This window comes from Cervus canadensis, chromosome 11 (genome assembly GCF_019320065.1).
Source record: "Cervus canadensis isolate Bull #8, Minnesota chromosome 11, ASM1932006v1, whole genome shotgun sequence".
Classification (NCBI taxonomy): Eukaryota; Metazoa; Chordata; class Mammalia; order Artiodactyla; family Cervidae; genus Cervus; species Cervus canadensis.
The window spans coordinates 72,615,747-72,687,835 of NC_057396.1; the positions used below are offsets into that span (position 1 = coordinate 72,615,747).

Sequence of the window (72,089 nt, forward strand, 5' to 3'; positions counted from 1 at the left end):
CTTTATTTTCTTGGGCTCCAAAATCACTGCACATGGTGACTGTAGCCATGAAATTAAAAGACTCTTGCTCCTTGGAAGAAAAGTTATGACCAACCTAGACAGCATATTAAAAAGCAGAGACATTACTTTACTGATACAAAGGTCCATATAGTCAAAGCTATGGTTTTTCCAGTAGTCATATAGGATGTGAGAATTGAACCATAAAGAGAGCTGAGTACCGAAGAACTGATGTTTTTGAACTGTGGTGCTGGAGAAGACTCTCAAGAGCCCCTTGGACTGCAAGGAGATCCAACCAGTCAATCCTGAGGGAAATCAATCTTGAACATTCATTGGAAGGACTGATGCTGAAGCTGAAACTCCAATACTTTGGCCACCTGATGTGAAGAACTGACTCATTGGAAAAGACCCTGATGCTGGGAAAGATTGCAGGCAGGAGGAGAAGGGGACAACAGAGTATGAGATGGTTGGATGGCATCACCGACTGGATGGACACGAGTTTGGGTAAACTCTGGGAGTTGGTGATAGACAGGGAAGCCTGGAATGGTGCAGTCCATGGGGTCACAAAGAGTTGGACATGAGTGACTGAAATGAACTGAACTGAGGAATTGAATAGTCTCTTCAGCAAACGATGCCAATAAACAGGTATCAAAAACAAAAGAATGAGCTTGGAACCCTGCTTCCTTTTTATATGAAGGTTAACTCAAAATAGGTCAAGAGTAAAATGTACAACTGAAACTAAGATATTCATAGTAGAAAACACAGAGAACATTTTCAAGACTTTGGATTAAGCAACAGTTTCTTAAATATGGCAATAAAATCACAGGTAACAAGAGAAAAATAGATAAGTTTGATTTCCCTAAAATTCAAAACTCTTGTGCATCAGAGGGCACTATCAAGAAGCTGAAAGCTTTCTATGTATAGGTCTTTTGTTTCTTTAGGTAGATATACTCCTAAGTATTTTATTCTTTTTGTTGCAATGGTGAATGGTATTGTTTCCTTAATTTCTAGTGTATAGGAATGCAAGGGATTTCTGTGTGTTAATTTTATATCCTGCAACTTTACTATATTCATTGATTAGCTCTAGTAATTTTCTGGTAGAGTCTCTAGGGTTTTCTATGTAGAGGATCATGTCATCTGCGAACAGTGAGAGTTTCACTTCTTCTTTTCCTATCTGGATTCCTTTTGCTTCTTTTTCTGCTCTGATTGCTGTGGCCAAAACTTCCAAAACTATGTTGAATAGTAGTGGTGAGAGTGGGCACCCTTGTCTTGTTCTTGATTTCAGGGGAAATGCTTTCAATTTTTCACCACTGAGGATAATGTTTGCTGTAGGTTTGTCATATATTGCTTTTATTATGTTGAGGTATGTTCCTTCTATTCCTGCTTTCTGGAGAGTTTTAATCATAAATGGGTGTCAAATTTTGTCAAAGGCTTTCTCTGCATCTATGGAGATAATCATATGGTTTTTATCTTTCAATTTGTTAATGTGGTGTATTACATTAATTTGTGGATATTAAAGAATCCTTGCATTCCTGGGATAAAGCCCACTTGGTCATGGTGTATGATTTTTTTTAATATGTTGTTGGATTCTGTTTGCTAAACTGATGAAAGAAATCAAAGAGGACACAAACAGATGGAGAAACATACCGTGTTCATGGGTGGGAAGAATCAATATTGTCAAAATGGCTATACTACCCAAAGCAATCTATAGATTCAATGCACTCCCTATCAAGCTACCAACGGTATTTTTCATAGAACTAGAACAAATAATTTCACAATTTGTATGGAAATACAAAAAACCTCGAATAGCCAAAGTAATCTTGAGAAAGAAGAATGGAACTGGAGGAATCAACCTGCCTGAATTCAGACTCTACTTCAAAGCCACAGTCATCAAGACAGTATGGTACTGGCACAAAGACAGAAATATAGATCAATGGAACAGAGTTGAAAGCCCAGAGATAAATCCACGGACCTATGGACACCTTATCTTCGACAAAGGAGGCAAGGATATACAATGGAAAAAAGACAATCTCTTTCACAAGTGCTGCTGGGAAAACTGGTCAACCACTTGTAAAAGAATGAAACTAGAACACTTTCTAACACCATACACAAAAATAAAGTCAAAATGGATTAAAGATCTAAATGTAAGACCAGAGACTATAAAACTCCTAGAAGAGAACATAGGCAAAACACTCTCCAACATGAATCACAGCAGGATCCTCTATGACCCACCTCCCAGAATATTGGAAATAAAAGCAAAACTAAACAAATGGGACCTAATGAAACTTAAAAGCTTTTGCACTACAAAGGAAACTATAAGCAAGGTGAAAAGACAGCCCTCAGATTGGGAGAAATAATAGCAAATGAAGAAACAGACAAAGGATTAATCTCAAAAATATACAAGCAACTCCTGCAGCTCAATTCCAGAAAAATAAATGACCCAATCAAAAAATGGGCCAAAGAACTAAACAGACATTTCTCCAAAGAAGAAATACAGATGGCTAACAAACACATGAAAAGATGCTCAACATCACTCATTATCAGAGAAATGCAAATCAAAACCACAATGAGGTACCATTACACGCCAGTCAGGATGGCTGCTATCCAAAAGTCTACAAGCAATAAATGCTGGAGAGGGTGTGGAGAAAAGGGAACCCTCTTACACTGTTGGTGGGCATGCAAACTAGTACAGCCACTATGGAAAACAGTGTGGAGATTCCTTAAAAAACTGGAAATAGAACTGCCATATGACCCAGCAATACCACTTCTGGGCATACACACTGAGGAAACCAGATCTGAAAGAGACACATGCACCCCAATGTTCATCGCAGCACTGTTTATGATAGCCAGGACATGGAAGCAACCTAGATGCTCATCAGCAGATGAATGGATAAGGAAGCTGTGGTACATATACACCATGGACTATTACTCAGCCATTAAAAAGAATTCATTTGAATCAGTTCTAATGAGATGGATGAAACTGGAGTCCATTATACAGAGTGAAGTAAGCTAGAAAGATAAAGAACGTTACAGCATATTAACACATATATATACATGGAATTTAGAAAGATGGTAACGATAACCCTATATGCAAAACAGAAAAAGAGACACAGATGTATAGAACAGACTTTTGGACTCTGTGGGAGAAGGCAAGGGCGGGATGTTTCGAGAGAACAGCATCAAAACATGTATATTATCTATAGTGAAACAGATCACCAGCCCAGGTTGGATGCATGAGACAAGTGCTCAGGCCTGGTGCACTGGGAAGACCCAGAGGAATCGGGTGGAGAGGGAGGTGGGAGGGGGGATCAGGATGGGGAATACATGTATCTCCATGGCTGATTCATGTCAATGTATGACAAAACCCACTTCAATATTGTAAAGTAATTAGCCTCCAACTCATAAAAGTAAATGAAAAAATAAACAAACAAAAAAAGAAACTGAAAGCTGGAGAACATTTCTGATGGTTATGTAACATGATATCAAGTTGTAAATACATAGTCATTCCTCATAAAGTTAAATGTAGAATTGTCACAGGACTCAGGAACTCCTCTACTAGGTAAACAAACAGAAAAATTGCAAACAAGTATTCAAACAAACCTGTATAACCGCTTGGTGGTGGTGGTTTAGTCGCTAATTCATGTTCGACTCTTGCGACCCCATGGACTATAGCCCTCCAGGCTCCCCTGTCCATGGGATGGATTCTCCAGGCAAGAATACTGGAGTGGGTTGCCATTTCCTTCTCCAGGGGATCTTCCCGACTGAGGAATTGAACCCAGGTCTTCTGTATGGTAGGCAGATTCTTTATCAACTGAGCTACAAGGGAAGCCCGTATAAACACTTGCAGTAGCACTATTTGCAATAGCCAAAACACCCCAAATTACTAATAACCAATGAATGAATAACAGACTTTTGGTCTATCCGTGCAATAGGATATTAATTCGTGATAAACATGAATGAAATACTAATATATGTTACAATATAAATAAACTTGGAAACATGTTAGGACAAATAAACCAAAAGTTCTTACATTATTTGATTTTATGTATATAAAATGCTCAGAATAAGCAAATTCAGAGAAATAAAAAATCTCTTAGTGGTTTCCAGGTCCTCAGGGTAGGGAGAAATGGTAATATGGTAATTGACTTAATTGACAAGTGGTGATGAAAATGTTCTGCAACTAGAGAGCTGTGATCATTGCACAACATTGCTGATGTATTGAGAGTCAAAGAATCATATATTTTTAAATCATTAAAAGAATGAAATTTGCCTCAATAATAACCACTAATACACATTTTTAAGTAAATGAAATTGAGTTAATAACAAATTGAAATTTCTGGAAAGGAGTAAAATCTTTACAGGTAAATTTAGGTATATTTCTTTTCAAATTAATGAAAAATTAACAGGAGAGTAGGAAATACCATGAAGAGATTTAAGAGCCAGAAAATTTGGCAAATTAAAATCTAATTTATCATAAAATTATTACAAAATCTAACTAAAGAAAATTTTAAAAAGATGAATAATTTTATGACAATTGAATGCATTAAATGTGTTAACTGTGTACGTAAAATTAGTCTAAAAATCACTCTATGCCCAATAAATTCATCTTTTGAATTTCACAAAATATTTTTAAAATAAGCAACACAAATTCTAAAGAAATTCTTTCAGAAAATAGAGAATTCTCAGCACATCATTTTATGAAACTACCATCACCTACCTGCCAAGTTGCATTATAAGATTATAAAATATATGCATTATGAACATAGTGAGCAACATATCAATGAATGAGTTGTCATTTTAAAAAGTAATTTTTCAACATGACTGTATAATCCATTCCAGTAGTAAAACAGTTAAACTTTCAAAAATTAATCAATGGTATTCACTAAATTAAAAGAATAAAGGAGAAGAATCTCATGACCAGTTTGATAGATGTATGCAAATTGAAAACTTTCAATTTAAATTTATGAATATAAATATAAGAAAATGAAGGATGAAAGGAATTGATTCAATCTGAGAGAGTATCTGAATAATATCTACATCTATCATCATACTTAACTGAATTCTAAGACTGAAAAGAAGTCATGTCTGTCCTCTCCTAATTTCTGTTCTGCATTGTACCCCAAATTCTAGTAATTAAATTAAAAACAAAAGAAAAACAGAATACAGATTAGAAAAGAAGGAGCAATATTATAAAAACATCAATGTACATAGTTATACAGGTAGAAAATGCCAAGGTGAAAGTGAAAGTTTTAGTCACCCAGTCATATCTGACTCTTGGTGATCCCATGGAGTGTAGCCCACCAGGCTCCTCTGACCATGGAATTCTCAGAGGCAAGAATACTGGAGTGGATTGCCATTCCCTTCTCCAAGGAATCTTCCCGACCCAGGAATTGAACTCAGGTCTCCTCCATTGCGGGAAGATTCCTTACCATCTGAGCCACCAGGGAAGCTCAGAAAATGCTAAGGGCTCCACAGAAAATCTAATAGATCGAATCAGTTAATTCAATAAGATCACAGGCTAGAAAGTCAACACAGTATATCAAATGCATTTCTATGAAAGCAATAGAAATAGAAATTAGTAAGAAAATTATATCAATATTCTGGTAAAATATGACATTTGAAGGACATATTTAAAAATATATTAAAGAGTTTTATGTATATACCAGAAAACACTACTGAAAGAAAGCAAATATGTCAGTAAAGGGAAAGATAATGGTATTTTGATGAATAACAGATTCAGTGTTTTCATTATATCAATTATTTTAATGTCAATACAATTCCAATAAATATCTCACAGGCTGTTTGAAGAAACTGACAATTCTATTTTGAAATTTATGCATAAGCATACAAATTTAAAGGAACCTAGACTAGAAAACCACTCTCAAAAAATGGCTATGGCAGAACCTGTTCTACCTAAATTCAAGACCCACTATTAAGCTCCCACCAACAAAATTGCGTGTACAGTTCCTTTGCCTCCTTAGGCAAGTTTATTTCCAAGTATTTTATTCTTCTTGATAAGGAGGGTAAAGACCTGTGCACTGAAAACTATGACACTGATGAAAGAAACTGAAGATGACCCATAGATGGAAAGATACATCACGTTCTTGATTTGGAAGAACCGATGTTATCAAAATGACTGTACTACATAAGGCAATCTACAGATTCAACGCAATCCCAATCAAAACCTTTTTTACAGAACTAGAACAAAAAAAAAATCTTAAAATTTGTATGGAAACACAAAAGATACTGAATACCAAAAGCAATTTTTAGAGAGAGAAATAGAGCTAAAGGAATCAAGCTTGCTGATCAGATCATGCTACAAAGTCCACTCACGCACATACGGTCACTTAGTCTGCAACAAAGGAGGCAATGGAAATAAGACAATCTCTTCAACAAATGATGCTGGGAAAACGGAACAGCTCTGTGTAAGAGAATGAAATGAGAACACGTCCAACATCACACACACACGTTAAAATGGATTAAAGACCTAAACTAACATAAGATATTATAAAACTTAGAAAATATCGGCAGAATACTGTCTAACATAAATTAGAACAAAATGATTTTCAATACATCTCCTTGAATAAAGGAAATAAAAAACAGGAATAAAGAACAGTACCTAATCAAATTCAAACCTTTTTCATGGTGAAAGAAACCATAAACAAAACAAAACAACAAAGCTCACAGAATGGGAGAAAATATTTGCAAATGACACAGCTAACAAGGGATTAGATCCCCAGATTTGCAAATATCTCATGCAGCTTAATTAAAAAAAAAAACAAACAACTCAAAAAATGAGCAGATCTAAAGAGACATTTCATCAATGTAAACATACAGATGCCAGGAGACACACGACAAGATGCACACATTGCTTAGTGTTACAGAAATGCAAATTAAAACTACAATGAGACATCTACTCACACCTATTAGAAAGACCATCATCAAAAAAATCTACAACCAGTAAGCACTGGAAAGGGTGTGGAGAAGAGAGAATGCTCCAACGCCGTGGGAGGGAGTGTACATTGATACAACCAGTATGGAAAACAATGTGGATTTTTCTTAAAAAAACAAACTAAAAATAAAGCTACCATATGATCCAGCAATCCCACTCCTGGATATATATCTGGAGAAACATGGTTCACAAGGATACATGCACTCCAGTGTTCATTGCAGTGCTGTTTACAATAGCCAATACAAAGAAGCAATTAAGTGTCCATCAATAGATGAATGGATAAGGAAGATATAGTACATATATATAACGGAAGTTTTCTCTCTGACATGATCTCACAGGGTAACTACATCACAGATGTTACTGTGATGGAATTACAGCATCCTTGTTATTTATACAATAGTCAGCCTACTTAGAAAGCCAGGTTCAGATAGAGAAAGGACACTCACACATTTTGGCTGCAAGTGCAGGGAATACAATTCCCCACTCAAAAATGAGTTTTTCCCAACCGTGTCTCTAGAGGATACCTGCTTCTAAGACAAAGTCTTTCAGTCAAAGCAGATAATTAGTTCCTGGGAGAGAAAATTGCAGTTATAGACCAGGTCCTAGAACCTATATGGCAAACTTGGTAAATAACCACACATGCAACTGAAAACATCTTTTCTTGTTTACATTTTCCAGAGAAAGATTTGTCAAGAGTGGAAGGACCCATCTGAATATGTTTCCACCACACATTCTGCCTCCTAGCTTTTGGATCAGACCATTCATGGAAGATCATTTTCCCTTGGTATTTTAAGTGAATTTATTCTAAATTCAAATCCCAGATTTTCTGTGAAACCTTTTTCAGTCTTTAGGCTAGAAGAAAAGATTTAGACTTATCCAAAGACTTAGTTATCTTCTATTGACTTGATATTGAATTATCTGAATAGCCTCTTTCTGAGTGTGTCACATCATTTCCTATTGAAAGCTTCTTATCCAAAGAGGAGGTCAATTTTAAAATGGAATTAGTTCTGAACACCCTCAAATATCATTAATATCATCTAAGACCAGAAGGTAAGTTTTTCAATAGTACTGTTAGTAAATTAGTTAGGTTGTTATTTTCCATATATAGTAATTGTTATATTTTAATACTTTTAAAATACAATAGTAAAAAACTTTTACATTCACCACCTTTCTTCAAAAGATATTTGGTAAATGTCATAAACCTAATTTGACAGAAGAAAACACTAGTCTGCCTGAGATTAAGAAATTTGTTAAGACCCTTTTCTCTAATACCAGATATACTTATTTTGTCATTGGACAATTATTGTAATAATTAAGACTACTCATGAGTATGAAAATAAAACTTAAATGAATTTCACACACAAAAAGATATCAATGTGAATATTAGATGATATGAACCATCACTTGTTTAGTTCAAACATGAATATGAAGAACTTCTTGGGAGCAAATGCTGAACATAATATGGATCTCTGTGGTGTCTTTAAAAGTAAAACTGGAGATGATTATTCCTCAGTCTATTGTATGGTCAAATGTTTATATGCATTATTGCCAAAAATATCAATTCTTCCTAATCTTGAGTGCTATAAATAAGCAAGGTCTTCTGTGTGTCCCCAACAGTGTGGTATATGCATTTAAATGTTTCTTTAATCAGTTCTCATAATAGCCTGTGAGGTGAGGTGGATTTTACTTCTCACTTGATATTGAAAAACAAAAATGTAAGATGCCAAGAAATGCACCTCAGATCAACAAGTAGCAAGCGAGAAAAGGCAAGATTCTAATCTGGACCTTCTGATTCCCAAACCAATATGCTCACCCAATGGGATCACCATTTTCAACATCATTTGCAACATTTTGCAGAAGAGAGTGGGTTCATGCTTCTTAGGGAAATTTTCAATGGAAGAAATATGGGAAGGGAAGAGAAAGAGATAAAATGGACCTTTAATGAATGCAGTACCATATAGTTACCAATATTGGGGGATTTCAGTAAGTTATAATGTGGGTGTACGTCTCTAAGCCTGTGTATAGGTTGATTCTGTTCAGTTCAGTCCCTCAGTCCTGTCAGACTCTTTGCAACCACATGGACTGCAGCATGCCAGGCTTCCCTGTCCATCACCAACTCCTGAAGTTTACACAAACTCATGTCCATTGAGTCGGTGATGCCATCCAACCATCTCATCCTCTGTCATCCCCTTCTCCTCCCACCTTTAGTCTTTGCCAGCCTCAGGGTCTTTTCCAATGAGCCAGTTCTTTGCATCAGGTGGCCAAAGTATTGGAGTTTCAGCTTCAGCATCAGTCGTCCCAATGAACATTCAGGACTGATTTCCTTTAGGATGGACTGGACTGGCTGGATCTCCTTGCAGTTCAAGGGACTCTCAAGAATCTTCTCTAACACCACACTTCAAAAGCATCAATTCTTCAGCCCTCAGCTTTCTTTATAATCCAGCTCTCACATCCATACATGACCACTGGAAAAACCATAGCCTTGACCAGACGGACCTTTGTTGGCAAAGTAATGTCTCTGCTTTTTAATATGGTGTCTAGGTTGGTCATAACTTTTATTCTAAGTAGCAAGTGACTTTTAATGTCATGGCTGCAATCACCATCTGCAGTGATTTTGGAGCCCCCCAAAATAAAAAGTCTGTCCCTGTTTCTATTGTTTCCCCTCCAATTTGCCATGAAGTGATGGGAGTGGATGCAATGATCTTAGTTGTCTGAATGGTGAGCTTTAAGCCAGGTTTTTCACTCTCCTCTTTCACTTTAATCAAGAGGCTCTTTAGTTCTTCTTCACTTTCTGCCATAAGGGTGGTGTCATCTGCATATCTGAGGTCATTGATATTTCTCCCAGCAATCTTGATTCCAGCTTGTGCTTCATCCAACCCAGCGTTTCTCATGATGTACTCTGCATATAAGTTAAATAAGCAGGGTGACAATATAAAGCCTTGATGTACTCCTTTTCCATTTTGGGACCAGTCTGTTGTTCCATGTCCTGTTTTAACTGTTGCTTCCCAACCTGCATACAGGTTTCTCATGAGTCAGATCAGGTGGTCTGGTATTACCATCTCTTTTAGAATTTTCCACAGTTTACTGTGATCCACACAGTCAAAGGTTTTGGCGTAGTCAATAAAGCAGAAATATATGTTTTTCTGGAACGCTCTTGCTTTTTGATGACCCAGCGGATGTTGGCAATTTGTTTTCTGGTTCCTCTGCCTTTTCTAAAACCAGCTTGAACATCTGGAAGCTCACGGTTCACATACTGTTGAAGCCTGGCTTGGAGAATTTTGAGCATCACTTTACCCGTGTGTGAGATGAGTGCAATTGTGCGGTAGTTTGAGCATTCTTTGGCACTGCCTTTCTTTGGGATTGGAATGAAAACTGAGCTTTTCCAGTCCTGTGGCCACTGCTGAGTTTTCCAAATTTGCTGGCATATTGAGTGCAGCATTTTCACAGCATCATTTTTTAGGATTTGAAATAGCTCAATTATTTGATTAAATTGCTCTCTCTCTATATATTCTCTCTCTCTCTCTCTCTCTCTCTATATATATATATATATATATATATATATATATATATATACATATATATATTGTTTCTGAAGTAGGATAAAGATAAATATGACTATATTGATTCTATTTTTAAAGGTTTACTAATTCAGCATTGTATATTGTAATAATTTTATAGGTTATAGTTTAAGAATTTGGATCAAAAATAAAAGTGTAATTTATTTATTTATTTATTTTTCCCATTTATTTTTATTAGTTGGAGGCTAATTACTTTACAATATTGAAGTGGGTTTTGTCATACATTGACATGAATCAGCCATGGATTTGCATGTATTCCCCATCCCGATCCCCCCTCCCACCTCCCTCTCCACCCGATCCCTCTGGGTCTTCCCAGTGCACCAGGCCCGAGCACTTGTCTCATGCATCCCACCTGGGCTGGTGATCTGTTTCACCCTAGATAATATATATGTTTCGATGCTGTTCTCTCGAAACATCCCACTCTCACCTTCTCCCACGGAGTCCAAAACTCTGTTCTGTACATCTGTGTCTCTTTTTCTGTTTTCCATATAGGGTTAATTTAAACTAATCTTACCTCTATTCTTTGTAGCTGCCTGAGTTTAGGTAGAATTCTTAGCTTCTCTAAGCATCTACTTCCTAATATGTAAAATAAGTATAAAAATGATAGTAGTAAACACAAGTTTTTAATTAAGCTTATATAATGAAATATCTTAGAGCACAGTAAATATTCAACAAGCTTTAGCTAATATTGCTAATATTACTACTATATTTTTACTCTTATATACTATTATTTTTCTCATCTGCTATATGAATGAAATATACATAGATTGTAATCATGCCATGCATATAGCAATCAATCATTAAAGCAAATTTATCAAGTATTGTAAAGTTACTGGAATTAGGAAGCATGTTTATTTTATTGGCCTTCCCCAGTGGCTCAGCTAGTGAAGAATCTTCCTGCACTGTGGGAGACCTGGGTTCAGTTCCTGGGTTGGGAAGATCCCCTGGAGGAGGGAGCAGCTACCCACTCCAGTATTCTGGCACAGTAGCTTCTTTACCTTTTCATTCCTTTCCCGTTTCCAATGCTCTGTTACACTTATGTGAACTATTTATAAAGAGCCTGCTACTCATGTTTTTCTGTTTTCCATCCCCTTACTAAACCTCATCCCACTCCATAGAATTCAGAAAAAGATTGTTTTTGGAATTAAATCCAACACACCCTCTCTCTCACATCCCTCCTCATCCTTCCTCTCACATTTTCATTTAACTTGCATGTTTTCTCATTTCCTAAGAATAAGGGGAAACTCCCTTTGTTTTGCATCCATAGCCTTTACATCCATTTTCTACCTTTCATCTCAGGTTTGTCTGCCTCTATATGTGAGATCTATTGCTTCATATTAAGCTTGAGTCATCTCACATGAGTATATGTGCACAGAAAGTCTCCCACCTGTGTGTTCACAGAGCCCCTCATGTCTCTAACCTCTAAGCATTATCTCTCTCCAGGGGAGGATGTGAGCCATCTTTAAGAGATCAGAAACATTTTTCCTATATCCAAAAAAGAATTCAAAAATTCAGAACTCCATAGAATCTGGGCATTTATTTTTTATTACATGGAGAAGCTTAGTGAACTCAAGGTTGAGGTGATGAAAAGGAACTTTTTTTTTTTTTTTCAGGTAACATAATGAACCATAATACAAAATACATGGAGAATAGAAACAACGTGACAGAGTTTGTTCTCTTGGGGCTCACACAGAATCCAAAGTTGCAGAAGGTCATATTTGTTGTGTTTTTGGTCATCTACATCATCTCTGTGGTAGGAAATATGTTCATCATGGTCACCATCATGGTCAGTCCATTACACAGTTCTCCCATGTACTTTTTTCTGGCCTATCTCTCCTTTATTGATGCTTGCTACTCCTCTGTGAATACCCCTAAACTGATTGTCGATTCCCTCCGTGAAAGGAAGACCATCCTGTTCAATGGATGCATGACCCAAATCTTTGGGGAACATTTCTTGGGAAGTGCTGGGGCCATCCTGCTCACTGTGATGGCCTATGACCGCTATGTGGCCATCTGCAAGCCCTTGCACTATGCAAGCATCATGAACTGGCGGGTGTGTTGGCTGCTAATTGGGGTGGCATGGGTGGGAGGCTTTCTTCATGGAATCATACAGATCTTTTTCATCTTCAGATTACCCTTCTGTGGCCCTAATGTCATCGATCACTTTTTGTGTGATCTGAACCCTTTGCTAAATCTTGCCTGCACTGATACTCACACTCTAGGATTATTTGTTGCTGCCAACAGTGGTCTCATCTGCCTTATAAACTTCACCCTCCTGATGGGCTCCTATGTGGTCATTCTGCGCTCCCTAAGGAACCACAGTTTGGAGGCGAGGCACAAGGCCCTCTCCACGTGTGTCTCCCACATCACAGTTGTCACCATGCTCCTTGTGCCCTGCATGTTTGAATATCTGAGACCACCAGTTACTTTACCAATTGATAAAGCAGTGGCTGTATTCTACACTATGATAACTCCCATGTTAAATCCCTTCATCTATACTTTGAGAAATGCCCAAATGAAAAATGCCATTAGGAATTTGTGTAATAGACAAGCTATTTCAGGTGATAAATAAGAGGAGACCAGCATTGATTCTCATGGTGCAAAGTTCAGAAAGACATTGTTGATGCTTTCAGCAAAGAAGACCTTTGGAATAAAGGGAGAAAAAATAGCTATAAATCATAGATTCTGCAATGGGGAGAAGAAATGGTGCATGAAAAGTGAGACAAACTGGCAGGAGACTACTTTTTCATGTTTGGAGCATTTTACCAAGTCGAGGCTTAGTATTTCTAGCTTTATCTATCTATATGCTTTAATAAATTCATTCTAATAAAAAATAAACACAGTGATATTGAGCAGTAATCTCTGTAACTATCCAAAGAAGTAGGCATTGCTATTATCCTCATTTTATAGGCGATTAAGCAAATAGAATGGGAAGGTTCCAACAGAGTAATATTGAAGAACCATATTTTTAGCTGCTGTCTCAGACCATGTTCTTAACTGTGGAGATATGCTGTCAGACAATGATACAAAGGTTACATAATCATGTTGTTCAGTTGCTAAATCATTTCTGACTCTTTGTGACCCCATGGACTGCAGCACCCCAGCCTCTTCTGTCCTCCACTCTCTCTCAGAGTTTGCTCAGACTCATGTCTGTTGAGTTGGTGATGCTATCCCACAATCTCATCTGCCTCCCCCTTCTCCTTTTGCCTTCAATCTTTCTCAGCATGAGGATCTTTTCCAATGAGTCAGCTCTTTGTATCAAGTGGCCAAACTATTGAAGCTGAAGCTTCAGCATTAGTCCTTCCAATGTATATTCAGGGCTGATTTCCTTGAGGAAAGACTGGTTTGATCTCCTTGCAGTCTTAGGTACTCTCAAGAGTCTTCTACAGCACCACAGTTCAAAAGCATCAATTCTTCAGTGTTCAGACTTCTTTATGGTCCAAATCTCACATCTGCACATGACTACTGGAAAAACATAGTGATACTACTTACCATTTATTGAGACAGGGACTGTGCTGAGATTGTATATATGGTGTGCGCTAAGTCACATTAGTCGTGTCCGACTGTTTGGGACCCTATGGGCTGTAGCCCACCGGGATCCTCTGCCCACATATGTACATGTGTGTATCTATGGTATGTGGTATGTGACACCGTGGTACGTAACTCCCCTCTAGGTCATCACGGAGCGCCGAGCTGAGCCCCCTGTGCTTATAGCAGCTTCCCTCTGTTTGACACATGGTATTTTCAGTGCTCTTCTCTCAGCTCACCCAGCCCCTCTTTCCTCCACTGTGTCCACAAATCAGTTCTCAACATCTGCACCTCTAGTCCTACCTTACACATAGGTTCATCTTTGCCTCTTCTCTAGATTCCATATATATGCATTAATATATGATAAGCAATGAAACATTTAAACTCTAAGGGGAATTTAAGGAATGTTGCACAATATTCCAAATTTTCTTATTGCATTAAGCATCATTTTGTATTGCTCATGTCACAATCTTATCCTGATAACCCATCAAAAAGAGTGAAGATCCAAGTAAAAGAATAGTCTAATATCAGACAGGAATTTCAATTATTAAACAAATTAAGTCATACTCTGTAAAATATTTACCTACTTGTCAATAATATTATCTTCAAGGCCCAATGTCTGATTTATGGTAAATGCTAGATGAATATACGTAAGTATAAGGGAAGATGAATAAATTCAATAAAATAGGCAAAATGTAGTATTGCAGACTAGGAAATTTTTTCTACCTTTATCTGTTTCAGATTCAGAGAAGTAATCTAGGTATATGTCTTTTGAAAACAAAGATTTGGTTTTATTCCTGCGTAAACTAGGAACAAGGAAGAAATTGAAAACAAACCCGTTATCTTTTGAACACACAATTTACGTTGATAGTCTCCCAGTCCTAAGCATGATATCATCATCCTGTTTTTTCCTAGATTTCTCTGTCAATATTTTTCAATATTTATTATTTTTGTATCGATTATTTTATATTGATTGGTTTTTATATTTTGATTTAAAAATTTAAAAAGGTTTATGTATTTCCTTTTAGGTAACATTTCATTATAAAACAGTGTGTTTTTTGGTTTGTATTTAATTTGTAGCTCCATTTACACAAAAAACAACCCCAGCATATATACATTCCATTCATTTCACCCAACCTACATTCATTAAACAACAAATATTTTTTTTCAGCCCAAGGAATGTATCAGATAGTGACAGTTGCTGGGGCTTCAGCAGTGAATAAAGAAAAACCTGAATGATGTCTTCACAGAGCTTAGACTCCATAGACTCCTAGAAGAGAGAAAAAATCACAACACAGTGTTATAAACGGTAAGAGAGTGGAAACAAGGGTGCTTACTCTGACAGCACTTTTGAGGGACACAACATAGACCTGGGGGCTCAGAAAACACCCCAAGGTGAAGAGACATCAGAAATGGGGCTCAAAGGGTCAACAGCACGAATAGACCTCAGATGGTTCTAGAATGTTTTAGGAGAGGAAACATGTAACAAAGTCCAGAAGGCGAAATGTGTACACAGACTCCTCATAAATGTCACATAGCTGTGGTTGCTAAACTTTTTATTCAACAACGCTTTACTGAATATGCACCGCATTCCAGGAAGAATGCCAGACACTTAACTTCCAAAGGGTAAATAGCAAGATAAGGAGCTGGAGTATCCGACTCTGTGAAGAGCTGGACTTGACTGAGCGACTGAACTGAACCGAAGCTGGTGTGGTAGGAACAGGAACGACTGGGGAGGGCCTCGTCCTCGTGCTAAGGCTTAAAACTCAGTCTGTGTGCTGTGCTGAGTCACTCAGTCATGTCTGACTCTCTGCGACCCCATGGACTCTAGCCCTCCAGGCTCCTCTGTCCATGGGGATTCTCCAGGCAAGAATACTGGAGTGGGTATCCATCCCCTTCTCCAGGGCATCTTCCCAGCCCACAGATCAAACCTGAGTCTCCTGCATTGCAGACAGATTCTTTGCCATCTGAACCACCAGAGAAAGTGTTTGGCTGTAGTAGAGAAAGTAAATTGTAAGGTACAAGTAGCAGAATGGTAGGGAGGCTACTGTAATGATTTGGATGTGAAACGATGGAGGTGTGACTTCTGGTGGTGCCAGTGATGGTGAAGAATATTGTAGACCCTCTGCATCTGGTCAAACCTCATTCGCTGCACAGATGCACCTGGAACACAGCTGCTGTTTGCCTGGGCTGCTAAAAGCTCACAGCCCCATTCTTTCTGGACAGCTGCAAGAGAGAGAATTGGAAATGACTCACTGGGGATTATGCCCACCATCCAAGGACCACAAGTACACCATGAACGACTGGAGCAGCACTGAAAAGGCTGGTCCCCTTGATGGATGGTGGAACCAATACTGCAGGACAATATACATTCCAGGGCTCCATGGCTCTAGGCTAAAGCTAAACTCTAACTGAAAGCATATCCTTTGTTTACCTCTACCACAGGCCACCTCGTTCAGTCTCTCTCTTGTAAATTGCTTTCATCTCAGGATCTTCATTATGGGGAGCCCAAACAAAATCCAAGAGATAGAGAAGAGCTCAAGCAATATTTAGGAATTATAAACAACAACAACAACAAAAAGAACTTAATATAGGATGAAGGTATGAAAAGAGTCATGAATGAAATCCAGATTCCAGCTTAGATCACCAGAGGTTTGGGGAAATTGAGAAGAAGGACTTAAGGTGAGTGTTCTTTCCCAGTGAAGAGGTCTCTCCAACCCCAGAAGACAAGACTATGCATCCTGCATGTAGAATTAACCCTTTATTGGCTGAAGAAACTGTAATGGCCTCCCCGGCAGCAGTTGCCATGAAAGACCATGATTCTCCAGAGGACCACTTCAACTCCCCTCATTGCTTCTGATTCTTTAACTTGTCTCAGGCGTCAGCAGACACCTGGAAGCAAGGTACAGACAGGGACGCTGGAGGAGCTGAGCTACACTCCACAAGAGCTACCTGAGTTTTCTAATTTATACAGACAGAAATCCAAGCAATAGATATGGGAATGGATATTACCAATATGGGACAATTATAGGGAAAAAGAAAAGAAACAAAAGACTTTGATTAGACCTGATTACTGACTGAGATGTGCTTACCAAGCAGAGATTTTGCACTTCATGTTGCAGCTGGAGGGAAGTAAAGAAAGGCTCTAAACCTTTGTGCTATAAATTCAGGGAATGTATATGGAATTGGATAGTGGTAGAAAAATCACCAAATTTGATCAGGCCTAATTTACTGATATGGGCTCATTAAGCAGATATTCTCCATTAAATGTTGCAACTGGATGAGGTAAGAAAGTCTCAAATAGTTTGTGGTGACTAACACATGAACAAAATGGTGGTCTGTTGTGAGCTGCATAGAAATGCCCCATCCACTTTGGTTTAATGTAGCAGAAGTGATTAAAACGTAGGTAGACAAAAAAGAACTTCAGGACCCAGAAAATCACAATGGTGTGACCATTCACCTAGAGCCAGACATCCTGAAATGTGAAGTCAGGTGGGCCTTAGGAAGCATCACTACAAAGCTAGTGGAGGTGATGGAATTCCAATTGAGCTATTTCAAATCCTAAAAGATGATGCTATGAAAGTGCTACACTTGATATGACAGCAAATCTGGAAAACTCAGCAGTGGCTATTGAACTGGAAAAGGTCAGTTTTCATTTCAATCCCAAAGAAAGACAATGCCAAAGAATACTCAAACTACTGCACAATTGCACTCATCTCACACACTAGTAAACTAATGCTCACAATTCTCCAAGCCAGGCTTCAACAATACATGAACCTTGAACTTCCAGATTTAAATCAGTTCAAGCTGATTTAAAAAAGGCAGATCCAACATCTGTTGGATTATCAAAAAAGCAAAAGAGCTCCAGAAAAACATCTATTTCTGCTTTATTGACTATGCCAAAGCCTTTGACTGTGTGGATCACAATAAACTGTGGAAAATTCTGAAAGAGATGGGCATATCAGACCACTTGACCTGCCTCTTGAGAAACCTGTATGCAGGTCAGGAAGCAACAGTTAGAACTGGACATGGAACAACAGACTGGTTCCAAATAGGAAATGGAGTACGTCAAGGCTGTATATTGTCACCCTGCTTATTTAACTTATATGCAGAGTACATCATGAGAAACTCTGGGCTGGATAAACACAAGCTGGAATCAAGATTGCCAGGAGAAATATCAATAACCTCAGATATGCAGAAGCCACCACCCTTATGGCAGAAAGTGAAGAAGAACTAAAGAGCCTCTTGATGAAAGTGAAAGAGGAGAGTGAAAAAGTTGGCTTAAAGCTCAACATTCAGAAAATTAAGATAATGGCACCTGGTCTTATTACTTCATGGTAAATAGATGGGGAAACAGTGGCTGACTTTATATTTTTGGGCTCCAAATTTACTGTAGATGGTGACTGCAGCCATGAAATTAAAAGACGCTTACTCCATGGAAGGAAAGTTATGACCAACCTAGACAGCATATTAAAAAGTAGAGACAGTACTTTGCCAACAAAGGTCCATCTAGTCAAGGCTATGGTTTTTCCAGTGGTCATGTGTGGATGTGAGAGTTGGGCTGTGAAGAAAGCTGAGAACTGGAGAATTGATGCTTTTGAACTGTGGTGTTGGAGAAGACTCCTGAGAGTCCCTTGGATTGCAAGGAGATCCAACCAGTCCATTGTACAGGATATCAGTCCTGGGTGTTTTGGAAGGACTGATGTTGAAGCTGAGACTGCAATACTTTGGCCACCTGATTCGAAGAGCTGACTCATTGGAAAAGACCCTGATGTAGGGAAAGATTGAAGGCAGGAGGAGAAGGGGATGGCAGAGGATGAGATGTTTCGATGGCATCATGGACTCAATGGACATGAGTTTGAGCAGACTCCGGGAGTTGGTGATAGACAGGGAGGCCTGACGTGATGCAGTTCATGGGGTCACAAAGAGTCAGACACGACTGAGCGACTGAACTGAACTTTACTGAGATTGAAATATTACAGTGGATTTGTTATTAAAAATCTACTTAGTCCCCCTGAGAGGGTTCAAAACATGTACCATTCATCACAACCATGAGAAATAAATGTGAAGAGGATGCTTCATCATCCTTGAAAAGCTGAGATGGCTATTTTCTAAAGGTCTCTAATGAAAACTGTGGCTGCTGGTTTGTGAAATCCAACTGTGTTAAGAGTGATTTGATCCTAGGGTGCAGCCAGTAGTAAAGTGATGGCACTTATGGTACCTTGCTAAAAATTTATAATTTATCTTTCCCTCAGATTTCCCCAAAGGGACCTCTGACCTTTTATCAGGTTAACTATACACTGTGGAAAAGTAAATAATCAGATCTTTCAGGGCACTGACTTTGACATGAAACTTATTCCAAGAGATCCAAAATGAAACTGCAGTCCCTCAATCAGAGTTAGAAATAATGGAGGTCTGGTGATCAAAGGAAGTTTAGCTCAGGTCTATTTACAGTGGGTCTTGTGATCATGGAACCCATGCTGTGGCTATTTCTCCAATTCCAGAATGGATAATTGGAACAGACATCCTTAGCAACTGGCAGAATTCCTATATTGGATCACTGACCCATGGAATAGGGGTGTTATTATGTCAGAAAAGCCCCAGTGGAAGGCATTACCACTGTCTGTCCTTAGGAAAATAGTAAGCTAAAAGTTGTACCATATTCCTGGGGGGATTGTAGAGATTAGTGCCACCACCAAACCTTGAAAGATGTGGAGGCCTGTGGGCGGGGAGTTACCACCACATACATGGACAGTTTTCCTATTTTCACCTGTTGCAGGATACACATGGACCTTGGAGAGTGACAGTGGATAATTCTGTGGTTAACCAGCTTTTATGCCAGATGTATTTCATCACAAGAGCAAATTGTCAGAGCTGCTGGTACCCGGTATTTAGCTAGAAGTATGCTTTTTTATTACGGTGTCAGAAGTAGCAACTACTTTAGATATTTTGGTAAGACATTTTCTTGTCAGCTAAAATTAGGAGACCCAAACTCATTGGAATTTCCAGGAACCCAGCAATATGGGGCATATAATGCTATCCATCCCTCTTAAGATGAAGGATAACTTGTTCCATCTGTTCTCTCCTATAACCAAAGACAGTGCACAATGCCTCTTGGGCCTTATTGGATTTGAGAGTCAATGTATCATTAATTTGGGTGTCTTCCTCTGACTCAATTGCAAAGTTACTCAAAAAGCTGCTAGTTTTAAGTGAGTTCCAGAAATAGAAAAGGCTCTGCTACAGATCCTGCCTGACATGCAAGCTTCTCTGAGACTTGGGACAAATATTAATAATCCAGTAGATCTATGGTGAGATGTGTCAGTCACAGGTAAGAATGTTGGAAACCTTGCCGGGCCTCCATAGGTGAATTGCACTGCAGACACGTAGGGTTTTGGAGAAAAGTCTTGCCATCCTTGCAAGATGACTACTCTCCTTTTATGAAATAGTGCTTGGCCTGTCACTGGGCCTCGATGGAAACTGAATGCTTCACCATGGGCCACCAAGTCACCATGCAACTAAAGTTTCTTTCATGCATTTGGTATTATCTAACCCATCCACCCAGCCACAAAGCTGGGTGTGCACAGAAGTACTCCATCATCAAATAAAGTGGTATAGGCATGATCTGGCCCAAGTGAGCCCTGAAGGCAAATTTCCAGGGAGAAGTGGCAAAAATGATCATGGTCCCCACTCCCACTACCTTTCCTTCTCTCTCCCTGCCTGCACCTATACATTATGATCAATTAACAGAGAAAGTTAAGACTTTGGACTTGGAAAGGAATAGTTCTGCAATGATCTCCAAAACTGAAAGCTGCACAGATGCAACCTCATCCTGAAAATTACCTGAACAGTAGTAGCAAAAGGAAATCCTCCCAATGGGTACATTTCAAGGGTGCACCTGGTCGATTATTTAACTTGGGAGGAGTGTCCAAATGGACAATATATACTGATTCATGGTTTTGGCCAATGAATTGGCTGGATGCTCCAGGGACTTGGGAAGGGGATATGGTTAGAAGATTGGTGACGAGGAAATTTGAGAAAGAGATATATGTACCACTTGTTTGAATGGGCAAAAAACATGAAAACATTTGTTTCCCACATCACAAAGTTTAAAAATGTGAGTAATGGTCTACACTACTAACTTTAGTAAATTATTACAAAAATATGTGCTTCCGGTTCCCATTATGTTCTGCTTGCTTAGAGGCTTCAGTTACAAAATGAGAAATGTTTCTACAAGGAGATACAAAGAGATTCTTTTGAACTGAGAGCTAAGACTTTTGTCTGACAATATTGGGCTGCTCTTGCCTCTGAGTCAACAGGCAAATTAGTAAGTTAGGGTGATGACTGGGTTATTAATCCTGATTACTAAGAGGAAATAGACTGATACTCCTCAGTGGAGATAAGAAAAAATATGTTTGAAATACAATAGCTCCCACAGATCTCCACTTACTGTGATCACTATTGAAAATTAAAATCAATACAAAACTACAACAACCCCATCCAATCAGAATTAACAATGACCCAGACTTTTTACCACTGAAGGCCTGTGCCACACACCAGGTAAAAATCCGTGGCCAGCTTCCATTCTTTCCGAAGGTACAGAGAATGCAAAATGAGTCACAAAAGAAACTAGTCATAATGACCAGTCACAACCAAGTAACAAGTTACAGAAATGAGAATTGCAATTGTGTGTCCACTTTATTTCATGAATATGCTGGTACATATGTGTATCACATACATGTAATATAAATACATACATAAATATCTTTATTTTTTTCTTGTGTTATTTATCCTGTAACATAAGACATGTTTAACTAGATTCCTTCTTCTCAGATGGAATTAACCCTTCTGTGGATTTTTTTTTTCCTTTTTAGAGAGGTTTTACTTGTTAGTTTTCTAGTCAGTGTAGCATTTTCCAATGGTTTGTTTATTTATTTAACATGACGTGTGCATTCGTTTGGTGGTGTTGGGTCTCAGCTGCTGCACGTGGTGTCTTTAGTTTGTGACCTGCAAACTCGTAATTGCAGAGTGTGTTCTCTCTAGTTCTCTGAGCAGGGACTGAACCCAGATCCTTTGCTTTGAGAGCGCAGAGAGTTAGTCACTGAAACGTCAGGGAAGTCCCTGCAAAGTGGGTAATGCTATCCCAGTTTATAGATGAGGAAAACAATACTCAAGGTGATTAAAAAAAAACACTGTCGGTGAGACAGCCATGGAGTTAAGAACCATGAGTACTAACTTCTCAGTAAAACAGCCAAACAACGTCCTCTATTTGGCTGCCTCGCTCCTTCCCACCACAGAACCTGCACAGGTGTGTTCCCTTCTGCAAGGATGCTTCCCCATGTTCTCAGTCCATTGGTCCTAGTTAACTCCCTCTCCTGTCTCAACTATAAGCCCAATAAATTTAACTTTACTGATCATAATATTTTCTACTACCCTATTAATGTCTATAGAATCTGTAATGCTACATATTGTTTTATTCTCTATTTAGGTAATTTGTCTCTATTTTTCTCTCTTATTCTTTTAGTCTTTACCTTTTCCCTCTCCCATTCCCTACTGTTCTGAGATGCAATCCGGCTTAATGATCCTTTAAAGAAACAGCTTTTTGTTTAATTATTTTTTCCATTTTTAAATTATTTTTATTTCGCTGAGTTTTTCTTATCCCTAATTCCTGTGTTTTGCTTACTTGATGTTTATTTTCCTATTATTTTTCTAGCTTGCTAGGTCAAAACCTTTGCAAATTTGTTTTAGGCATTATTTCTCTGTAGACTATATTTATATGCATCTAAATTTCTTTTTAAAGACTTTTATTGCTTTCCAGTCCTGCGGCAAGGAGAAGACAGAGTCAAACATACTTTAAGGTGTACTCACCTTAAACTAAGAGATTATTTCTAGATAGTGAACAACTATAGGACCACAACTAATGTGTAATGTGTGCTCAGTCACTCACTCATGTCTGATTCTTTGTGACTCCATGGATTGTAGACCGTCAGAATCCACTGTCCATGGGATTTTCCCAACAGGACTACTGGAGTCGGTTACCATTTCCTACTCCAAGGTAGCTTCCCAGATCAAGGATCAAACCCATGTCTCTTGCATTTCCTGCATTGGAAGGCAGATTCTTTACCACTGCACCACCTGAGGTCAGACTGTGTAATATCTTTGGGCTACTGTGTTAAATCTCTTGAAGAATTTTCCACGGTTTGTTGTGACTCATACAGTCAAATTTTGGCCTAGTCAATTAAGCAGAAATAGATGCTTTTCTGGAACTCTCTTGCCTTTTTAATGATCCAGAAGATGTTGGCAATTTGATCTCTGGTTCCTCTGCCTTTTCTAAATTCAGTTTGAACATTTGGAAGTTCACAGTTCACATACTATTGAAGCCTGGCTTGGAGAATTTTGAGCATTACTTTACTAGTGTGTGAGATGAGTGCAATTGTGCAGTAGTTTGAGCATTCTTTGCATTGCCTTTCTTTGGGATTGGAATGAAAACTTAACTTTTCTAGTTCTGTGGCCACTGTTGAATTTTTCAAATTTGCTGGCATATTGAGTGCAGCACTTTCACAGCACCTTTTAGTATTTGAAATAGTTCAACTGGAATTCCATCACTTCTACTAGCTTTGTACATAGTGATGCTTCCTAAGGCCCACTTGACTTCGCATTTCAGGATGTTGTATCTAGGTGAGGGATCACACCATTGTGGTTATTTGGGTCATACAGATCATTTTTTGTATAGTTCTTCTGTGAATTCTTGCCAACTCTTCTTAATATCTTCTGCTTCTGTTAGGTCCATACCATTTCTGTCCTTTATGCCCATCTTTTCCACAAACTGTGGAAAATTCTTCAAGAGATGTGAATAACAGACCACCTGACCTGCCTCCTGACAAATATACATGCAGGTCGAGAAGCCACAGTTAGAACTGGACATGGAACAACAGACTGGTTCCAAATCGGGAAAGGAGTACTTCAAGGCTGTATCGTGTCACCCTGCTTATTTAACTTATATGCAGAGCACATCTTGAGAAATGCTGGACTGGATGAAGCACAAGCTGGAATCAAGATTGCTGGGAGAAATATCAATAACCTCACATATGCAGATGACACCACCCTTATGGCAGAAAGCAAAGAACAACTAAAAAGCCTCTTGATGAAAGTGAAAGAGGAGAGTGAAAATGTTGGCTTAAAGCTCAACATTTAGAAAACTAAGATCATGGCATCTGGTCCCATGACTTCATGGCAAACAGATGGGAAAACAGTAGAAACAGTGACAGAATTAATTTTGGGGGGCTCCTAAATCACTGTAGATGATGACTGTGACCATGAAAATAAAAGATGCTTGCTCCTTGGAAGAAAAGTTATGATCAACCTAGTCAGCTTATTAAAAAGCAGAGACATTTCTTTGTCAACAAAGGTCCGTCTAGTCAAAGCTGTAGTTTTTCCAGTGGTCATGTATGGATGTGAGAGTTGGACTATAAAGAAAGCTGAGTGCAGAAGAATTGATACTTTTGATCTGTGGGGCTAGAGAAGACTCTTGAGAGTCCCTTGGATTGCAAGGAGATCCAGCTGGTCCATCTTAAAGGAAATCAGTCCTGAATATTCGTTGCAAAGAATGATGTTGAATCTGAAACTCCAATACTTTGGCCACCTGATGTGAAGAACTGACTCATTAGAAAAGACCCTTAAAAAACTGGAATTAGAACTGCCATATGACGAGCAATACCATTTCTGGGCATACACACCGAGGAAACCAGATCTGAAAGAGACACGTGCACCCCAATGTTCATCACAGCACTATTTATAACAGCCAGGACATGGAAGCAACCTAGATGCCCATCAGCAGATGAATAGATAAGGAAGCTGTGGTACATATACACCACGGAATATTACTCAGCCATTAAAAAGAATTCATTTGAATCAGTTCTAATGAGATGGATGAAACTGGAGCCCATTATACAGAGTGAAGGAAGCCAGAAAGATAAAGACCAATACAGTATACTAATGCATATATATGGAATTTAGAAAGATGGTAACGATAACCCTATATGCAAAACAGAAAGAGAGACACAGATGTACAGAACAGATTGGACTCTGTGGGAGAAGGCGAGGGTGGGATGTTTCGAGAGAACAGCATCGAAACATGTATATTATCTAGGGTGAAACAGATCACCAGCCCAGTCTGGATGCATGAGACAAGTGCTCGGGCCTGGTGCACTGGGAAGACCCAGAGAAATCGGGTGGAGAGGGAGGTGGGAGGGGGGATCGTGATGGGGAATACATGCAAATCCATGGCTGATTCATGTCAATGTATGACAAAACCCACTACAATATTTTAAAGTAATTAGCCTCCAACTAATAAAAATAAATGAAAAAAAGAAAAGAAAAGACTCTGTTGCTGGGAAAGATTGAAGGCAGGAGGAGAAGAGGATGACAAAGGATGAGATGGTCAGATGGTATCACCGACTCAATGGACATGAGTTTGAGTAAACTCCGGGAGTTGGTGATAGACAGGGAGTCCTGGCCTGCTGCAGTCCATGCAGTCACAAAGAGTCAGACACGACTGAATGACTGTACTGAACTGAACTGTCATAAATAGCTTTTATTATGCTAAGATGTTTTCTATATATCAAATTTGAGTTTGTATAATGCATGAATCTTTAATTTTATCAAATACCTTTTCACCTATTGAGTGTTTTCTGTCTTTTCTTTTTTTGATGTGGTATATCACATGAATTTATTTATGTATGTTGAACCATCCTTGTGACCATTGTATGAATCCAACTTGGTTGTGGTGGATGACCTTATGCATACTGTTGAAGTTGGTTTGCTAATATTTTGTTGAGGATTTTTGCATCTGTATTCATCAAAGATATTGGACTATAATTTCTTTTTGGTACTATCTTTGACTTTGATTTCGGGGGGATGATGGCTTCATATAATGATTTTGGGTGGGTTCCCTCATCTTCAGTCTTTTTGTAGAGCTTGAGAATGGTTAGTGTAAGTTCTTTTATGTCTGGTAGAATTCCCCAATGAAACCATCTGGCTCTGGACTTTTTTTTTTTTCAGGGAGTTTTTTTTTTAATTTTTTTTTTACAGATTCTATTTCACTTGTAGTGATACATCTGTTCAATTAATCTATTTATCCTTGATTCTTTTTTGTGTGTCACATGTTTCTAGAAATTTGCCCATTTCTTCTACTTTGTCCAGTTTGTTGGCATATAATTATTGCTTGTACTCACTTATGTATTTTCTTATTACAGTGGCATTGATTGTTATTTCTCATTTCTCATTTCTTATTTTGTTTATTTGGATCTTCTCTGTTGTCTTCATCATGAGCTTGGCTGGAGGTTTGTCTATTTTGTTTATCTTTTCTGTGAACCTGCTCTTGGTTTTATTTGTTGTTCTATTATTTTATATCTCTATTTTGTTGATTTCTAAGTGATCTTTATTCCTTCTTTCTGCATACTTTAGGTTTTGTTTGCTCTTCTTTTTCCAATCCTTTAAAGTGGTAGATTAGATTGTTTATTTGAGATATTTATTGTTTGGGGAAGATCTGTATTGCTATGAATTTCCCTCTAAGAATCACTTTTGCTGCATCCCATAGGTTTTGTATGGTTGTGCTTTCATTATCATTTATCTCAAGGTATTTTTTAGTTTCCTCTTTGATTTCATCAGTAGACCATTGGCTTTTCAGTACCACGTTGTTTAGTCTACATAATTTGTTTCTTCTTGTTTCTGTGGTTGATTTTATTGTGGTCATAAAAGATTTTTGAAAGTATTCTAGGTTTCTTTAAACTTGTATATTTCTACATAAACTTCAGAATGGGATTATTGATTAATTCTGATTATTCTGTTTTATTTTATTGAAGCTGCATTGAAATTAAAAAAAGCAAAATGGTAAAATAGAGTAAGTCTTATAACTCACCTATAAGGCATATCTCTTCACTTATTTATGTACTGAATTTTTCTAAGAAATATTTTCTGGTTTTGTTATGCAAGTTAGGTGTTCTACAAGTATATATTATTGTATGTTTATCTCTCAAGTTTCATATTTTTAATAAATACCTTATACAGATGCTGATCCTAATTTCAGTTTTTAATTGTTGCTATTACAGAAATGCATTTAAATTTTGTATTGATATTATATCTTGTGAACTTGCTAAACTAACTAATTGATTGCATGCACGCTAACTCACTTCAGTTGTGCCTGACTCTTTGAAACTCCATGGACTGTAGCCTGCCAGGCTCCTCTGTCCATGGGGATTCCCCAGGTAAGAATGTTGGAGTGGGTTCCCATGCCTTCCTCTAGAGGATCCTCCCGACCCAGGGATCACACCCTTGTCTCATGTCTCTTGGATTGGCAGGTGGGTTCTTTACCACTAGCACCGCCTTAGATTCTTTACAGAACACTTAGCATTTTCTACCATAGAACCATTCTATCTGCATATATGTGTATTTGTTACAATTTCACTCCTACCTTTTGAATCTATATGTCTTATGTTTCTTTTTCTTACCTTATCGCAGTGTAATAGAATTTAGGATTTAATCCAGGAATAGGAGTCGACAGTCTTTTATTGGTCCAAACTTACAGAATATTCCCCAATATAAGTGATGGTAGTTATAGGTCTTATACAGTTGCTATATTAAATTAAGCAATTCCCTTTCATTTGCTGAAATGTTTTAAAAATATTATATATATATATATGTAAATGGAAATGTTTTATTTTATATTTTTTGAAATGTTTTAAATTATAATTAACTTCATGCATTTATTGAAATGACCTTGTGATTATTCTCTTTATTGTGCTAATATAGTGAATTACACTGTTGCATTTTGAGTCTTTTATTCCTGGGATAATTTCCACAAGATCATGATAAATTATTATTAAATTCATTGGGCCAGAAGTTATATTTGGCAAGAAGTTTAGCCATGAATTTAATTTCTTTAGCTGATATAGAACAATTCTGCTTTTCTATATCTTCTGTTAGATTCTATGATTTTTTAAAAAATATTTTTAAAAGTATTTTCTACCACCCTGTTAATATATGTAGATTCTGCAATGCTGTACATTATTTCATTCTTGGTTTAAGTATTTTGTTTCTATTTTTCTCTCATTCTCTTCTTCTTTCTTCTCTCCCTCTTTTCCTTATTTTGAGATATTATCAGTTTTATTGATCTTTGAAAGACTGTTTATTACTTAATCAAATTTGCATTTAAAGACTTTTATTGCTTCCTAGTATCAAGCAGCAAGGAGAAGACAGAGTCAAGTGCCACAGTTTAAGGTGATTATACTGAGATTATTTCTACATGTTGACGGCCGTGAGGAGAGTACAACTAATATGAAATGCCCTGCGGCTAGTAAGAGTTACATACATTAGCGTACAGAGAGTATATAGAGTGGAAATGAGCATTTTAAAAAGGAAAAATGTATTATAAAATAAATAAAACTTTAGAAAGACCTTGCATGGCCCGTGAAAACCGCTTGATAAGAAATCAGAACTGAGGACCACAGTGTACTCCAGCTGCCTCCCTAGTTTGTACTGACACCCTTCTTCCTCTCTTGCCAACGGGATGGAAAGGGACAAAGGATGGCAAAACAACCCAAAACACTAAAGAAAAATGGACTGTGACTTTCTCCCCAGCCGTCTAATGTTACCTAATACTACATGATACCTGTTGGCACAAATTGCTGTTCATGGCTTCTAAATTTCAAGTGGGAGTAAAAAGACACTGAGAAATAATTTCCAAATTGTGATAATAATGTGAAGTGTATCTGGGAAGTATAAGTGTCCTGATTATCTCTTACCATATTTATACAATTAAGTAATAAATATTTCAAATATATTAAATGTGTATTATATATACTTTCGTAAATGTCAGCAAACTCAGTTTTTGAGGAAATTATTTTAGAAGTGAAAGATAGAAAAATATCCATAACATTTCATTGGTATTATAACACTATAAAGTTATTGAATCATTCCTATATAACCCTCAAGAGATTAAAGAAAGAAATCTCAAACCTGTCTTATAGATGTCATTAATATTAGTAGCTTTGTTCTTATAATTATGATCTTACACACACTGGCTGCTGTAAAATGCCTGTGGGACTTTTTTGGTTTTTTTTCCTGTTTTCCTTTGGTGTGCTTTTAATTCAAATTATATATAGCAATGCTTTCCTAAAATGTTCTTTTGGATGGACAGTTCCTGAGAAGGTCAGATGTATTCTTTATCTATTTGCTGTTTCAAAGCACAGTCTCAGAGAAATAAAAACAAACAGCCTGAAAGATCATCTGACGTTTCAAATAAAAGTAAAATCTTGCAGAAATCAGTGTTATGATTAGTTACATGTATGTACATTAAATTTATATAAAAATAATTGGGATTTAGAAAAAAATTACATAATTTTTGATCATAGTAATTGAAACTTTATATACCTTACTAGGTGGTGGTAAAGATGAAATGGTCAGTAAATGAAAATTTTTTAGTGTTGTTCCCAGATCATTTAATGAGTTAGTATATAGTGCCCCAATATTTGGGCTTCCCTAGCAGCTCAGATGGTAAAGAAGATGCCTGCAATACAGGAGAACTGGTTTTGATCCCTGGATTGGAAAGATCTCCTGGAGAAGGGCATGGCAACCCACTCCAGTATTCCTTCTTGGAGAATTCCAAGGAGAGAGCCTGGAGGGCTACAGCCCGTGGGCTTGCAAACAGTGGGACATGACTGAGAAAATGACATTTTAACTATCTCTTTTCATCTCAACACTTTCCTCTAAATACAGAAAATAATGAAAACCACACATGTTAATATCATGATTTTTTACTTTATTATTGATATGATAAACATTTAAAATTTTGATACAAATTTTATCCAATTGCCCTTGGGATTTTACACTGTCCATGTTCTCTCATGACCTTAATTATAAATCCCTTTTCTTAATATGCTTAAGTGCTTTTTTTCTCTCTCAAACTGTAGTTTGATATATCTTTGCAAACTATTCCTCACTGTTTTTTTTTCTTTTTTTTTTTTTAACAATTTAAAGCTTGAAGGAGGGGTTTTTGGAAGAAACACCTTAACTGAAAGGTATGTGAAAAGTTGGACTCAATATTCTCCTTCCCTCTCAAAACCCTTGGCATCTAAACATGTATTTGGGTGATGGTGGCATGTGTGTGGGCTGGATGCAGGGAGAGAAAGGAGCGAGAGCGGGGCAGGACGAAGAAGGGGACGACACAGTCTTTTTGTTCCTGGTTTAAAGGAAGACCAGAAGAATAAGGCCTGCACTGAAGGATTTTTTTCTGAGTCTATATTAAGTAGTGCGGCACTAATGCAAATATTAAGGGTTGCTGAGGCTTGTACTACTATTTAAAAAAGATGCTAAACCAAGAGTTGCATTTTCTACAGTTTTGGTTCTCTAGTTTTTCTATAATTTCTATTATAATTTTAATTAAAAAGTGTCTTTAAATTTGTTTATATCATGTGACAGAGTCTTCCGCATAAACATAGACTAGGTTTCTCAATTCATAAACAAAGAAGTACTTTGCTAAGCTCTCCATTTGTACACAGAGCAAACTTAAACCAACACCTGTGTTTCTTCCTTAAACTTCTGTAAATCTAATAAAAGTTCTTCAATAAATCTTCCTGTGGCAGAATAGAATCTAAAGATACAGCCATTAACTGATGTAGGTGTTGATGTATAATTTCTTATAGAACCATTGGTTTCCTGTTGGAGTCCTGTCCTTTGTAGTTGAAAAGTTAGAATCGCAAGCTCATTATATTGAGTATATTTTGTATGAATTTCACGTTCTGTTCTTGCTGTAAGGCAAATAGATCCAGCAGTATTCATTTCACTTACCAGTTGAAGAAGGCTCAGAGAGGATGAACTGTTTAGTGCTCAACAAAAATCAAATAGGACACGTGCGCATGTATCGTTAAGATGATGGATCTATCTAACATGTCACATTGTTCCTCAATGATGCCATTAAACAACAACTCATTGCAATTAACAGTATTTGATACAAACAATGATTTTACTGTGGAGAACATTTGGTTTTGGGTAAAAGGTGATTTTTTTCAACATATTCACCCTGTTCTCCTTGATGTACTGTTTTGGATGTACTACATCCAAACGGTGGCACTGTTCTAAAGTATTTAACTAAATAATTCTTTGTGTTGAGTTCACCCAATTAAAAAAAAAGAAAAAAAAAACCCAAAATATAAACAAAAGCTACTAGCTCTAAGGAGTATCAACAGAAACCTCTGAAACATGTATTTATTGAAATTAAGGTTAAAGTGAATTTTTACATAATGATAACCTTTCTTCCTATATTCAAATGGTTCACAGTGTGCTTAACTTCTCTGTTTCCAGTCTCTCTGTGTTCTGAATCTTTATCACACATGCCTACAAGGAGAGTCAATGAGACTATTTTCTACCAACACAGGTATGCTCTGCTATGATTAAAAGCATTTTTCAAAAATTTCAAAAATAATATTTAGTTCCATTGAATGTATAGAATGTTAATCTAAAATTGGGACTTTGTATGTGAAATACATGCATGTGGAGAAGTGGAGAGATTTTCTTAAACATATAAATGGCCATTACATAGATGGCTAAAGGCTTGGATGGAGAATGACTATATTTTTTACAGAGATGGACAAAAGCTGGAATTTCCGTGGTTGGTGAATGTTGTTGCATAGTTCCCAAGGGCATGAACTCTGGTACCAGAGTCAGGTTCATCTTAGTTTGATTGCAACTTAATCTCTTAATGATTTGATGCAAATTACTGAAACCTCTTGCTTTTATTTTATAAATATAAAATGAGTATCAGAATACCACCTCTTGGTTGGGTTGTTACAATTCCAGTCATAATTAATATTTTATTAAATATTGTTTGAAATGTGCTTCTCTTAATATCAAATGATAGATTGCCTATAGTAAACTTTCTGTGACCTACATCTTTGCTCAGTGTACAAGAAAATAATCCAAAACTTTAAATATGCAATTAAAGATGTATTATTCTATTGTTTCAGATAAACTGAGTTTCTGCTGTGTGTCCTGAACTCTACTCAACCTCATGGAAAACCAAAACAATGTCACAGAATTTGTTTTCATAGGGTTGTGGGGAGATAAGAAAATAGAGCTACTGTTCTTTTCCTTGTTCCTGCTCTGTTACCTGGCTGTCTTGATGGGGAATGTCATCGTCTTACTCACCATCACCTGCAGCCATCTAAAGCAGCAACCAATGTACTACTTTCTCTGTCAGCTCTCCCTCATGGATGTCAGCTACACCTCCACGGTGGTCCCCAGGCTAATCAGGGACTTAGCTGCAGCAAGAAAAAACATTTCCTATAGCAACTGTATGACCCAGCTCTTCACTGCCCACTTGCTGGCAGGTGTGGAACTATTCATCTTGGTGTCCATGGCTTTTGACCGCTACGTCGCCATTGTCAAGCCCCTGCACTACATGGTCATCATGAACAGACAGAGGTGTAACATGTTCATCATCCTGGCCTGGGTTGTCGGCTTTTGGCATTCTATTGCTTTACTTCTCATGGTACTCAGGTTACCTTTCTGCGGTCCTAATCAGATAGATCACTACCTATGTGATGTGAAGCCTCTCTTGAAACTGGTGTGCAAAGATATTCATGTTGTGAGTATCTTAGTGATTGCAAATTCAGGAATGGTGGTGCTTGTCATATTTCTTGTTCTAGTAGCTTCTTACATAGTCATACTATATAACCTTAGAACACATTCTTCTGCAGGGCGAAGAAAAGCTCTCTCAACGTGTGGTTCTCACATAACAGTTGTAGTGTTATTCTTCGTTCCCTGTATCTATACTTACGTTCTGCCTGCAGGGAGCGAGAACAAGGACAAGGACATCTCGGTGTTTTACACTGTGATTGGCCCCGTGCTGAACCCTCTCATCTACACCCTGAGAAACATGGAGATGAAAATCGCCATGAGGAAGGTATGGTCTAAAGTGACGCGTTCAGATTTGAAGTAAATAGGGTGATACTCATTATGGTTTAGAATTCATGTCTCATCTCCAGGACCTGTGCCCTTTGAGGTAATAGAAGAAAACATATACACTTTCTTTGAGGAATTGAAATAAATGTCATCTGGCATTCAGTTCAGTTCAAGTGGGAACGAGCATAGACAGTTCAATTCAGTGGTCTGTGAAAATCTAGAGGGCGGGATGGATGGGAGCAGGGAGGGGGCTTCAGGAAGAAAGGGACATGCATATACCTGTGGCTGATTCATGTTGATGCGTGGCCAACACAATATTGTAAAGCAATTATCCTCCAATTAAAAAAAAATCACAATTAAAAAGAAATCACTGTGACACTAATCTTGGAAAAGAATGGCAATTGCAAATTATCTTTGTGACTACTATGAAGAGGAGAAACTTGGAAATATTTTGTAGAGAAACCTGAGGATTTTTCGATGAATTGTGTTTACTTTCATCTACGCTGCTGCTAAGTTGCTTCAGTAGTGTCTGACTCTGTGTGACCCCATGGATTGCAGCCCACCAGGCTGCTCCGTCCCTAGGATTCTCCAGGCAAGAACACTGGAGTGGGTTGCCATTTCCTTCTCCAATGCATGAGAGTGAAAAGTGAAAGTGAAGTTGCTCAGTCGTGTCCAACTCTTCGAGCGACCCCATGGACTGCAGCCTGCCAGGCTTCTCCATCCATGGGAGTTTCCAGGCAAGAGCACTGGAGTGGGGTCCCATTGCCTTCTCCGAGTTTCATCTATAGTAGGATACAAAAAAAACCACATAACAACACTCCTAGAAAACATAGCAAACATTATAAGAGAAAAGATTATATGTAAGATATTACATTGTATATAATATATAATACATTATATATACAATATATATAATACATTATATATTATTATATTATTATTTTATATATAAGAAAAAAGGATTATATGACTAGGATAACTGAAATATATAAACACTTTTAACTATGCAAATATAACACAACCATTATAAATGTAATTTGCACAGAAGAATAAAAAAGAAAAAATCACGAGGGACATATAATTAAATAGGATTTTCATAGGAGAGAAAATTGGAAAAATTACCATTTTGGTAAGTTTCTAAAAAAATTGGCATCTAAAAAATTCTCTTCTGAAAAATACTTCAGAAGACATTTGTCAAAGTCTAAATGTCTGATGATAATGTTTTGAAAATATCAAATTGTATTTCCAAATTGTATTTTATCATTTAAAGAAGAAAAATAAAACCTGACTTGAGCCAATGTAAAGAAATCAAAATGGGGGCAATTGGTGTTAAAAGGGATCAATGTTTTAAAAGAGCCATGTGTTTCAGAGTACAAAATTTGGAGTTCCAGCTTTAATCTTCATCTAATGCTTTATTCTTAACAAATGTACTCATTTTCACATTCTGTGTTCCTGATCAGATAGTTCACTATATATGTGACATGAAGCCTTTTTGAAGTGATATGCAAAATTATTTATGTTGGTAATATCTTAGTGATTACTGGTTCTAGAGATAGTAGAGCTTGTCATGATTCTTGTCCTAGAAATTTCTTATATAGCCTTAGAATATAGTTGTCTGTGAAGTGAAGTGAAAATTGGTCAGTCGTCTCCGACTATTTGTGACCCCATGGACTGTATAGTCCATGGGATTCTCCAGGCCAGAATACTGGAGTGGGAGCTTTTCCCTTCTCCAGGGGATCTTCCCAACCCAGGACTTGAACCCAGGGTCTCCCACTTTGCAGGCGGCTTCTATACCAGCTGAGCCACAAGAGTAGTCCTCTGTAGGGGACACAAACTTTTCTCAACCTGTAGATCTCCATGATGGTGTAGTATTCTTTGTTTTGGCATTTATCCATATTTATATTCTGGGCTTCCCAGGTGGCTCAGTGGTAAAGAACTGACTACTAGGCAGGAGATACAGGTTTGAACCCTGGGTCAGGAAGATACCCTGGAAAAGATGATGGGAACCCACTTCAGTACTCATGCCTGGGAAATCCCATGAACAGAGGAACTATAGTCCAAGGGGTTGCAAAAAACATTCAGAAATGACTTAAAAACTGAACAACAACAATGATATTTATATTTTACCTACCCAACTCTGATCCAAGTCTAACTTAGTAATGCCAGAAGTCACTATGTTGGAAAAACTACAGTGTTACAACGATGGGCTTTGGAGTCAGATCTGGGTGACTACTAACTCTCCAGGTCTTGACAATTTGCTTTAATTATTTATATATATCCCCACTTCAAAAACGTCTATGAAATAGGGTAATATCATATTTTATAAAGACACAATACTACCTATAATAACACATGTAGATTTTTAATGTAGAATAAAGCTACCAGAAACTCATGTTAGATACTTTTCCTCTCTCTTTCTCTACTTTTTTGCGTTTGCTTGGATGCTTCCAGGCAAGCTGGATCCCTCTAACATTCTCTAAATGCACTCTAAAATCTGTCACCTCACTAGATTTTTCTTCCCTCTCTGTTTAGGATTCCTTACTCCCATGTTTTAGGGGGCCACATCTTAAATATATTTCACACTTCAGAGATGATCTTGTACAGGAAGATTTTGTACATCTGTCAACAAAGTAGAAAATACATCTGATTCCATGTGTTATTTTATTGCCATTTAGCTGTGTGTTTCAGTTCAGTTCAGTCACTCAGTCCTGTCAAACTTTCTGCGACCCATGAACCGCAGCATGTCAGGCCTCCCTGTCCATCCCCAACTCCCGGAGTATACCCAAATCCATGTCCATTGAGTCGGTGATGCCATCCAACCATCTCATCCTCTGTCGTCCCTTTCTCCCCCCACCCTCAATCTTTCCCAGCATGAGGGTCTTTTCAAATGAGTCAGCTCTCCGCATCAGGTGGTCAAAGTATTGGAGTTTCAGCTTCAGCATCAGTCCTTCTAATGAACACCCAGGACTGATCTTTAGGATGGACTGGTTGGATATTCTTGCAGTCCAAGGGACTCCCAAGAGTCTTCTCCAACACCACAGTTCAAAAGCATCAATTCTTCAGCACTAAGTTTTCTTATAGTCCAACTATCATATTCATACATGACCACTGGAAAAACCAGAACCTTGAATAGACGGACCTTTGTGGACAAAGTAATGACTCTGCTTTTTAATATGCTGTCTAGGTTGGTCATAACTTTCCTTCCAAGGAGTAAGTGTCTTTTATTTTCATGGCTGCAATCACCATCTGCAGTGATTTTGGAGCCCAAAAAAATGAAGTCTGACACGGTTTCCAATGTTGCCCCATCTATTTCCCATGAAATGATGGGACCAGATGCCATGATCCTAGTTTTCTGAATGTTGAGCTTTAAGCCAACTTTTTTCACTCTCCTCTTTCACTTTCATCAAGAGGCTCTTTAGTTCTTCCTCACTCTCTGCCATAAGGGTGGTGTCATCTGCATATCTGAGGTTATTGATATTTCTCCCTGCAATAGTGATTCCAGCTTGTGCTTCCTCCAGCCCAGCGTTTCTCATGATGTACTCTGCATATAAGTTAAATAAGCAGGGTGACAATATACAGCCTTAACGTACTCCTTTTCCTATTCGGAACAAGTCTGTTGTTCCATGTCTTGTTCTCACTGTTGCTTCCTGAACAGTATACAGGTTTCTCAAGAGGCAGGTCAGGTGGTCTGTATTCCCAACTCTTTCAGAATTTTCCACAGTTTATTGTGATCCACACAGTCAAAGGCTTTGGCATAGTCAATAAACCAGAAATAGATATTTTTCTGGAACTCTCTTGCTTTTTCAATGATCCAGTGGATGTTGACAATTTGATCTCTGGTTCCTCTGCCTTTTCTAAAACTAACTTGAACATCTTGAAGTTCACGGTTCACGTATTGCTGAAGCCTGGTTTGGAGAATTTTGAGCATTACTTTACTAGTGTGTGAGATGAGTGCAATTGTGTGGTAGTTTGAGTATTCTTTGGCATTGTCTTTCTTTGGGATTGGAATGAAAACTGACATTTTCCAGTCCTGTGGCCACTGCTGAGTTTTGCAAATTTGCTGACATATTGAGTGCAGCATTTTCACAGCATCATCTTTTAGGATTTGAAATAGCTCAACTGGAATTCCATCCCCTCCACTTTGTTCATAGTGATGCTTCCCAAGGCCCACTTGACTTTACATTCCAGGATGTCTGGTTCTATTTCAAGTAACCTGACATCTTATGTTAATGTTTCTTCTTATGAACTGGGTTTTTCTAATATGACTCAAACAGAATATTGTGCACCATATCTTAATTATTTTTTATCTCTCTTTTTTCCAGCACAAATTAAGATGTAGCAAAACAGTTTCTAAATTAAATACAAAAATTCTATCTTTTCTCTTTGTTTAACTTCATGCATTTGTTCTTACGTATCTAGAGCTTGCATTTATGTCATTAACAATCATGCATTAATAATGTCAGAAAGGCTAAAATTTTAACATATATCCTCATTTTCAATCATGGAGTGATTGAAATCCAGCAGACTTTCAACCCCTAATAATATCTTTTTACTTATTTATTTAATGCATTGAGTAGGTACAACTCTTTAATTGTTCTTTACCCTGTATTCACTGAATCACATAACACAATCTCAGCTTCCAGGTTTGGTTCTTACTTGACTAGACATTTCACTGTGCCCAAGCACTTTTCTTTTCTCAGTCAAATGATGATGTATCTTCCACACAATTTTCTTGACCAAGTTACTCCTGTCCCTCAACCAAGACAATACCCAGGAAAGACACATAGAGACTATGTTAAATATTATCTTAATGCCAGGATCCATTCTTTTAATGTTTCAGCTCTTAGAACTGTAAAAAAATTAATAAAGGGAAACCTCAATTAAATTGTGTTGGTAGATCAGTAGCAGGGAGCTTTCACATCTTGTGACAACACAGCCCGAAAGGCAAAAGAGAAGACTTTCCTTTCCTGGCAGAGACTCAGCCAATGAAAAGCCATGTACTCGTTGTTTGCTATAACCTGCCTAACTTCCTTTTTCTCTGTATAAATAAGTTCTCCTTCACATTCGTTTTTTTGGGGACTTACACAGGCTCATGCAATTTGCTTGCCAGAGTTTCAGACCCCACATTGTAATTCTCTGTTGATAGTAAATGAACTTATCTTTGCTCAATAAATATTTCACAGTTTCTTTATTTCATATGAAGATAATAACTTTCTTTTTCCTCCTGGATACATTGGAATATGAAGAGAAAATATTCTGTCCATTCCATTGCAAATTAGCTTTGACAAATCATTCATAGTACCTTTTGATCTGGTTTAATGTAATGTTTTTTCCAAAAGTATTTGGATTTCTTTAAAGTATAGATATATAGAATGTATATGCATGCTGTGTGTGTCTGTGTGTAATGATTGTGTATATATGTATATATATGATGTATATATATATATATATATATACATGTGTGTATATGTATGTGTATATATGGTGTGTGTATATATGTGTATATATGGTGTGGGGGTCTTTAGGGTATTGAAGTTGGATGGGAAATTCTCATTCCATCACAAAAATGCTATGCAAATAAATAAATAAATAAATTTTATTATCATGTGTTTTTTTTTTCCTTTTCTCAAGGTTCACGAATTGGCAAAAAATCTGATGATATTGCACAAGGCCACATACAAAATATATTAAAGTAAGATTAGCTGTTTATGTTTTTCTCAGCATGTGAGTGAAAAACAGAAGATTTAAGAAATATTCACTATTGTCAATGTGTAATTTAAGAAAATCCCTCCATTTACATGGGGCTTTCCAGGTGGCTAAGTGTTAAAGAACTGGTCTGCCAAGCAGCAGGTGCAGGTTGGATCCCTGGATCCAGAAAATCCCCTGAAAAATGAAATGGCAACCCACTCCAGTATTGCTTGGGAAATTTCATGGACAGAGGAGCCTGGTGGACTACACTCCATGAGGTCAAAAAGAGTCAGGCACAACTTAGTGACTGAACAACAACAATCTATATAGCTATACCTATATTTATTTCTGTCTCTATCTATATACATATGGTGCATGCTAAGTCACTTCAGTCATGTCCCTCTTTGTGACCCCATGGACTGTAGCCCTCCAGGCTCCTCTGGCTGTGGGATTCTCCAGGCAAGAATACTGGAGTGGGTTGCCATTTCCTACTTCAGTATGTATATATAAATCCATATAAATGAACTGCTTTTGTTCAGTTGCTGAGTCAGGCCCAACTCTTAGCAACTCCATGCACTCCATGCACTTACAGCTCCACACACTGTTGCCCGCCTGGCGCCCCGTCCTTCACTGTCTCAGGAGTTTGCTCAGTATCATACCCATTGTGTTGGTGATGCCATCTAACCATCTCATCTTCTGTCACTTCCATATATACATATATATACATATATACACGCATATATATACATTTTAAAATACATCGCTCTTAAGTTATATTAAATAATAGTTTACCCACATAACTTTGCATATAGTCCATATGAAGTTCCTAGTTTAATTATTGATAAGTAATAAATATTCTAGGTGTGGTTGAGAGGTTTCATATGCGAGTCTTTCAGCCCATTGAAAGGAGCTTTATGGCACATTTACTTTCCTAAACACTGATCTGTCCAGTTTGCTGGGATTCTTACCCCATGTGCTTCATCCACACAGGTACATATTGTAAGAATACTAGCCTAGAGTCTGAGGGCCCTGACCTTGAAATGGCTATAAATCTCATTTTAAGTCCAAAGATACTTAAATTTTCTTTGAGCTTGTTTTGTGCTTATTTGCTTATCTGCTCTTTGAAACATATTACAACAAGGCCTAGGTGCTCTAAGTGTGAGCCACCTGCTCATGTGACATATTGTGTCTCTAATCTCAAGTATGATTTCGTGACATTATATACCTGCATCTAAATGATGACACCTGGTAATTAGTCACTCAATTCTATAGTATCATAAACATCTGGAAGTAGAATTGTCGGAACATAGCATATGGAGCTGGTGCATACATTACCAAATTGTTTCAACACTTTTGTATAATTTTATACTACTTTCAAAAATATATGAGCCCTATTTCTCCATTGAAAATTTGCGTTTGTTTTTCTCCTTTTTCTCTATTTTCTCTTAATTCATCTTAATAAAATTTTCTGCTTGATTAATTCTATCAAGAATCAACCTTTGCGATTTGTATTCTCTACTTAGAACTGTCAATTATGTCATTAATTTTGTAACAATATATCCTCATTTCCATATGGTTTTGATTTAATTGGCTTTTCTCTTCCTGAAACTCAATTACTAGTACTTATAGATTTTTTATTATAAAACATACTTCCTTTTAATGATAGGATATTTTATTTACTCAGGGTTACTAGATTTTTAAAATCTAGAAGCAAGCATTAACCTTACAAATACCCATGGTCTTGATTCTGTTGCTTACTGGTTGTCGAGTTTGTTATTTAACCTCTAAAAGCTGTGGTGTCTCATGTGCATAATAGAGGTAATAATGTGTGCTGTGTGAGTGCTGAGTCGTGTCTGACTCTGTGACCCCATGGACTGTAGCCTTCTAGGCTCCTCCTGTTTTAGCCACGCGTTCCAGGAAGCAGACTCACTCAGAAGGACAATGCAGATAGTGGAGTGCAGCTTATTACACTAGCGGGTCCAGGGCAGAGACTCCTCTTAGCCAAGAATCCCGACCAGCTTTTGTGAAAACCTTGTATACCCAAAGTGTAGTACTCAAACCCACCTCCCCAAATTCTCTGAAGCTAGTCTGAACAAATGAAAAGAAAGATGCAATCAAAGTTAACCTGTGATTCCTACGCCTTAAACCCATGATTCGTATGCCTTAAGCCTAGGTAGTTAACAGTGGACAATTATCAATAGGCCTGTGGTCATACCCCAACAAACATAATAGGATGCATGATTCTATTCGGTTACACAGATAATTAGGGTATTCTTTTAGCGATGGAGAGTCTAGGTGCGAGCCCTGGGGCTCTTCCATCGGGTGGGAGGGTGGGTCTGGTTTTCCAGTTGGTAACTCTTTTCTATAAATACTGGGCATCCAGCTCAAAGTCCACAGTCTGGCCCAAGATGGAGTCCTACTTTCAAGATGGAGCCTGTTCTGTCTGTTTCCTCCTTCACTCTGTCCATGGGATTTTCCCAGGCAAGAATACTGGAGTGGATTTCCCTTTCCTCCTCCAGGGCATCTTCCCATCCCAGGGTTCGAACTCCTGTCTCCTGCATCTCCTGCATTACAGTTTTTGTTTTGTTACTTTTTCTCTAATTTCCAGTAAGCATATTGCAGATATTCTTCTAAAAGCCATTCGTTCTAGATTTTACCTGGGAAATATTCTTTATACTACTTACCTTCTCTGCAAAACTCATAAATAAATCATGACATGCGCTAGGTTTTGTGAATCAGGACCCTAAATGTTTAAGTGTAAGTAACTTAAATGTCACACAATTGTTAGAGCTTTTTTGTTGAAGCTTTTTTATCCAGTGATTAATTAAATGTCTTAACTGCTTCTGAAACAACTATGTATAGTAGACTGTGCAAACCTTTAGAGGCACAAATATTTAAACTGTCATGTTAATTTTAAGGAATTTCCATGAAGCTTCAGCTAAGCTTGTTTGTGTATTAATACTAGGGTTTGTGTTATATTTCATACATGCATTTTGGAGGATAAAAGAATGCCTGTTTTTCCTTTGCAATTTGCTTATGTAAATTCAGGTTGCAAAAGGGCAGTTAAATGTTTGTGGTAGGAGGGAATAAAAGAATGGAATTGGCATTGTTGGAAAAAAAAAAATAAAAGGTGGCCACTGAGCCATCATTTGGGAAGTTCAGAGGTAATAGTACTTAGGTCAAAATATGCATTCTTATTCATATTAAGGGGCTTCCCTGGTGGCTCAGTTGAAAAAGAATCCTCCTGCAATGCGCGAGACCTGGGTTCAATCCCTGGGTCAGGAAGATCCCCAGGAGAAGGGAAAGGCATCCACTCCAGTATTCTGGCCTGGAGAATTCCATGGACTGTATAGTCCCTGGGGTTGCAAAGAGTCAGACACGGCTGAGTGACTTATACTCACTCATTCATATTAAATAAAATAGTGAACATGAACTACCCAATAATCTCTCAATAAATTATTTTATTATTATTAATTTGCTAAGTAGTTTGATCTTAGCAGTATTGAATCAAGTCTGATACAATAAATTGCAATTTTCTTAAGTTTTAAATTCCTGAAAAAGTATATACTTATGCATTTGTTTCAGAGGGAGACTATTCAAATGCCAGTATGTGTTGATGAGGCTGAATAAACCTGTAAATATTCAGTTTCAAGGGGAAAAAAAAAAAAAAAACTGGAGAGGAAACAGGATAGAAGTTTTGCTATATTTTGAGTGTTTCCTTCCTCTGATTTTTCCTTTTTCTTTTGGAGAAAAAGACTGTTTATTCTTTTCTCTTTTCTTTTCTCATCTTCCATTCCCAAACCATCTATTCTGGCAAATTTGTCCCTTGTGTAAGGCATAGTTTGGGCAAGGCAGAAAAGGAAAGACGACCTCAACAGAAGTAGGTTACCTTTATTTAGGCGAGGAGGGGTGACAGTCGGCCTAATGACCAGGCTGAGCGCTGAGAGGGATCAGGGAGGCTTCATATTTATAGGGAGGTGTGTGGAGGCGATAAGGGAAACGTTAATCAGCCGGGATATTTTGAGTATTCTTTTGTTGAGATGACATTTGTATTTGGGCAGGGGGCGATAAGTCTTCTGGGCAGGTGTAGGGGGTGGAAAGTTTCTGGACAGGGGGTCATAAGTTCCAGATAGATGCAACCGGCCTGGAGCATCAGGGTGGAACTAAAGTTCTGATTTGTTTTCTCCGAAGTTAGAGGATTCGACAAGGGGCCTTTGAGACTGTTGTTTTCTTTTCTAGGCCCCAAAAGACTCCTTCACCTTGAAACAAGTAATTTTGTACCAGTTATAATATTGAAGGTCATCAATTATATTGATTTATCCACTCTGCACAGCTAGGATCTTGATAACGGTCCATACTCAGAGTGTAAAATGCCTGTGATTGGTTCTCTGCCCTACCTCAGCTCAGATTTTCCTGAAAGCCAGCCTAGTACATATAGTACATGCTATATCAGTTTTCTTCCTAATCTTCAGAAAGCTGGAAGAGCAGCGCAGTCAGATTTCCCTGAACTACTTTGCCTATAGCCTTTTTAGGACCCCTGGGAAAATACACCTGAATCAAGATAAAGTATGGAACTCCTCCTCCCAGTGGAAGCAAGGACATTGCCAAGGACAGTGACTCAGCAACATTTGACTTGGATCTGTTTAGAACATGCCTTTGGGGACATAATCACTTAGAACTCTCAAGGACCTGTTAATTTATGGTTGTTAGTTTCATTTATATTCTGTTCTTTTGAATCAAATTTTCTTCAGGCATAAGCATGCAATGAATAGGGCCTGAATACCTGTGTTAGCTTTTGAAGGGATTTAAGCACAGTTTTTATTTATTTTTAGTGAATTAGTATTGAGATGTTCAGTTGGCATTTGAACTTCCTAGCTTGCTTTCCTGGGGGCATAAAGATGTACACAGTAGTTCTAACAGTCCATTTCCCTTACAAGCCTGTAGAGTTTTTGAGATGTATTGAAATTTCCAAAATATTTGCAGAAAATTAGTCTGGATGTATCTGAATTATTAGTTTATAAGTTATTTATGAAATGTAATTTATCACATTTTATTTCAGATTTTGATCCTAGGGATGGATTGGCAAAGTAGGCATCTAGGGTAAAATTCTTGATCAAACTAAAACTAACCTGATAGCCACTCAGATATGGCAGTGTATTACTCATAGCGCCTGGATTTTGGAAATTATCAAAGTGTTAGTCATTCAGTCTTGCTCGACTCTTTGCGAACTCAAGGACTATAGCCTGCCAGACTCCTCTGTCCATTGAATTCTCCAGGCAAGAATACTGAAGTGAATTGTCAATCCCTTCTCCAGGGTATCTTTCTGACCTAGGGATCAAACCCGGGTATCCCACATTGCAAGTGGATTCTTTACTGCCTGAGCCCCATCAAACATGTGCTAGGCTAATTATATCTTCTTTATAATTATTTTATATAATTTTATTCTAGAGCCTGTAACTTCTTTTGCAGTATATGATAATTTGTTTACTATAAAATGATTTATCATGCCTTAGTTTTAATGGTGCATTACATGTAAGCAAAGTTCTTACTAAAATAATACAAAGTTAAAACATTTTCTAATAATTGGCAGTGAATTTCATTGTGCCCTATTTTTATGTTTATATGCATTCCTTCATATTACCATTAAGACATATAGTAGATTATGCTTCAATATCTACAGTCATGAAGAATTTCTTGTATTTCAAAATCTGGCATCTCACAATAGACTAGTCTGACCAGAATCAGCTAAGGTAAGTTTATACCATGCTACATTCTGATACATTAAAGAAAAATTTGAGTATGCAGTGGAAGTTTTAAGTATAAGAACTTCTTACCCTTATGCTAATAACTTAACAGAAAGGGCATTCAGAATTTTTATTCAGTACTACCTAAGAGTAAAGTAAATTTATAACAATATTTTTATAGTGTAAGATATCAAGTTAGTAAGTAGGATTAAATATTCCTTATGAGAAACAATCTTATTAAGCTAGCTTAAATGTTTTCACTAACATAGAGTTAAAATTAAAGTTTACCTGATCATAGTTATCACGTGCATGTGTATTTCTTCATTTTTGTCTTTATTTTTCCATTCGACTTTGTGTAAATATACATGACAATTCTGTGTTTCTAAACCAATCACTCAAAGAGGAAACACTGTAAAAGAAAAGTATGTTTTAAATATCACGCTGTCACTGGTTTACTTCAAATCACCTCGTGCAGTCCTCATTAGAAATCTGAATTCTGGCATGATGTCGTAGATATAAGAGGAATAAGGTGAGGTTTAGAAAGAGTAAGCAGTTAGCTCAAGGGTGACACTGGTCAGTTTTTGTGTTTGCTTGTTTATAGCCACTCAGCATCATTACCTCTTTCTGTGTCACCGCTGTTTTGTGTATTCAGAGATTGCTGAATACTCTTTATTTCATCCATTTTGACTAATTTCTACTTGGGAGTTTTCCTTAATATCTCTGTGATCAGAACAGTTTATATGACAATAATTCTCCTCTTCTGAGCTTTCCCTTTCCCTTTTCCCCTCCATTAATAGTAAGATCAGATCAGTTAGTTAGTTAATTCAATCACTCAGTTGTGTCCAACTCTTTGTGACCCTAAGAACCACAGCACACCAGGCCTCCCTGCCCATCACCAACTCCCGGAGCTTACTCAAACTCATGTCCATCGAGTCGGTGATGCCATCTAGCCATCTCATCCTGTTGTCCTCTTCTCCTCCTGCCATCAATCTTTCCCAGCATCAGGGTTTTTTTCCAAGGAGTCAGTTCTTCACATCAGATGGCCAAAGTATTGGAATCTCAGTTTCAATATCAGTCCTTCCAATGAATATTCAGTACCAATTTCCTTTAGGATGGACTGGTTGGATCTCCTTGCAGTCCACGGGACTCTCAAGGGTCTTCTCCAACATCCCAGTTCAGAAGCATCAATTCTTAGGTGCTCAGCCTTCTTTATGGGTCAACTCTCACACCCATACATGACTACTGGAAAAATTTCCAGTAGTCTAATAACTCATCATCATGCATGTTTTCTTCTACTCAGATGGGAATTCAAAAGAGTGCTTTCACTGTTTTCCTGCATTTCTCTCAGCTCTCAAGCATGACGTGAAGCCCCAGATGAGGGAGAATCAGGAGCTTTGTCTCTGAACATTCACAGTCGTTGTTCATTGAGGGATGGCTGCCCCTTAGCTACCTTTGTTCTCTTATTTGTTCCTTATGTAATTATATTATTTTCCAACACTGAGAAGTTAGTTAGATTCTGTTATTTTTTTTTTTAAGTATGAGAGTTGATTTTTTATTTATTTTTTTTTATTTGGCCACATCAGGTCTTATTTGTGTTATGTAAACTTTGCTGCAGCATGCAGGACCTTTTCATTGAGGCTGTGGTGTGCAGGTTCAGTAGCAGCTGTGGGAAGCCTTAGTTGCTATGCAGCATTGGGTATCTTAGTTCTCTGACCAAGGATTGAACCCACGTCCTCTGCATTGGAAGACAGATGCTAAACCACCGGACCACCAGGGAAGTCCCCAAATTCTCTTGGCCTGAGTCTCTTCTATTTAAAATCAGAGATTAGTTAAGTGAATTCTATCTTTAAAACTGTTCAAAGTCTACTTATATAATACTTATTTTTAAGTAAATAGTTTTAGCTAAATAAATGTATCTGGAAATAAAAATTATTTCAACTCATCAGTTAAGTAACAGTAAGTTGAAGATAGGTAGAATCCTATCCCACATAAAATTTTTCAGTTTTCATTAGTTAAGTTTAACTGGAAAACATTCTGTGGTTGATAATTATCCTTAAAGTAAGTACAAACTGAAAATGTCTCCTTTGAAAATTTAGACTTTTTTTTTTAATAAAAATTTATTTATTTTATTTTATTTTATTTTTTTACCTTTTTTTAAAATTTATTTATTTTTTTTTGGTCATACATTGATATGAATCAGCCATAGATTTACACGTATTCCCCATCCCGATCCCCCCTCCCACCTCCCTCTCCACCCGATTCCTCTGGGTCTTCCCAGTGCACCAGGCCCGAGCACTTGTCTCATGCATCCCACCTGGGCTGGTGATCTGTTTCACCCTACATAGTATACATGCTGTTCTTTTGAAATATCCCACCCTCACATTCTCCCACAGAGTTCAAAAGTCTGTTCTGTATTTCTGTGTCTCTTTTTCCATTTTGCATATAGGGTTATCGTTACCTTCTTTCTAAATTCCATATATATGTGTTAATATGCTGTAATGTTCTTTATCTTTCTGGCTTACTTCACTCTGTATAAGGGGCTCCAGTTTCATCCATCTATTAGGACTGATTCAAATGAATTCTTTTTAATGGCTGAGTAATATTCCATGGTGTATATGTACCACAGCTTCCTTATCCATTCATCTGCTGATGGGCATCTAGGTTGCTTCCATGTCCTGGCTATTATAAACAGTGCTGCGATGAACATTGGGGTGCACGTGTCTCTTTCAGATCTGGTTTCCTCAGTGTGTATGCCCAGAAGTGGTATTGCTGGGTCATATGGCAGTTCTATTTCCAGTTTTTTAAGAAATCTCCACACTGTTTTCCATAGCGGCTGTACTAGTTTGCATTCCCACCAACAGTGTAAGAGGGTTCCCTTTTCTCCACACCCTCTCCAGCATTTATTGCTTGTAGACTTTTGGATAGCAGCCATCCTGACTGGCGTGTAATGGTACCTCATTGTGGTTTTGATTTGCATTTCTCTAATAATGAGTGATGTTGAGCATCTTTTCATGTGTTTGTTAGCCATCTGTATGTCTTCTTTGGAGAAATGTCTGTTTAGTTCTTTGGCCCATTTTTTGATTGGGTCATTTATTTTTCTGGAATTGAGCTGCAGGAGTTGCTTGTATATTTTTGAGATTAATCCTTTGTCTGTTTCTTCATTTGCTATTATTTTCTCCCAATCTGACGGCTGCCTTTTCACCTTACTTATAGTTTCCTTTGTAGTGCAAAAGCTTTTAAGTTTCATTAGGTCCCATTTGTTTAGTTTTGCTTTTATTTCCAATATTCTGGGAGGTGGGTCATAGAGGATCTTGCTGTGATTTATGTCGGAGAGTGTTTTGCCTATGTTCTCCTCTAGGAGTTTTATAGTTTCTGGTCTTACATTTAGATCTTTAATCCATTTTGAGTTTATTTTTGTGTATGGTGTTAGAAAGTGTTCTAGTTTCATTCTTTTACAAGTGGTTGACCAGTTTTCCCAGCACCACTTGTTAAAGAGGTTGTCTTTTTTCCATTGTATATCCTTGCCTCCTTTGTCAAAGATAAGGTGTCCATAGGTTCGTGGATTTATCTCTGGGCTTTCTATTCTGTTCCATTGATCTATATTTCTGTCTTTGTGCCAGTACCATACTGTCTTGATGACTGTGGCTTTGTAGTAGAGTCTGAAGTCAGGCAGGTTGATTCCTCCAGTTCCATTCTTCTTTCTCAAGATTACTTTGGCTATTCGAGGTTTTTTGTATTTCCATACAAATTGTGAAATTCTTTGGTCTAGTTCTGTGAAAAATACCGTTGGTAGCTTGATAGGGATTGCATTGAATCTATAGATTGTTTTGGGTAGAATAGCCATTTTGACAATATTGATTCTTCCAATCCATGAACACGGTATGTTTCTCCATCTGTTTGTGTCCTCTTTGATTTCTTTCATCAGTGTTTTATAGTTTTCTATGTATAGGTCTTTTGTTTCTTTAGGTAGATATACTCCTAAGTATTTTATTCTTTTTGTTGCAATGGTGAATGGTATTGTTTCTTTAATTTCTCTTTCTGTTTTTTCATTGTTAGTATATAGGAATGCAAGGGATTTCTGTGTGTTAATTTTATATCCTGCAACTTTACTATATTCATTGATTAGCTCTAGTAATTTTCTGGTAGAGTCTTTAGGGTTTTCTATGTAGAGGATCATGTCATCTGCAAACAGTGAGAGTTTCACTTCTTCTTTTCCTATCTGCATTCCTTTTACTTCTTTTTCTGCTCTGATTGCTGTGGCCAAATTATTTATTTTAATTGGAGGCTAATTACTTTACAATATTGTAGTGGTAGACTTTTGAATAGTTTAAAATAGAGTTGATGTTCCATAGTACAGATCATATTTTAAATGTCTACCTGTTAATTCTATGGCATGTATAAGAGTTTCCAAGACTATAAAACACATAGGTATTGATTTTGATAGTTACTAGAATTGATGGTTTCAATATATTCTTGCTATGAAAGAATTCTTTATAGACATCTGGGGCACAGATTTGTTTATAACATCAGATGCAGACTAAGGTAGGTGTACTAGCTTTTGCAAACCTACTTAGGACAGCGGATTCATCATCAATGGGTGAGACACTCATGGTGCATTGTCTCTAGCCTTCATTTTGCTCACCCACTCCAGTACTCTTGCCTGGAATGTCCCGTAGATGGAGGAGCCTTGTAGGCTACAGTTCATAGGGTTGCAAATAGTCGGACATGACTGAGAGACTTCATTTCTTCTTCAATGCCTTTAACATTATGTGTTAGTTACATAACATGTATAACTATTGACTAATTAATTTATTAATATCATTGCCTCAAATACCACCACGTGTATCTGACCACAAAGTTTGTCTAAAGTTGTCTTCTGTATTATCTCTTTTGATTTATACCAGTTCTTTAGATTGTAAATATTTCTAAACAAAAGGAAGCTATGGGGCAAAAAGTCTATAATTTCCCATAATAAGTACAGTAAATACCTTATGAATCTGCTTCAATGATATGTTTATGGTTATAATTTTATAGTAAACTTGCTATTGTTTTACTGTGTTTCATCCAAATGCATGTGCTGATTTTTCTTTCAGGTACTCAACCATTTTTTGCATAATACACATTAAACTCACCATATGGAAAATCAGAGGAATGTATCGGAATTCATTTTTACGGGGCCTCTGACCAGAAAATACAGATGTTTTGCTTTGTGTTCTTCTTATTCTGTTATGTTGCCCTGTTGGTGGGAAACCTTCTGATCCTTGTCTCCATCCAATGCAGTGTCCTTTTTCACCAACCAATGTACTATCTCCTCAACCACTTATCCTCCATGGACATCTGCTATACCTCTTGTGTGACACCCACACTGATCAGTGACCTGCTCCTGGGAAGGAAAACCATCTCTTACGGCAACTGCACGCTGCAGGTCTTCACCATGCAATTTTTTGGCATCATCAAGGTCTTTGTCCTTACAGTCATGGCCTTTGACCGCTGTGTTGCCATCTGCAAGCCTCTCCACTACACGATTATCATGAACAGGACAAGATGCAGCCTCCTTATCGTGGCTGCTTGGGCTGGTGGGGCTGTCCATGCCTTTTCTCAGTTCTCTATGATAGTCAGTTTGCCCTTCTGTGGCCCCAATGAAATTGACCACTACTATTGTGACATTTTTCCTTTGTTGAAAGTTGCCTGTACTGATACCTACATCACTGGTGTCCTGGTGGTTGCCAGTTCAGGAATGGTTGCCTTAGTAACCTTTGTTCTCTTGTTTGGGTCCTATGTCATTATATTATTCAACTTAAGAAACCACTCAGCTGAAGGAAGGTGCAAAGCCCTCTCTACCTGTGGGTCTCACATCACTGTGGTTATCTTATTTTTTGGTCCTTCAATCTTTGCCTACCTCAGACCCCCTACCACTTTCCCTGAGGAAAAAATATTTTCTCTCTTTTATACCATCATTGCTCCTATGTTCAATCCTTTAATCTACACTCTGAGAAACACAGAGATGAAAAAGGCCATGAGAAGGGTTTGGTACCAAAAGATGTTTTCAGAAGAGAAGCATAATTAATTTCCCCTACTCAATGTGTTAAAACCTCTATGTGGAAGTAAAAGTGGACTTGGGAATTGTAGAACTCAATTAACTTTCAAATCACAGAGCCCAAATTATTTACTTTATAAATGTCAGAGATGATGAGTCGAAAAATTATGAGAAAAATGACAATTCCATTGGTCACTCTGAGATTTGGTAGGGACTTATGTGATTAAAAACATATTAGCTTAAAGAAACTGTTGCTATGTTATATAGATTAGGCAATTCTAAGACTGACTATGAATTAAAAAAAAATAATTTGCTTATGATATTTGTACATGAAGACTAGATAGGAAATACCTAAATTTGCTTTCAAGTTAATTCTTTAAAGACATATCTAACCTTACACTCTGCCTTGGGTGTTTCACTGACTTATGTATGGTTTTAAGGCATCTTACAGATTTTTTCATATATTAATTATGACATATAATCCATAAAGAAATGAAAAACAAAAACAAAACAGAGACAGAAAGACAGAACTATGAAGGCAATAAACCTGTACTCTGTACCTGAATCAAGAAATAGAGCACAATAGTAATCTCCAAAGTCTAATATCCGTTCCTTCCTGTCCTCACTGCTTCTGTCCCCTAGAAGTAGCTACCCTTCTGACTTTTATAGGTACTGTCCTCTCTGCCTGGTGTCGGTCATTGAGAGGACACGACCACTGCTAGAGCAATGAGATGGGCCTGAGCATCAGAAGTTCCTCATTTGTCCTCCCATTCTTGAATTTGAGTTCCATTTATTGTCCCAATTTTTGCCTTTTCATACTGTTCATGGGGTTCTCAAGGCAAGAATGTTGAAGAGGTTTACCATTCCCTTCTCCAGTGGACCACATATTGTCAGAACTCTCCTCCATGACTCGTCCATCTTGAGTGGTCATACATGGCATGGCTCATAGTTTCATTGAGTTAGATAAGGCTGTGATCCATATGATCACTTTGTTTAGTCCATCCTAAAGGAAATCAGCCCTGAATATTCATTGGAAGGACTGATGCTAAAGCAGAAGCTCCAATCCTCTGGCCACCTAATGTGAACAGTTGACTCAATGGAAAAGACTCTGATGCTGGGAAAGATAGAAGGCAGGAGGAGAAAGGGATGACAGAGGACCGGATGGTTGGATGGCATCACCCACTCAATGGAAGTGATTTTGAGCAAGCTCTGGGAGATAGTGAAGGACAGGGAAACCTGGCTTGCTGCAGTCCACGGGGCTGCAGAGTCGGACACGACTGAGTGACTAAACAATATCACCCCCATAGCTGGAGACATTTTCAAGGATGCAGACTTGAGAAAATAAGGTGTTGTTGAGACCATCTGGGCTGAATATGTGAATGAACCCAGGAAAGGCCTGTATATGATCTTAATTTTCTGACATAAAGATGCAAAGATCTGCTTGTCTTGGAACCATCCATGACAAGCCCCCATGTAAGGCCCCTTGTTTAGTAAAAGTGCCACCTCCAAACTGGAGCGGTCTGACTCTTTTTTCAGTCTCTCCCTGCCTCCTTATATGGGGCCAGTTTGCCAACAAACACCTCAAAACATTAGGCACATTATAAATTAGTTATCTGTTATTGATTTAACTCATAGGTAAATTTAGGAGACTTAGTGCCTTTCTCACTAGGACCTTGTTAAGATGAAAGAGAACCCTTAGTATATGACACCCAGTAAATCCTCAGTACGCATTTGCTATTATTTATTTTGCTCATATAGCACATTGGAAGCAACTGAATCTTCAGAAATACATGGGAAAGAAGAAAATAAGGAAAGAAAGGCCTTTGGAAATGATGTGTTTGGGGAAAAATTAAAACACGTTCAACTGAAAATTTTTTCTATTATTTTTGGAAGTTTTCTAAATTCATAAAAATAACACCAAGGTTTATTAGCTTATAATTTTCTAGGAAATCAATACTTGAAAATAAAGTAAAACCCATTCAAACTCTCTCAGGGAAGACGATCTTTTTGAGGAGAGATGAAGACTATTAATTACCATAAGTTTTAATTCAGCTCAGTGCTTAGTCTTATCCGACTCTTTGTGACCCCATGAATTGCAACCCACCAGGCTCCTCTGTCCATGGGATTTCCCAGGCAAGAATACCCAAATGGGTTGCCATTTCCTCCTCCAGGGGATCTTTCTGACTCTGGGAGTGAACCCTAGTACCAGAGCTGTCCTTTGTCTCTCGCTCAGATTACAGACCGAGAAAGCAATGGCTCCCCACTCCAGGACTCTTGCCTGAAAATCCCACGGACGGAGGAGCCTGGTAGACTGTGGTCCATGGGGTCGCTAGGAGTTGGACACGACTGAGAGACTTCTCTTTCACTTTTCACTTTCATGCATTGGAGAAGGAAAGGGCAACCCACTCCAGTGTTCTTGCCTGGAGAATCCCAGGGATGGGGGAGCCTGGTGGGCTGCCGTCTATGGGGTCGCACAGAGACGGACATGACTGAAGTGACTTGGCGGCAGCAGCAGCAGCAGATTACAGAAATCATGGAAAGGATAAGCCCCTCAAGGCAAAAAATCCCACAAAGTTGTTTATATCACAAAACTCTGAGTGAAGTGCAAGGGAATTCAGTCACTGAGGCCCAGGAGGAATGAATGTCTAATAACTGAGCTTCCTAAATCACACACAAAAGCTAGTGGTGGCCTGCATACTATTTATAATCCAGCTTTGATGTTCACTTCAGTGGATCTGATGACTCGGATCTAGAGGAAATCCACTTGGTGAGCTCATGATTCGGGAGCATAAATCCAAACAACTTGCAAAACATAGTGTTCTAGAATGAGATGTATATAGTTTTAGAATGTACACTTTATTTTTGTTTATTAGTTATGTGAGCCTGAACATTGTAGGGAATAACCTTAGAGATGAAAATATAGATGGTGATTAGACTCTTGTGGATATTCACACTAGGCCACTTTCTTCAAACTGTTCCTCTGAGGGTATGTCCTCTCATTGTGAGAACACTGGTTGAGTGACGGTGTCTCTACAATGACACTTTTATTTTTCTATGAGTGGCTAATGAATGATATTGAGAGATATGTGAATTCAAGACACGAAATGAAATACTCTGAACAGTAGGTGAATGACCAGAATTTCAGTGAGGAAAGAATAGCAAGACTGAAAGAAGTGATATGAAGGACTCACGACAATTGGAGTGGAAGGACATGTGTGGTGAATGATTTCTCCTCCTTTCCATGATCCTGCCTGACTGTGTGATAGCTGAATATATTTTCCTTTTATTGCATAGATAACAGATTGACTGCTAGTTAAAGTTAAGTATAGGTATCATCTTTGATTTTTATAATTTGCTTTGTGATTAGAGTAGCAATAAATTCAAGGAGTTGCCTGTTGAGTGTGCTCTGAGGTTCCAATAGGAAATCAGACAGTGATAGGGAAATCGTGCTTTGCTGAACAAGAGGAAAATAGCATTAAGACTTTTGGTAGAAAATGGGCAAAGTGCTCATTAAGAAAATAAATGACTCACAGATTACCAAGAAAGTGAGAAAAAACAAATCCAAAAGAAAAATAAGATCCCTCCAGTACCCATTGTCATGATCCATGATCCCCCATCCTGACAAAAAAAGGAAGAAAAGATGGCTCAAAAATTAAATTAATCAAAGACTCTAGGCAGGCCACAAAAAGTCAAAAGGAGATATCTCAAAATTTGAGTCTCTTTACTTTATCTCTATATACCTTGCTCTCCACCCATGTTTCCTGTAGTAAATGTGATGCTGATAACTTCACTGATTTGAATACTTTATATACCATTTTAAAACAACTGAAGTTATTTCAACAAATAGTTATTGATTATTGGTTAAATAAATGGTATCTTGTAATCATTTCAGCTCCTCATATTTGGGTAGGATCATGGAAAGGAGGAGATATAACTCCCCACACATGTTCTTCCACTTCAATTGTTGTGAATCCATTCATATCACTTCCTTTCAGTCCTGCCATTCTTTCCTCATTCTGGTCATTCACTTACTGTTCAGAGTATTTCATTCTGTGGCTTGAATTCACATTTCTCTCAATGTCATACATTTGTCATTCATAGAAAAAAATGATTATGGAGATACAACAAAGATAAAATCATTGGAAATATTTATTGAGCCTCTAATATATGTTGGCTAACTCACACCTCTTACCTAATTAATTCTCATAACAGATGTGGGGGTGGACATGCTCATCAACAAAGTGCTCATCTGCTGGCAATATGATAATCTAAGAAAAATCAGCAGATGTCAAATTCTGGAGAAGATTTGACAGATGCAGATCCAGGAGAAGTGCCTAGAATTTAAAATTTAGCATGTAAAGGCATTTCTTAATATTCTAGGCAGAATGTAAGATGGTCTTTCTTTCCTTGAGAAATTTAAATTCATGCAGATTAAGGATGTATAAATTTACTTTGGCATAGATTGAAATCTGAAATATTGGAGTCAACGAAGCTCTCTGTTTTGAGTATTAACAGCGTCATATATTTACTGAATATGCATAAAGTATCAGGAACTATGGTAACTGTGTAACATTTTACCAAGTGTATTGCTAAGTAAGATATATGTTGTTTTAGATCTTGACTCTACCACTTATTAAGACCATCTTGCACTAATTTTTAATTTTTCTAAAACTCAATTTCCCCATTTGTAAGCTAAGTTTACTACTAATATTTATTAGAGTTATAGAGATGGTTGAAAAATTTGTTTACACAATGTTTAGAAGAAAGTTAGGCACATGAAAATGTGAAATTGTAAACTAATAAAAGAATTAGACTGTTGTTAGTGTAATTAAATAACATATTGAGGCCATATACTCACTCTTAGCAAAGCCAGAATATAAACCCAAGCAATTTCACTTCCTTAATTTTAATGTTTTCCCAAACTTTACCTTTAATAATACCAGGGTTGTGTAAAATCTTAGCTGAAGAATATATTATTAAATTGTCAAGACTATATTCATCATTTGGTATATATATCAAACTGAATTTAGACTGTTTCATTTGCTTACTGTTTTACTTTTTTCAAAGTTTCCATCTATTTTAAAATTTGAATCCCATAATTCTCTGAATTATTTAGGGAAGAAGCTATTTCTCTACAATTTAGATACAGAAAAATGTTACAGGAAATGTAGTTAAGAGTTCACACTTGAAACTGATGACTCTGTCAAAAATAAAAACTAGAGATCTCCCACTAAAATTGAGAAGCTAGAAATCTAAGCACTAGTTTAAGCATTGTGGGATACAACTGTAGGGGAAGTTAGCAAAAAGAGAAAACTACCAAGAAAGGAATTAAAGAAATGTTTGTGGCCTTGAGAATTGAGAAAATTTGAGATCAAACGCATGTTTAACAAAACTCTTTGATTAGAAAGTCAAATTTAATTAAAAGAAACATTAATACTGTATGAAATGGAGAAAGAACAGTTGGCTTTGGTAAATTATTGTAAAAGCTTTAGTTTTTTTATAGGCTTAATTTATTTAGGTATAAACTAAAATGTTCCTGTTTAATTTGGGGGTGGGAAAAAATTTTAAACTGGTTGTTTTTTTCCATGCCCATAATTAAAATAATGGCTTTGTTTATGTCTATTCAAATGAACAAGTGATTGCTTCAAGTTGACCAAATCAATATTTTAAATATCATTTTAGATTAACCTTTATATAGGGGAGAAAGAGAGAGAGAGATGAGGAAATATTTCTATGATATAACTGGAGGCATGAAACCTTACTTTTCTATAGTTAGACTGTAAACTAATTTTAAATTTTAAAATTTTACCATAGATATAATTTAATTGTTTTAAGGCTCCATTGCAAAGGACTTGTCTTTTTGGATGTGATAGAATTAATTTTGTCTGTAAAAGAGAGTGATAAGCAGAGAATTTATAAATTAACTGATTAAATATAGCTACAAGATTAGGGCAGAGATATGTAACAAACTTTAAAGAAAGGTTTTAATTACTTATAATGTATTTTGGGATCAACATTGATAGTAAGAAAACTTGGAGTATGTAGTTACCAGTTCTATGTAATATTTGCCATTGGTGTTGAGACACAAACTACATTCTCAGAGGCTATGGTCAACCCCAAGTGAATTGTTTGTATTTCCGTATGTCAAATCCATATGATTTAACAGATTGTTTATGAAGTGTTTCAAGCTACCTTTATTCATATTTTGTATATTTCCCATAAGCTTTTAAGTAAAATCCCATCTATTTAGAATAAGAGGATTTGTCTAGTATACCTCAACATTTTCTTCCAGTTTAAAATAATTGTATGGCTTTAAACCTTCAATTTCTACATGAAAGTTATATTCAGTTAACTTTATTATTGACAGCCTCACTGGTAACACAAGAATACATATAATAAAAATATCAATCAATAATTCAATGGCTAATAAAACAATGACTATTTATTGATTTGAGTATTTTGTGATAAAATATAAAATATTTCACCATGTTACAAATGTTGTTCAGTTAAGTCATGTCTGACTCTTTGCGACCCCATGGACTGCAGCACGCCAGGCTCCCCTGTCCTTCACTATCTTCTGGAGTTTACTCAAATTCATGTCCATTGAGTTGGTGATGCTACCTAACCATCTCATCCTCATCCACCCACCTTCTTCTCCTTTTGCCTTCAATCTTTCCCAGCAACAAGGTCTTTTTCAATGAGAGATAGCCTAAATTTAGAGGAATAAAGTGTTTTGTACCAATTTCACATACTGCAGTGTAATTAATAATGGATTCTAGATCCCAAATGTTTGTCTTCAGCAAGCCTTTCCCACACACCTCCCATGCACTTTTTCTCTGAACTATACAGTGTAAAATTTTTACACGTGGGTTCTGGAAAAGTCTTAGATTGGACAAATAAGGAAGAGAAAGTTGTACTCCAATTCAAACCACTGAGAAAAATATTGACTCTTAAAGTATGATTCAGTGAGTAAAGGGCAAAGTCATGAAGGTAAAACTTCCTTTTGCTTCTCTGTTTTTAGTTTTAGCTACCATTCTATTCTGTGGTTGATTTAGTATATGGTTTTTATTGATATGCCAGAAATAAACATACTTCTGTTATAAAATGTTAGAACTTTACCATCTCAAATCAGTAATAAAAATATAACTAAGGAATCAAAATTTTTCAAACCAGTTGCATTGGCTTCTTGCATAGCTTTCATCTTCCTCTTTGTAAATATACATGTATCATTATATAAATAAATATTTAATTTTATATGCTACCTCATTTTAAAATTATTTTGAAGCAGGATATTTTCTACTAGTGAATATTTTTAGGTTTTATACTTTCTTCTATATCATTAAAGGTAAACATTGTAATACTTATGCTTAGTTGTGTCTTTAACAAATTTGAGTTTGTAGACATAGAGAGCAATGTTTCTTTTCAAGAACTTGTATATTTTTTTAGAAGTGGGAAATATTTGGCAACTAATCATTACTTTTAAATAATTTGACTGATTGATCAAATATATTTATATTTATTGTTTATTTTGAACCTAATGTTCTTAAAGATGGACTTGTGAAAATCATGAAACTAATCATAAACAAAGAATACTATCAAATCTTCATTTTGTGAAGATGGAATTATGTTCATTAAACATAGTTTCATGATATTAGTGTGCTTTAATGAATTTTTATTGGACTAGAATTGATTTACAATGTTGTGTTTACTTTCTGCTGTACACCAAAGTGAATCAGTTATACACAAGATATATCCATTCTTCTTTTAGATTCTTTTCCCAATTGGTCATTATTGAGTACTGAGCAGAATTCCCTGTGTTATAGAGCAGATCCTTATTAGTATCCATTTTATTTATAGTAGGGTGTTTATGTCAATTTTAGCCTCCCAGTTTATGTCTCCCTCCTTTCCCCTTGGTAATCATAAGTTCTTTTTATCTACATCTAAAACTCTATTTTCATTTTTGCAAATAACAGAAATAGCAGACATTAGTGTTATCATAGGTTTTCTCCTTGAATATTTCTGATATCAACTTATGCATTATGTCCTTTCAGGGAACGGTTTTGCCTTTTTACTGCACTGGATCATGGAAAATAGAAATAATGTCACTGTGTTTATTCTCTTGGGACTATCTCAAAATAAGAACATTGAAATCTTCTGCTTTGTCTTATTTTTGTTTTGCTACATTGCTATTTGGATGGGAAATTTGCTCATAATGATCTCTATTATATGCAGTCCTCTGATTGACCAACCTATGTATTTCTTCCTTAATTACCTCTCCCTCTCTGACCTTTGCTACACATCGACGGTGACACCCAAACTAATGACTGATTTATTGGCAGAAAGGAAGACCATTTCTTATAGTAACTGCATGACACAGCTTTTTATCCTTCACTTCCTTGGGGCCATCGAGATTTTCATCCTCACAGGGATGGCCTATGACCGCTATGTGGCCATATGCAAGCCCCTGCACTACACCATCATCATGAGCAGACCAAAGTGTAACACAATCATCGTCGCCTGCTGTACCGGGGGGCTTATGCACTCTGCCAGTCAGTTTCTCCTCACCATCTTTTTACCCTTCTGTGGCCCCAGTGAGATTGATCACTACTTTTGTGATGTGTATCCTTTGCTGAAATTGGCTTGCATGGATACACACAGGATTGGTCTCCTGGTAGTTGTTAATTCAGGTCTGATTGCTTTGGTGACTTTTGTGATTTTGATGGCTTCTTATTTTCTGATATTACACACAGTCAGGGATTACCCTGCAGAGAGCCGCACCAAAGCTCTTTCCACTTGCAGTTCTCACATCACCGTTGTGGCCCTATTCTTTGTGCCCGTCCTCTTCATCTACATTAGGCCAGCTGAAACTTTTCCGGAAGACAAAGTGTTTGCTCTTTTCTACACCATCATTGCCCCCATGTTCAACCCTCTGATCTATACATTGAGAAACTTGGAGATGAAGAATGCTGTGAAGAAAGTGTGGTATCATCAATTTCTTAAGAGAGGGCAGTAACCTGCATGAAAAAAATATTTCAGAAAGTCACTTTAGGCTAGAAATATCATGAGCCCTGAAAATAGCATGTATGGGATGATATACAAGGAGTTTACAATGATTGCAAAGCTGGCTACAGACTCTTCAGCATTTTCTCAGGTCTCTCCTGGTTGGGAAATTTAATTTTTTTCATGTTTATTTTCCCTCTTTTCTCTTCTCATACCTGTCTCAAGAATTCCTTAATTTGACATTGTATTTTGACTGTGCAATAAAATATTTTATTTCTTCCTATATATATGTGTGTGTGTGTGTGTGTGTGTGTATGAAAGTTTCTTTTTTTTTCTTTTGAAATGCTTAATTTTATAGGAAATAGTAGATGGAGAATAGTGGGAAGTGAATATATTGATAAGTTTTACTTAAATTTACTAGATTAGAGTAAAATAATTATGTCAGTTCTTAAAGTGAAAATGCTAGTTAGTCATGTCCAACTCTCTGCAACCTCATGGACTGTAACCTGCCATATTCCTCTGTCCATGAAATTCTCCAGGCCAGAATACTGGGGTGGGCAACCATTCCCTTCTCCAGGAGATACTCTCCACTCAGAGATCTAACATGGGTCTCCCATTTTGCATGCAGATTCTTTACCATCTGAGCTAACAGGCAAGCCCTCTTAAAATATCAGATCAATATTAAATAAGCATCCTTAATTACTGAAACATAAATTCTCTAGTAGCATACAGCCAATTCTCTAATTCTCTCCTCTGGATTGCCAATCTTATTCTAGGGTGCTCTTAATGACATAAACTAATAGGAAGTCATCTAATAGAGGACAAATATTGTTAGATTTTACTTCCAGCTTCTCAGAGGAGAGCATTTAAAGGTGGATTTTTGAGTTGAATCTAATAGGTAAATGAGTGTAACATTTAACTCCTTTGGCTACTTAGAGTTTATTACCACTCTTCTACATTAAATTTGAATCTCCTTATAAAAACAATAACATCTCTGTTTTTGCCAAATAAGATGCTTCTGCAAAGATAGTCTCCCTCTTTCTCTCCCAAAAAGGAAATGCAAATCCTAAACCTTCTGGACAATGTTAGTTTCTCTTCTAGTTCAGGTTGCAATCTTTCTTGAATAATTTGTCACAATAAGAAGAGGTTGTAAAATTAATACTCAAAACTTAAAAAAGAAAAACATAGTATGTAATTAAATGTATGAAAAGTACACAATGCTAAATTAGTCTTTGTTTCTGTGATTGGGATCAGGAATTTAGATATACTGAAGATGGTTATCTAAGTTCCATGATGTCTGGGGTCAAAGCTTAGATAATTCAAAAGTTGGGAGGGAGCTAGAAGAGGGGATATATGTATATCTACGGCTGATTCATGTTGAGATTTGACAGAAAACAGCAAAATTCTGTAAAGCAATTATCCTTCAATAAAAAATAAATTTAAAAAAAGTTCATTAACTAGAAGCTGAAATCTTTTAATACCTTGAATTGCATGCCTGGAAGTTGAGGTTGGCTGTGAGCTGGGACCTCAGCTGAGCTGCTGGCCATAAAACTCTGCATCTGTCCTGTATGTGTGGGTTTTCAATGGACTAGTTTGGGCTTCTGTATAGTATGGAAGCTGTGAAAAAATATATCTCATTTTCACACCTTCTATGTTATGCTTTCTAAATAGTTAAATGTCTGGTGAAATCGTTATCAAATGCCATGTTTAGAAGCAGTCTTACACATCTAGACATCTCATTGTCTATACAAACTAGACAATCAAATGCATTGGCTGAGGTTTTGACTACTGAGAAGAATTTCTTCACCATTATCCTTTTGGGAATATTCGTGTTTGAGGCTGTAATGCTATAACATTCCATGTTGAGTCAGTGCCAGAATTTCTGGTAGAAGTAAATGCAAACAGATGCAATCATGTGTTTCCTCCTTGGCCAACTCACCATAAGATCACCGTTGTTGACTGAGGGAAAAGAGACAATTTGGCAAGGGTTTCATGAACATTTCTTAAGCGTACAAGACATGTTCAAACCTAACCTCTTAGATATCATTCTCACTTGATGATGTGTTGCTGGCAATCACTGAGCTTCTTCATGATGGAAAATTTACCACTTTGTTTTTCACTTAGTTCAGTTCAGTTCAGTCGCTCAGCTGTGTCTGACTCTTTGCAACCCCATGGACTGCAGCGCGCCAGGCCTCCCTGTCCATCACCAACTCCCAGAGCCTGCTCAAACTCATGCTCATCAAGTCAGTGATGCCATCCAACCATCTCATCCTCTGTGGTCCCCTTATCCTGCTACCTTCAATCCTTCCCAGCATCAGGGTCTTTTCCAATGAGTCAGTTCTTCACATCAGGTGGCCAAAGTACTGGAGTTTCAGCTTCAATGTCTGTCCTTCCAAAGAATATTCAGGAATGATTTCCTTTAGGATTGACTGGTTTGATCTCCTTGCAGTACAAGGGACTCTCAAGAGTCTTCTCCAATACCACAGTTCAAAAATATCAATTCTTTGACACACAGCTTTCTTTATGGTCCAACTCTCACATCCATACATGACTACTGGAAAAAGCATAGCTTTGACTAGATGCACCTTTGTTGACAAAGTAATGTCTCTGCTTTTTAATATGCTGTCTAGGTTGGTCATAGCTTTTCTTTCAATTTCATGGCTGCAGTCCCCATCTGCAGTGATTTTGGAGCTCAAAAGAATAAAGCCTCTCACTGTTTCTATTGTTTTCCCATCTATTTGCCATGAAGTGATGGGACCAGATGCCATGATCATAGTTTTTTGAATGTTGAGTTTTAAGCCAACTTTTTCATTCTCCTGTTTCACTTTCATTAAGAGGCTCTTTAGTTCTTCTTCACTTTCTGCCATATAAGTGGTGTCATTTGCATATCTGAGGTTATTGGTATTTCTTCCCAGCAATCTTGATTCCAGCTTGTGTTTCATCCAGCCTGGTTTATTGCATGATGTACTGTGCATGTAAGTTAAATAAGCAGGGTTACAATATACAGCCTTGGCATACTCCTGTCCCTATTTGGAACCCAGTCTCTTGTTTCATGTCCAGTTCTAACTGTTGCTTCTTGACCTGTATACAAATTTCTCAGGAGGCAGGTCAGGTGGTCTGGTATTCCCATCTCTTTCAGAATTTTCCAGAGTTTGTTGTGATTCACATAGTCAAAGGCTTTGAAGTAGTCAATAAAGCAAAAGTAGATGCTTTTCTAGAACTCTCTTGCTTTTTCAATGATCCAGTGGATGTTGGCAATTTGATCTCTGGTTCCTCTGCCTTGTCTAAATTCAGTTTGAACATCTGGAAGCTCATGGTTCATGTACTGTTACAGCCTGACTTGGAGAATTTTGAGCATTACTTTGCCAGTGTGTGAGATGAGTGCAATTGTGTGATAGTTTGAATATTCTTTGGCGTTGCCTTTCTTTGGGATTGAAATGAAAACTGACCTTTTCCAGTACTGTGGTCACTCCTGAGTTTTCCAAATTTGCTGGCATATTAGTGTTTCACTTAGGAGGGTCTATACTCTTTTGCCTCAGAGACCCTAATCCTTAGACATTAACATGAGTTTTTGTTCGAATTATTGAATCTGAAGCAGGAGGTGCAGTTGAAGTCATTATCTAGATAGTTTATGAACATCCATTGTCAGTTTTCAAGGTGTGTCTATCCGCAAGCTAAACAAGTAATTTGAGAAGTACTTGTAATAGCAATTAATGCCCCCTATTGTTTATGTTTTGTTTTTGTTCTTGCTATTATGGTGACCTTAATATATGCATGTCCATCAGAGATACAGTGTTATTTTGGCTACATAGTAGTGACAGAGAAATTATATTCCATGGGCTTACATTTGGGCATAATAAGAATCAAAAATCCAATGAAAGGATCACATGTAAATCCATGGCTGATTCATGTCAATGTATGGCAAAAACCACTACAATATTGTAAAGTAATTAGCCTCCAACTAATAAAAATAAATGAAAAAAAAGAGTGTCTATTTTAGCTGTGCATTTAAGAACTGTGGAAACAAAAGTAGTGTGAACCTTTGTTCCGCTGAAGACCAGTATGAGATGGCCTGGGACCACTATCTCTAGCAGTGAAGTGCTTTCACTTGAGGTCAGCTGCTTCAGAATCCCATGATTCTTATTGAAAGAAAGAAGTATATTTCTTGGGACTTACTGAGAAAAAAAAATCTTCTTTTAAATAATAAATAGGATTCACATGTGACAAATTTCTATAGCAATGACAGAAATTAAAATTTCCAAAATTTCAGGAGGGGAAAACAAACAAATTTATTCTTAAAAGACAAGAAAAGAGGACAGATTAAAAATAAAAATATATTAAAAATATAAAGCAGATATAGAACTATAGAAATGAATCCATGAAAATATGTCAGACTGTTTGATTTAATTTATTGAGCTAAAAGATAATAATTATCAGACTAGACTTTTAAATACAGTCATATATTTTAAAGGGGCTTCCCTCTTAGCTCAGTCCATAAAGAATCTACCTGCAATGCAGGAGACCCAGGTTCAATTCCTGGGTCGGGAAGATCCCCTGGAGAAGGAAATGGCAACCCATCCCAGTATTCTTGTCTGGAAAATCCCATAGACAGAGGAGACTGGCTGGTTACAGTCCATGGAGTTGCAAGAGTTGGGCACAGCTTAGCAACTAAACCACCACCATCATACATTTTAAAGAGATTAACCTAAACAATAAAGATGCAAAGTGGTTAAAAGTAAAGGAAGAAGGTTGAGTGGGTAAGTACTAATGAAAAGAAAGATAGTATTCATATTAGTGTCAGAGCAAAATTAATAGAGAAAAGTATGTCGATAGTGTTAATGACATTTCATAACATTAAGAAACTACAAAAATTCTATGGAAATAGAAGTTTGTATATTTTATGGAAATAGAGGTTTATAAACCTGATGAGATCTCATGGACGGCTGTAGCTCACTTGAACCAGAGACTCTGGAAGGTGCATTCCATTTACACACACAGAGATTACTTTTTAAAATATCATATGTTGTGATACAAATTAATTTTCTTCAAATACACATTACTTTGACCACCTCTAACAATGCAGTTACATTTCTACTGCAATAAGCACATATTTTAAACAAGTTGAAATTTAAAACTATACAATAAAGCATCTAGTGAGGGTGGGAGGGTGCTTTAGATTTGAAGCAACACACAGAATATTTTTCATTCTCTTTCCAAACAGTTTATTCCATAGTAAACCAAACTTCGAAACTGGGTCTGGAGTTTCCCTGACAGTTCAGTAGACTCTGCCTTCCAGTGCAGGTAGTGTGGGTTCAATCCCTGGATTGGGGAGTTAAGATCCCCCATGCCTCATGACTGAAAACCCAAAGCATAAAACAGAAGCACAGAAGCAATGTTGTAACAAATTCAATAAAGACTTTAAAAATGGTCCACATCAAAAAATAAAATAAAAAACCTGTTTCTGATTTTCTTGGCCTTTGGCTTCTTCAGTGTTTTCTAATATTTCCTCTGTTCAGACATTATCTCTTAGTTCTTCCTCAAATTTTGTTTCAACATAAAGGACATGATTTATAGTCTCAGGATTGAACATAAATGGGCTTTCAGTTTGTACTCACATTCCTCAGAGTATAAGGAATTAATAGCTGTGACATAACTATTTTTTAAGGACTCGGCCAGCTTTTCTTTGGGGAGCTGTCTCATCCTTACAAAAAGTAAGAAGGAGGTCGGGGGTTATAATCTCCAAGGTCATCTATTTAAACATCTCTTGGAAATCAAACAGAAGGCTTATGTGTACATTTCCATTCCCAGAACCACAGAGGAGATATAACTTTTGGTAGAAAGCAAAAGTGTCAGGGAATGTTTGACGGGAGGATTCCTACATGCTGTCTCTCATGAGTCCTTTGTCCCTCTTCAAGCGGAACAGCATGCTGCTCCCAGGGACTGAGGTCATTATGTGAGGCAAGCATGAGTCTCCTTTAGTAAACATTCTCCTTAGGACAAAACAGCTTAATCTCCTTCCCCTTTCTTGAGATATGGATTGTCTCCTGACCTTGTGGTAACAGTTGCTGTACATTTGGTTTTCAGATCTCTGTCATTCCAGAAAGAAGTTTCTTGTACTGCAGCCTATATATACTCATAGAAAAATCATTAAAGCACCTTTGCTCCATCAGAGCTTAGGTCCCCGGGTCTTTTTTGTCTCTCTCTCTCTCTCTTTCTCTCTCTCTCTTTCTCTCTTTCACTTTCTTATCGTCGACTCCGCACCACAAGGTTCCGGTCCATTAAAGGACCCCAACACAAAAGCACTATTCAACAAAAATGCCAGTGATGATTCAGTTTTAAAAATCAAAATGTTTAATCCATTTTGAGTTTATTTTTGTGTATGGTGTTAGAAAGTGTTCTAGTTTCATTCTTTTACAAGTGGTTGACCAGTTTCCCCAGCACCACTTGTTAAAGACGTTGTCTTTTTTCCATTGTATATCCTTGCCTCCTTTGTCAAAGATAAGGTGTCCATAGGTTCGTGGATTTATCTCTGGGCTTTCTATTCTGTTCCATTGATCTATATTTCTGTCTTTGTACCAGTACCATACTGTCTTGATGACTGTGGCTTTGTAGTAGAGTCTGAAGTCAGGCAGGTTGATTCCTCCAGTTCCATTCTTCTTTCTCAAGATTACTTTGGCTATTCGAGGTTTTTTGTATTTCCATACAAATTGTGAAATTCTTTGTCTAGTTCTGTGAAAAATACCGTTGGTAGCTTGATAGGGATTGCATTGAATCTATAGATTGTTTTGGGTAGAATAGCCATTTTGACAATATTGATTCTTCCAATCCATGAACACGGTATGTTTCTCCATCTGTTTGTGTCCTCTTTGATTTCTTTCATCAGTGTTTTATAGTTTTCTATGTATAGGTCTTTTGTTTCTTTAGGTAGATATACTCCTAAGTATTTTATTCTTTTTGTTGCAATGGTGAATGGTATTGTTTCCTTAATTTCTCTTTCTGTTTTTTTCATTGTTAGTATATAGGAATGAAAGGGATTTCTGTGTGTTAATTTTATATCCTGCAACTTTACTATATTCATTGATTAGCTCTAGTAATTTTCTGGTAGAGTCTTTAGGGTTTTCTATGTAGAGGATCATGTCATCTGCAAACAGTGAGAGTTTCACTTCTTCTTTTCCTATCTGGATTCCTTTTACTTCTTTTTCTGCTCTGATTGCTGTGGCCAAAACTTCCAAAACTATGTTGAATAGTAGTGGTGAGAGTGGGCAAAAATAAACTCAAAATGGATTAAAGATCTAAATGTAAGACCAGAAACTATAAAACTTCTAGAGGAGAACATAGGCAAAACACTCTCCGACATAAATCACAGCAAGATCCTCTATGACCCACCTCCCAGAATATTGGAAATAAAAGCAAAACTAAACAAATGGGACCTAATGAAACTTAAAAGCTTTTGCACTACAAAGGAAACTATAAGTAAGGTGAAAAGACAGCCCTCAGATTGGGAGAAAATAATAGCAAATGAAGAAACAGACAAAGGATTAATCTCAAAAATATACAAGCAACTCCTGCAGCTCAATTCCAGAAAAATAAATGACCCAATCAAAAAATGGGCCAAAGAACTAAACAGACATTTCTCCAAAGAAGACATACAGATGGCTAACAAACACATGAAAAGATGCTCAACATCACTCATTATCAGAGAAATGCAAATCAAAACCACAATGAGGTACCATTACACGCCAGTCAGGATGGCTGCTATCCAAAAGTCTACAAGCAATAAATGCTGGAGAGGGTGTGGAGAAAAGGGAACCCTCTTACACTGGTGGTGGGAATGCAAACTAGTACAGCCGCTATGGAAAACAGTGTGGAGATTTCTTAAAAAACCTGGAAATAGAACTGCCATATGACCAGCAATCCCACTTCTGCGGCATACACACTGAGGAAACCAGATCTGAAAGAGACACGTGCACCCCAATGTTCATCGCAGCACTGTTTATAATAGCCAGGACATGGAAGCAACCTAGATGCCCATCAGCAGATGAATGGATAAGGAAGCTGTGGTACATATACACCATGGAATATTACTCAGCCATTAAAAAGAATTCATTTGAATCAGTCCTAATAAGATGGATGAAACTGGAGCCCCTTATACAGAGTGAGGTAAGCCAGAAAGATAAAGAACATTACAGCATACTAACACATATATATGGAATTTAGAAAGATGGTAACGATAACCCTATATGCAAAACAGAAAAAGAGACACAGAAATACAGAACAGACTTTTGAACTCTGTGGGAGAATGTGAGGGTGGGATTTTTCAAAAGAACAGCATGTATACTCTCTATGGTGAAACAGATCACCAGCCCAGGTGGGATGCATGAGACAAGTGCTCGGGCCTGGTACACTGGGAAGACCCAGAGGAATCGGGTGGAGAGGGAGGTGGGAGGGGGGATCGGGATGGGGAATAAATGTAAATCTATGGCTGATTCATATCAATGTATGATAAAACCCACTGAAATGTTGTGAAGTAATTAGCCTCCAACTAATAAAAAAAAATGAATTTTCTATCATCTAAAAATTTAGATGATTTTAGTTTCAAAAATCAGGAGAGCTATTCCTATTTCTGTAAGAGCAGAAAAGTCCCAGAACCAGGATTCATGTGAGCTGATTTTAAGATAAAATTCAATAACTTTAGTAGTGTGGTTAAGATTCTGACTGCATTGAAAACATTGCTACCATTTACTCAGAGATAAAGGATACTCAGAGATAAAGGATTTTATCTAAAGAGATAATCACCTGGTAAGTAAAATTTCAATCAAGCTATAGTAAATAATAATTACTTTCAAATACAAAAGATAAATTTTGCATATACAATTTAAATTAAATTTTATCTATAAACATGCTGATTACATGTTAATTCCCCTTGTCATATGCCTAAACCGATGTCAACATTAAGCAGATTTTTGGTATGATTTTGAGAAATTCATGGAGAAATGATAGCATTTGTGTCACATAGGGGTTATATTAAAGAAAAAAACCTTATACTTAAGATGGAAGAGAAAAAAATATTAAAGAGAAAGAAGGGTACAGATAAAATAAGGGAATGTACTGATATAGAGATTCATCAGTCTTCTGCCTCCTTTGCTACTCTGCATAATACGTATTTAGTGAGTAATTAAAAAAACAAAATGTTACAATATAGAAAACCTTAATACCAGAGGGTCCTGAATGTCAAGGTAGAGCAAACTCAATCAGGAAAATTGAGAATAGGATGAACAGTTACACAGAGAGCAAATAGAATTAGTTTAGCCAAGAATTGGTACAGGTCTTGAGAGAAACTGTTGAAGCTGTTGGGAAACATTAAGCTTATTCACAAATTTTTGTGTAAGACAACTTGGTTATAAAAGAAATAACAAAAACAAACAGACAAAAATAACATGCCCCGAGAATCATAAGACTAGTTTGCACCCGACAACCAAATTAGCAATATCCAGATAGTGAAGTGAAAGAAAATTAAAATAAACCTAAAAACAGTCTTTAGTATTTATCAGTAGTTACCCAAATTGTTAAGTATTTGGCTTCCTTTTTTACAAAAAACAGAGATAATAAAATGATCTCTGGACACTTATTTGGATTAATTGTTCAATTCATATAAAAAACTAAGATCATGGCATCCGATCCCATCACTTCACGGCAAATAGATGGGGAAACAGTGGAAACAGTGTCAGACTTTATTTGGGGGGCTCCAAAATCACTGCCGATGGTGACTGCAACCTTTAAATTAAAAGATGCTTACACCTTGGAAGGAAAGTTATGACCAACCTAGATAGCATATTAAAAAAAAGAGACATTACTTTGTCAATAAAGGTCCATCTGGTCAAGGCTATGGTTTTTCCAGTGGTCATGTGTGGATGTGAGAGTTGGACTATAAAGAAAGCTGAGTGCAGAAGAATTGATGCTTTTGAACTGTGGTGTTGGAGAAGACTCTTGAGAGTCCCTTGGACTGCAAGGAGATCCAACCAGTCCATCCTGAAAGAGATCAGTCCTGGTGTTCATTGGAGGGACTGATGTTGAAGCTGAAACTCCAATACTTTGGCCACATGATGCAAAGAGTTGACTCATTGGAAAAGACCCTGATGCTGGGAAAGATTAAGGGCAGGAGGATAAGGGGACGACAGAGGATGAGATGGTTGGATGGCATCACCGACTCAATGGACATGTGTTTGGGTGCACTCTGGGAGTTGGTGATGGACAGAGAGGCCTGGTGTGCTGTGGTTCATGGGGTCGCAAACAGTCGGACTGACTGAGCGACTGAACTGAACTGATTGCGCAGTATGTACCTGCTAATTCTACCTGCACTACCATGAAATATTTATATTTATACTAGAAATGCTCGTATTAAAAAGGAGAAATTTGTCATAAATAACAAATTTGTCTTAGCATCAATGTTAGTCCTTGTAGTTTATCATACAAAATGTTCTCTTTAAATCACATAAACATGAAAGTGAGGATCTTGTATATATAAAATCAGTAACTCTAATATTAAAAATGAAATTGGAAATAAAGTGGAAGTGTTAGAAATGTAAGTTATACTTTAAATAGCATGATTATGAAGTCTCTGATATTAAGTTGAAGGCTGTGAAGGAGAGACATTTAAGGGAAAAAAAGGAAACTAATTAAGCGTTCTAATTATTTTCCCATTTTGTTAGGATAACATCTAGTTAACATGAGAGAGAGAGATTTTCAAACTCTCCTGCCTACGAATTAATGGAATGTTTCTATTCATTTTTTTTTCAGTTAGAATATGCTTTCCTCCAGGACCGTATGAGCAAATTATCAAAATGGTCTTAAATTATTGCACTAAAAATATGCTTATAAACTATAGAAGCATATTGGTTAATTAATTGGAAATGAAAGTATCTACAACCTAAACTAAAGCTATTTAAGAAAGTAACTTTTATTTATTTTTCTGATTATAGAAATGCTAATAAGATGCATGATATTCTGAAAATATTTTCTTGGGATATTTATTCATGAAATTGTCATTATTTCTTAAAGAAATCATTATAACCTAAAAGATAACAAAGCAGGGACATTATAATTAATCAAATTATAAAGTATTCTATTATAAAAATTATTGAAGCCTGATCCCTGTAAAGCAAGTGCCATTCACTTATATATTATTGTTATTCGTCATTTTGGCAACATTTGTTTCTCAATTTTATGTATAATTACTATTATTTTTCCTATTAAATTAAAAGAAATGTCACAGCTACTTTTGCTTCACCTGATACAGTATTTTCTTTACTGTTTTTCTCCACAATGCTTGCAAATATATCAGACTGTTTTCCAGAATCAGAGCTTCTTCTTTTTCAGTCGCTAAGCGTGTCTGAATCTTTGTGACCTCGTGGACTGTACCACGCCAGGCTTCCCTGGAGTTTACTCAAATACATGTCCATTGAGTCAATGATGCCGTCCAACCATATCATTCTCTGTTACCCCCACCTCCCCCTACCCTGAATCTTTCCCAGCATCAGGGTCTTTTCCAGTGAGTCAGCTCTTCTCATCAGGTGGAAAAAATTTTGGAACTTCAGCTTCAGCATCAGTCCTTCCAATGAATATTCAGGACTGATTTCCTTTAGGATTGGCTTGTTTGTTCTCCTTGCTGTCCGGACTCCCAAGAGTCTTCTGCAACACCCCAGTTTGAAAGCCTCCATTCTTTGGCGCTCAGCCTTCTCTGTGGTCCAACTCTCACATCTGTACATGACTACTGGGAAAGTCATAGCTTTGACTATATGGACCTATATTGATAAAGTGAAATCTCTTATGCTGTCTAGGTTTGTCATAGCTTTTCATCAGTCAGACAAATAAGTCACTTGTCTTGTGTGCAAGCAACTCACTGATAAATATAATAATGATTTAGTGCAACATTTTAAAAAATCACGTTCCACAAGAAAATTATCAACATTTTAAGTAAAGACAGGGTTCTATCTGGCAATTTCACAACTTACTTTACTCCTTTCACTTTAAGTATGCTTGTTTGAATCTCCTAAGCAAACAAGCCACTTCAGGAAAAGAAATGTATATTTCCTAAAATCACTTTTCATCCCATACATAAGATGACTGTGCATGTTTGTTTATACTTAAGCTAGTGTATTTATTAACACTATTCTCTTTCACTCTAGAAAATAATCAGATCTGGTATATAATATGGCAAGATTTTCATACAAGGTTTAGAATTAACTGTTTAAAAGTGTAGTATAGGAAGCTGATTTACTCAATGGATGTGTTTCTCCAACACTCACCCTGATTGACTCCATGCTTAGTCAATATTTCTCATTCTAACCTGTCTTTTTTTTTTTCAGGCAAACTCACTGAGTCTTCACTGCATTAGACCATGAAATATACCAATAACATCACTGAATTCATTCTCTTGGGACTTTCCCAGAACATGAAAATCAAACAAGTGTGCTTCCTACTCTTCTTATTTTGTTACATAGCTATTTGGATGGGAAACTTGCTCATCATGATTTCTATCACATGCAGTCAGCTAAATGATCAACCCATGTATTTCTTCCTGAATGATCTTGCTCTATCAGATCTGTGTTATA

The 72,089-nt window shown here is 37.1% G+C and overlaps 3 protein-coding genes and 2 pseudogenes across 3 annotated transcripts; all 5 read left to right on the forward strand.

Moving 5' to 3' along the window:
* Positions 1–12,148: 12,148 nt before the first annotated feature.
* On the forward strand, positions 12,149–13,099 carry LOC122450496 (olfactory receptor 4C46-like). The gene has a single exon (XM_043482874.1). It carries the CDS (start codon positions 12,149–12,151, stop codon positions 13,097–13,099), a length of 951 nt encoding a protein of 316 aa, XP_043338809.1.
* Positions 13,100–32,116: 19,017 nt separating this feature from the next.
* On the forward strand, positions 32,117–33,046 carry LOC122450544 (olfactory receptor 4P4-like). Its single transcript, XM_043482914.1, has one exon. It carries the CDS (start codon positions 32,117–32,119, stop codon positions 33,044–33,046), a length of 930 nt encoding a protein of 309 aa, XP_043338849.1.
* A 16,530-nt stretch (positions 33,047–49,576) lies between these two features.
* LOC122450535 lies at positions 49,577–50,508 on the forward strand (annotated as a pseudogene).
* Positions 50,509–58,561: 8,053 nt separating this feature from the next.
* Positions 58,562–59,491, forward strand: LOC122449348 (olfactory receptor 4P4-like). Its single transcript, XM_043480863.1, has one exon. The coding sequence runs from the start codon at positions 58,562–58,564 to the stop codon at positions 59,489–59,491; it is 930 nt and encodes a 309-aa protein (XP_043336798.1).
* A 12,384-nt stretch (positions 59,492–71,875) lies between these two features.
* Positions 71,876–72,089, forward strand: part of LOC122449349 — a 938-nt pseudogene continuing 724 nt past the window's right edge.

Coding starts and splice junctions, on each gene's coding strand:
- LOC122449348 (XM_043480863.1), top strand. CDS start 58,562: ATGGAAAATAGAAATAATGTCACTGTGTTTATTCTCTTGGGACTATCT.
- LOC122450544 (XM_043482914.1), top strand. CDS start 32,117: ATGGAAAACCAAAACAATGTCACAGAATTTGTTTTCATAGGGTTGTGG.
- LOC122450496 (XM_043482874.1), top strand. CDS start 12,149: ATGAACCATAATACAAAATACATGGAGAATAGAAACAACGTGACAGAG.